Source organism: Cryptomeria japonica, chromosome 10 (assembly GCF_030272615.1).
Source record: "Cryptomeria japonica chromosome 10, Sugi_1.0, whole genome shotgun sequence".
Taxonomy (NCBI): Eukaryota; Viridiplantae; Streptophyta; class Pinopsida; order Cupressales; family Cupressaceae; genus Cryptomeria; species Cryptomeria japonica.
The window spans coordinates 304,287,191-304,359,279 of record NC_081414.1 but is presented as its reverse complement, the minus strand read 5'-3'; the positions used below and the strand labels follow the sequence as shown (position 1 = coordinate 304,359,279).

At 35.6% G+C, this 72,089-nt stretch overlaps 1 protein-coding gene across 1 annotated transcript; it reads left to right on the top strand.

Moving 5' to 3' along the window:
* Positions 1–17,805: 17,805 nt before the first annotated feature.
* On the top strand, positions 17,806–36,316 carry LOC131078946 (uncharacterized). Its single transcript, XM_058016794.2, has 8 exons — positions 17,806–18,044; positions 19,181–19,269; positions 21,509–21,572; positions 21,763–21,840; positions 33,335–33,411; positions 33,614–33,680; positions 33,929–34,036; positions 35,846–36,316. The coding sequence occupies exons 1-8, from the start codon at positions 17,973–17,975 to the stop codon at positions 35,873–35,875; spliced, it is 585 nt and encodes a 194-aa protein (XP_057872777.1). The 5' UTR covers positions 17,806–17,972; the 3' UTR covers positions 35,876–36,316.
* Positions 36,317–72,089: the final 35,773 nt, after the last annotated feature.

Below are 72,089 nucleotides of genomic sequence, written 5' to 3'. Positions count from 1 at the left end.
CGTCTAGCAACATAGGGCTACAAATTCATCTTCTTTAATTCCAACTCCAAATTCAAAGCATCAAACACAAACTTACAGCTGTAGTATCCAAGTTCAATGTGAAAGGCAACTCCAGATTCACCTTTTTCCCCTAACCTTTTATCAACATGAGCTAGTTGTCTGCTCACTTCAATAAGTATAAGACTATCAAAGGCGTACCTAGGTAGCTTGAACGGTTCACCTTCAAAACCACCTACCTGAAGATAGGTAAACCTAGGAAATTGGATGAATAAACTACCATACATACTTATTAATTTCATAGCTTCAACTGACATTCTTTTATTTACATCACCCTATAGCTCAAAAGCAAGTCTGTCTGCAAAGACACCATTCCATTTGACAACTTGTTCCACATATTTTTGTTGCTGCAATAAAGGGTAGTAATCATAGACTTTCATACCATCCACCCATGGTTCATTGAGCAAGTCGTGCCAATCTCTAGTACAAGCTAATATGTAGAATAGATAAGAAGATATATAAAATCTAGACATGCCCACAAAATTACTTAAACCTTCATGGAGTCTCTTTGCAATTACTTGCGCCCAGTCAAGATATCTATCACCTGATAAAAGCACCTGAAAAAAAAAACACATTCAATCCTCCCAATAAAAGGAGTGAGAATTCCCTTTTAGCCTATTCAACAGTATAACAATGTCTCACACTTATGTGATGAAGTGCTCCCTAGTAAGGGGCTTCGACAGCTGTGACCATCCCTTCTGAACTTTGAGGAGCCAGTTTCTTGCAATTACACTTCTATATTGACTTTTCTTCTCAGAGAAGAAAGCATATGAGGTCCCAATTGACCAATCCTCATATGACTCCTTATGCGGGATTCTCATCACCACCATTATTGTTTCCTTGTTAATATCAACTAACAGCTCGCCACTACTGGTTCTTATACATCTATTTGCAGCATCATACTTATTCATGCAGGCTATTACCAAATATGAGCATGGGGCAGCAAGCGGAAATGTGGTGGCTTCAACGAGACCACTTCTTACAATTTTCTCCATCATTGAACCAGCTTTAGGGTATTTGGCTCTTTCTAAGAAATCCCCTAGGTCGACATGAGCTAAAGAGGTATCATCTAGTTTTGGCAATATGCTCACCAAACATGATATCTGACCCAGATTCAGCAGTATCAGCCTCATAATGCCTATGTATACTTTTATCAAACAATTTTAAAGTAGGATGGAATTCTACTCCAACAAACCAAATATTTTCTTCTTACACCGACAAATCCTCTGAACTAAAGAAATACAATATAGGGAAATTGTTTGAACTCACCTGTTACCACCATGAATCCATGAAACCCTCTTAGTAGAGCTGAATTTACCTTCAACATCTCCAGTTCATTCAATTATAACAGGTGCAACCTTTACAAGTTTGCCTATGAATTTACATGTCTTTTTAAGCAAACGGGAAGGAAAATCGAGAGAAGTATACACACGCTTCATAACGATTCATTCAAATGTGTGAAGTAACAGTGATATGACTGAAAACCTGACACGTTCTTAATTGTCCATCACCTCCACACAAATAGTTAACATCCTAATGATTACTTTCTAAATTTAGAATTTTAAACTGTAGATGCTAGGAATATTCCTTCTTACCGCGTTGTCTCTAGTGTTATCAAAATCCTTAGAATCATCTTAGAGTGAACTTTTTGAACCTTGAACCATCTCACAAGGAGTTCAATGGTTCAAGTTCATTCGGAGAGAACAACAGTGTACTAGCGGCTCAAAACAATACCGGGAACAAGCAATAACAACAACTAACAAGTGAAAAGGACTTTGAACTTTGAACTGTTGAACTGAGAATACAAAAAGGTTCAAGGTTCAAGTTCAATACTGACTTAAACACATTTACACTTGCTCGTTAAATCACATTACATAGTCGTGACTCACACAAAGAACCTTGAACCAAAAAAAAGGTTCACGAGTTCAAAATTCAAAACACATAATGACAACGCGCTTGCTTTCATGAAGATAAAGGATGCTAAAGACATTACCTAAAATGTGCTTTGAACCTTGAACCTTTTGAACTATTTAAAGGTTTAGTGACATGGGTTCAAAGTGAGGAAATACAAAGACCAAAAAGAAAATAGACACCATAAGGCAACCCGCAAGCTTGAAATTTTAATGAAAATTTGAGGGGACACTAATAGGATTTGAACTATTTTGAATATCTAAGTCATATATTAACTAGACCAAATCTAATTGAAATTTTTGTAATCATGAAGAATATCCAATAAGAGAAGTGCAATACAGAGTTGTAGGATATATTTTGCATGTGAATGTTTTTATTTTATGTGGCAATTTTGTATTCAAAATCAACTTAACAAAAACACTTGTTGTGTGTGTTATTTGTGGTTGTTTACTTGGATATGAGCATTTTCCTTTTAAGTGAAGTCTCTAAGGGTTTCCGATCTTTTCAATATACCTTTTCTTATATCGTGTATCTGATATGCTTCTTCTATTCGAGTAATAGGTTAATTTTTCTTTGGATTGGATATGGGGGAAAATGTGTTTTGTTGAGGGATCATTAATGTAAAATCACAAATAGTACCCTTTCTTGGACATATTGTTGTGATGAAGTGATATAAATGCAATTAGTCCTTTAAGTATGAAGTTGTGTTGTCCTAAAGAAGGTACTTTCATGTAGGATATGACTCTATTTCCCTGGATAGACATCAATTTGAGAATAGTATTCTAATTTTGAACCTAGATTCTTAAACCTCAAAAGCAGAAAACAAATATTTTATCTTTTTAATGTTTTTGTGTTACTTTATGTTCTCAAGGGTCTAACTAGAGATAAAATATTAAGGATTTGGCTAATTTGAAGCATGGTCTATTTAGACCTTAAATAAAGAGTGAGAAAGTTTTGCTTCAATCAATATCTTAGCGTGCAAAGATAAATATTTCAGATATTTCAATAAGGGAATACCCTCATAGATCTACCAAATCCTAAAGTGTAGAGGAGAACAAAATATTGTCTCTTATTTGTTGGCCATTGACTTGAGAGTTCTAATTGTTGAAGGTATCTACTCCTTAGTGATTATCAGGCAATTAGTTGGGAACACCAACATAACTTGCATTACAAAAGATTCATTACACTAGTTGGAATAAAGGGAAGGAAAAAAATGATTTATCTCAATTTATTTTTCAAAGGTATTAAATTAAGGATATACCTTATATTGCATTGAGAATATGCCTTACATTGCATTGAGCCTTATATTACATTTGATAAAGGATATTGTCGCTATTGCATTGAGAATATTCTTAATTATAGTATATTTAATAAACACATGCTTTGCTATCAAAATGATAAACATGAAATCCTCTATTTATCCATGAATAGAGGATGAAACATTTACTCTATGGAATGTAAAGTCTAGTAACTATGCATGGGTAAATTTAAAATTGATACATAAACTAATTAGCTTTTTTTGGGGAGATCAAAAAGATTTATTGTTTTATTTTGTATTTGATCCACTTTTTAAATCATGAACTATTATGGAAAATAAAACATCTTGTATTGATCTCGTAATTGGTGGCTATTGCCATTATAAATTATCTAGGGAGCAAACTTGGAAAGGATAAATCTCTTGTTGCTTAAATTTTGTATGGATCATTACTATGTGTACTAGCATGCCTCCTTTTCTTTTAAACAAGACAAATAATTATTCATGCTTATGTTCATGAAAATATTGTATAATCTCCCTGATAATGATCATTAATTTACCTATAATCACAGTGACTATGTGGAATACTTTATGCTCATTAAAAATGACAAGTACATATAAATAATTGTTGTCTTTAATATTCATGCATCGTGAATGATTTTTTCTTGATTATTATGTTACTATTTTGATGATTCTATGTTATCATGTCTTCAAAATAAATGAAGTACTAATCTAAACAAACTACCTTCTATGGCTTTTAAATCAAAAGGGTGAAATACAAAAGTAGCTCTTGAAGAATCAATATAGAATTGAAGATTTATGGAAGAGTTCAAATGATACTTGTAAAAGTACCATCTTACTATATGATAATTAAATTTGCATTACTCTTCCCGAAGAATCTCTTTTCTAAAGAGAGTAAAGCACATTGAAGATCATGGGCACTTGACTCAAGTGAAAATATTCCATCACAAAAGATCCAGTTCTATTCAAGACAAAGTATGTTATGATATAAAAATATATTGGAATCATATCCATCACATATTAAAACTTTTGTGCAGTGATTGGCTTTAAGGTGAAGCCATTTGGGGGGAGTGTGCATGACACCACCTAATGGCTAAATCCTAGATGTAAGACCTAAAAGGTATAATATAATACCTAAGTTAGGTATTATATTCTTCAAATTCAATTTGATGCTTGGGCATAAGGAGTTTCCATTGAAGGGGAGTTTGCATAACAATGACACCTCTAGATGTAAGACCTCAGGCATAAAGTAAGACCTGTAGACATTATAACACCTCGAGATGGCTAAATCCTCAGATGTAAGACTTAGCAAGAATACTATAAAGACCTCTAGGTATTCTTAAGTCCTATGGGCACATATAAGTCCTACAAGCATATTTTGTTAAGTCCTATAGTAATATTATATATTCTTCTCCTTGCAAATTTTCTATTTATAAAAGCATTGTAATAAGTCCTACAAACACATTCTATTAAGCCCTATGGGCACTAAGTATTGAACCTATGGAGAGACTAATTTGAGGAGATCACAACTCCAATATAATTTTTCTATAAGACCTCATAGCATCATTTTTAAATTACTGGGATTATATATTATGACAAGATGACTTTCATGTAGTCCAAAATGCATGATCTTTGTGTTGGCATATAATTATATCCTTGTTTATTATTGTGATAGAAGACTTGCGTTATTGGGGCACTTCTTTTTTTTTATAGAAATTGACACGTGATTCCCCTTATTAACATCAAGGGGGAGCATTAGAACATAATGTTATTGAGAATCATACCCTTCTTACATTTATATATTGTTCTAATATAAGGTTATAAAACCTTATATATTATATGCTTTATTAAGCAAATCCTATTTAAAATAATTATAGTCTAATAACTATTAGATTATTAATTATTTATGAATGGGGACTATTGAAAAAGTGTGACTAATGTTGCCACCCTTCCTCCTATATTTAAGGAAGTTCTCTCTCATTTGAGAGTGTATGAATTTGGAGTTTTATAGCGAGTCATATCACTATGCACAAAAAGGTATTATTGGTCATGTGGAAGTAAGAAGTGTCTCTTGTTAGAAGTACAATTGTTGTTGCACCAAAAGATCGACCTCGTTGATGCTTGATACAACAACTAGACTTATAGAATCCATAGGAGGTGGTTAAGCCATGCCACAAATCTGAGCACTATGTTGCACAACACAAGGATACCAAAGGCACACACCTTGCAACAATCCCCGCTAGCGCAAGCGAGGGGGTTTGAACTTGTGACCCAAGCTCTGATACCACTTGTTAGAAGTACATTTGTTGTTGCACCAAAAGATAAACCTATTAATGCTTGATACAACCACTAGACTTATAGAATCCATAGGAGGTGGTTAATACATGTCACAAACCTAAGCGTTGTGTTCCATAGCACAAGGAGACCAAGGGAACACACCTTACAATACTAAAACCCCTCCTTGTTAGAAGTACAGTTGTTGTTGCACCAAAAGATCGACCTGTTAATGTTTGATACAACTACTAAACTTGTAGAATCCATAAGAGGTTGCAAATATTTTCACGAAGGCATTAGTAAAGGATACTTTTGATTTTCTTCGAGAGAAGCTTGGGGTCACTATCCCTCCTTCTAGCTAGGTGCATTATGGAGATACATATTTCAAAGGAGAGCTTTCATACCTATTTCATGTCTTGGATTGATGTTGTGGCTGATCTTAGGGGGAGTAGTTGTGTGTGCAATGTTGTTGTGACCTTTATCCTTGATGGAAAAGGGGGAGAGATTAAGCAAGTTTGATCTTTCAGGAGAGATTAAGCAAGTTTGATCTTTGAGGAGAGATTAAGTAAGTTCTAGCAAAGGGGAGAGATTGAGTAATTCTAAGAGAGAGATTGAGTAGAAATTTTGAGATACTTTTGATATGGGGAGAGTTAGTGCAAATTCAATTTGTGGAGAGATATTGAGCAATATTTGAGTTTGGTCAAGTGTTGTCAAGTATTTTCATCAATGACAAGGGGAGATTGTTGATGTTTGTGTTTTTGTGGTTGTTATTGATGTCAAACTTGTTGTTTCAAATTGGCATTGGTCTGAAATGTCTGTGGTGTAGAGATATCTTGCTATGTTGGTTTTGCAAGTGCTCATTAGTTGTTCTGAAAGTGTTCACATCTAGAAAGTGTTGCTAATGTTGCTTATTATGGTTATCTTTGTTGGATATAGTTTTGGTACCATGGATATGATTGTTCTATGGTTCAAAAATATCTCCATGTTCTTCGAGTGTTGTAGCATTATTTGTTGTTGGTCATGATATCCTTTGGTTGACCTATCCTTAGTTCTAGATATGATTTGTGGGAGATTGTTTGATGTGTTATGGGTCTCATTGTAGCATGTGGAGATCCAGATTTGAATTGTTTATATCTGAGAGTAAGTTTTGATTGTTAATTGCGTATATGGATGCCTAGCATGTGGATATGTTGTTGGTTATGTTCCAACGATTATGGATCGGTGAAATGATATTTGGAAGATGTATTTTGATCCTCCTTTTCTCCTAGAGTGGATCAACATGTGCATTTTTGGTCGAGAAGGTATATTTTGGTTTAAGCTGACTTGGTTCAAGATTTGATGATCTATCTTGTAGACAAGGAATGTGTATGATTAAGTTCTGAGTGAGAGATGTGTATGAGCAAGAGAGAGGAAGTGTGGTAGAGTGAATGTGTGATGTGAAGATAATCTGTGAGGTTTAATGAAGAGAAGAGAAGAAGAGTTGTGTTCAAATGATATGCAAGTTGTGCTAAGACTTTGGCAAAGATATGAGACAAAGTGTTGGTAGTTGAAATATGAGTTGTGTGTGTTCTAATGTTGGTTGCTTGATGCAAAGTTCAAGGACAAATTCATGATTAAGAGACCCTTCTTTTCATATCATTCTTGTATCTTGCCTAGTTGCAGTTAGCTTCAAGTTTTGCAAGTCCTCTTTTGTATCTTTCACTATGAGCAGTTAGCCTTGGTTTGCAAGTCCGGAGTAATGAACTCTTTTCTTTGTAATTTGATATACATAGTGGATATATTTTGTGGGCAGGCGCTCACCATAGTTTTTCCCTGATTAGGTTTTCCATGTAGAAAATCTTGGTGTTTATGTGTTGATATTTAATTGTTTATGTGCTACATTAATTTTTGTTTTGGATTGATTCACCCCCCCTCTTAATCTTTCCTTGGGTTCAACATCCCTAGGTTTGGTCTAATTTATAATAGACTATATTTTTGTTAGTTTTTTAATAAAATGATGCTTTATAAGGTTTTTCAACCAAGATATTTACCCCATTCTTACATAATGTGTTAAATCTATGTTTATATGATTCTCATTTCATTTACTTTATATTTTGTTTATAATGATTAGTATCATAAAATCCTATTTTCTCATGGTATCAGAGTTAATTAGGTTGTGTTGATCATTTACTATTTATAAATTTAATTTATTTACTTATTTTTTAAAATTATGTTTAGCATCATATGTGGACTAAACTAACAACAACATATTTTTAAGGTTGTGAAATATGTAGATTCATTTGAGAAATCTTGGAATGCATTTTTAACCCTTTTAGATGGTTATATGCTATTATCTAAGCCTTATTCATAGCAACAAGGTTAGATTTCATTCTAGAGAGTTTCAAGAGCATGTACACAATCTGGCAATGTATGATGCTTATTTTTAGTTTAATATTTCATAATCTAACCATGATTTTGATATAACATGAGAAAAGATGAAAGAAAAAGAATATACTCATTTAGAAGCTATTTTTATAGAATTAAATCTTATGTGTTTGATTTCTCCCAGAAGATATAATTTGTCTAGTATTATAAACTATGATTTAATTGTGAAAATAACATAGAAAATAATGTGCAAAGTCATTTGTACAATGCATCTAAAGAAAAAGTGTTAACATATTGTGCTTTTATCTTACTAAAGATTTGTGTAGTTCATTGTCAACTTACAAAAAGGTGCAATGAAAAATATAAAGCTATATTTAATTTGAGATACCTTTTATCTTTTAAATCTTAGAATTTCCATATTGCACAAATGAGGGTTTGCCTACTTAAGGACTACTTACCTTTTGCAACTATTTTTTTCTTATTTGAGACTATTCAAAATCTATGATTCCTTAATACATGAAAATCTAGGTTGTTTAGGTCAATAGTTGCACATTTCTAAAGGCAATCATATATATTATAGTAGGGTGTCTAAATTTTACAAAATTATTTTCTCCATTTAGTTATTTCACATTTCATGCCTTTTGTTGATTGTTAGTGTTTTGTAACCAACCCATGTTTAAAAGCATGAAGGTTTTAAAACACCACATAAAATAAAAAAAATGAAGAGATAATTAATTATCTTGTTTATGTAAAAAATAAAAAGAATATTGGATAAATGATAATGCACTTGAACTAATTATCTTCAAAGCATTTTCCCTTCCAAGACACCTAAGATGTTGCCCCAACTTGCACCTATGATTCTATAAAAAATACTTGCAATTATCTTCAAAAATGAATTAAAAAATACTTGTGATTCTCTTCATAAATGCTTGTGATTCACTTCCACTTGCAAATTTTAATTCTACTCTTTCATTCATCTATCAGCTATTATTACATGGCATACATGGTTGCAAAATCATATTTTAATTAATTGATCAGTTGCAATTATGTCACCATTTATTAATATAAAAGGGAAGACAATTGCAAATGTATCAAATAGGAATCTAGAATAAATTTACACAAACAATATGTAAAATAGTGACACATGTATTAAGTAAAAATCTACAACAAAGACCACACAAGCAACATGTCGAAAGATGACAAATACATCCAATAATAACAAGCAACAACATTATATCCACCACCATTTATTTATTTTCTATTTTTTATTCCTACAATGACTAAACAATATATCCACTGCTATTTATCTTTTTCTCTATTTTTTAATTCCTATAAGGTAATTTTTCCTTAATTGCATCACTATTTAACTAAAATACTTACTATTTAATTTTTCCTTAATCACAACACTATTTGTTTTTTCCTTAATTGCAATACTATGTTTCTTATAGTTAGTATTTTAGTTAAATAATGTTGTAATCTTCAAAGCACAAGATTAAGGTCTGCCCTTTGGCAGTACCCAAAGCTCGCTCTCCTTTGAAGGAGTCGAAACCATCTTCCTCTTCTAAAGCCCCTAAGGGTGAGGAAGGATGGACAACCATCAATCGCAAAGGTAAGAACTTTCAGGTTTCTCTTAAGTCCTTGCCTTCTGGTAGTTCTCAACCGTAACCATAGCCTCAGGCCCAAAAAGAGTAGCCTTCTCAACCCATTTTACCTTCGGTTTCAAACCATGTTGTGTCGGGGAAGGATAGAGTTGGTGATGGTTGTGCTCGCTCCACTTGGATGCGTACACCTCTCCTTGCTTCTTCAGTTTCAGTGCAACCCTCTTATCTTTGCCACGCTCGTAGCCCTCTTGGGCGCAGTGAGGATGACGGGCAGGAAAAGTGTCAAGTTTCTCGAGTGTAGAGTTCCACATTCTTGCAAAGAAATTTCTCCTCTCTTGAGGGTGAGGATGCTATGCACAAAGTTTTTCCATGAATTTTTTTGTCATGGAATGTTCGGGGTCTTACAGGCCTCTCCAGAAAGTATTTTGTGAGGAATACTCATCAAAAAATTGTTGGTTTAGATATGTTGTGTTTGTAGGAAGTTAAGATTTCTACATTTATGTTGCATGTTGCTTGCCATGTTATTTGGCCAAGTGGTTTGGTTTTTTCTTCAGACCATGAGGGTGGCCGAGGAGGTGTTGTTTCTATTTTGGTGCCATGTTGGCATCCTTACATCGTGGCTAATGGCTCAGATCCCACTCACCGAGTGGTCTGGATTATCTTGTCAGTTGACAATCATTCCTTTGGATTCATTAATGTTTCTGCTTCCAATGATGTTGTTGAAATGTCGTGGATTTGGTGGTGGGTTGTTGACTCAGTGCGGGGATTTCAATATGATTGAAGATGTTGCTGACAAGGAAGAGTTAATTCTTTTTCGCTAGACAACTGGTGAAAGAGAGGCGTGGTTTTACATGTGCAATAAATTGGGCCTTTATGACCCTAACATTTCCCAGCACCGCCCTTCAGGGGTTTGGGATATGTGGTTCAATTTCTGTGAGGGCACTCATAGATTCTTTAAGAGACTTGATCGTGCAATGATTACAACTTAGTCCTTTTTTTTTCCTTTGGGAAATGTTATAATCCCCCAAGCAAGCCTTTGCCATATGTGACCTTGTTAGATAATTTTCCTATTCAATTCTCAACTGAATGGCAAGTGGGCCACACCGTCTGTCTCAAACTCAGTTTCTTCTTAATACTTCTTTGCTAAGTCACCCTCCTTCTATGACCCACATTTAGAAAATATGAAATTTGGAGGGTCATCCTACTCAACAACACATATGGATTGATTGGTGGAACTCTGCCATCCAACGCACAACATGATTTCTCAGAATCTACAACCGACAACTTGCCAACTTTCATCGACGATGCTATGAAGCTACCATGTTGGATTTGTGACATTCCATTGAGGATTTGGCCACAAACCCTTTCTTGCTCGTGTTACAAGTTAGGGTTGAAGAGATTCATCATCAGAAGTAGATTATTGATAATCATACTGCCAAAGGAGTTCAAATCAAAGCCAGACTGCATTAGCTTAAGGTGGGGGACCATGCTTCTAAATAATTATTTCTTGCCCTTTGGCCTTTCCACTCATGACTTGGCATTAAGCGCATTAGGGAAGGTCAAATAGTGTTTTCTAATTACCGAATGTTCTTCGGGCTTTTGTTCGCCATTATGATAAAGTCTTAATTGCTTAAGATCCTTCTTTTGAGAGTGATGTCGCTCTTCAAGAATGCCTTTTGGTGGTTCCTGATCAGCTCTTTGATGCTCATGACTTTTTGCAATCAAATGCTCTCTCTCGAAGACCTCAGAGAAGCAGTTTTTTCTATGGATAATAATAAAGCTCCTGGTTGTGATGATTTTCCTTGTGAATTCTATAAGGCCCTTTGGCCTTGTGTGGGGCTTGATTTACTCAAAGTTTAACAAGAAGCTTTTCATTCACAATCTTTAGGTAATATTATTAATCAAGGAATATCAAATTCATACCTAAAGTTGGGGACCCTGAAGACATCTGCAATTGGTGTCCCATTACACTCCTCAATGTCTCTTATAAGATCATTGCTAAGGCTTTGACTTTAAAAATTAGGCATCTCCTTTCTCAGATTGTGTGACCTGAGAAAACTGGGTTCATCAAATCTAGATTCATTCTAGATAATATTATCGTTGTGTGGGAGGGTGTGGAGTGAGCTTGTCGCTCCAAACATAACGCTATTTTTCTCAAGATAGATTTTGTGAAGGCCTATGATAGAATTGAGTGGTCGTCCATTCTTGTCATGCTTCAAGCTCTTGGCTTTGGTTCTTGTTTCATCTAATCTATGTGGATGCTATTTGGGGATGTCTCTGCATGCATCACCATCAATGGTCACCAATCTCTTGCCTTTGGGTTGTTTAGATCTATTTAGCAAGGTTGCCCTCTTGCCCCTTATATGTGCTCACAACTAAAGGCTTTGGATATTTGCTTGCCAATGTGATTGTGACTGGAAAAGTCAGAGGTATTGCCTTGCTTGAATCACCTTCTTTAGGAACTCCTTTTGGCCCTCCTGCTCAATTAACCAATGGTCACTTTGCAGATGACTCCTTCCTCACCCTCACTAAGGATGAATAAAATATTTAGAAGGCCCTTTGTTTCCTTGACATTTTTGTCTATCCTCTGGGTGTGCTATTCAATGGCACAAAATGCAATGTTACCGACAATCCTTCTTACTTGCTCCTTCGTGGCTGCTTGAATTTGACTAGAAATGGCTTAATCATGGTGAAGTTTATAGATTTTTGGGTATCCATTTTGTCTTTCAAGGGTCCCCAGTTGATCTATGGAATGTGGTCCTTGCCAGAATTGAGAAAAAAATTTCTTACTGGATTACTAAGCCTCTCTCTCTTGCAGGGAAATTTTAGATTTGTTCCAAGGTTCTGGCTGCTACCCATGTGTGTCACTCTTCTTGTTGGGCTCCTTCAAAAGCTTCATACCTAAATCTTGAGAAGCTTTTAAGGGATTTTTTGTGGGCCTCCTCCCCTGCGCACTCTGGCTTCCATAGAGTTGCATGGGATTTTTATTGTCTCCCTCATGATTCTAGTGGCCTTGGTTTGCTTTCTACACAAAAACAAGGGTTGTCTCTGTGTGCTATGGGTCATACAAGCCAATTCTGGTTCAAAAGCCTAGAATGTTCTTCTTAGGCATTACATCTCTTTAGGTTATCTGGTTCACAAACCTGCTTGGAAGGGGATTAGTTTTCAAACCTTCCTTATCATGAAGTATGTTATTCACATAGAGGGCACTTTTGTTTCCAAAAGCATATGGCGTGCCTTGGAAGCCATAAAACCATGGCTCAGGAGGAATGGTTTTGGTTTTCGTGATGGTCTTTCATTTAATAGTCATAATCTTTGGTGGTCACCCCTCATTTAGATTCAAGGCCAGCCTCTGGCCAAAGTTCTTGGAGTGAGTGCTCTATGCTTTCGCAAGTGTGGCATTCACATTGCTAAAGATCTCTTTTCCAGAGCTTCCATGAGCATTCACTCTTGGGAGGATCTTCGTCATTTGACCAAATCGATAGACATTTGAAGCTCTCTTATCGGCTCTGCACGTAGAGATGGTGCATAAGTTAGGCATCCACTATGTGAGGCCCTAGTGGAAAGATTGGTTGTGGTACCCCCAAACTGCATTCACCCGCTACAAACCCTCTTTAGGTTATAGATGGCTCTCTTTGCATCTTCCCATGGTTCCGACTTTGAATATCAGGTGGCACTTTTAGTCGACTCCTACCACTTGGTGACGCAAATTTCTTGGTATCTAGTTTGCCATTGTGGAGCCAATGGTGTATTCTTTTCCAAGGCTTGCCTCTTGGCTCTCGCCTGCAACACATAGTTGTTTTGGATCCCAGATGCCCTTTATGTGGGAACCCTGAGACTTTTATACATCTATTTTGGTTCTGTCAAAGGGCTCAATCCTTCTTGAGATGGATTCATGATTTCTTCCAGCCTTTTAGGCCATAATTTTTTTCTTGGCATATGGTTTTGCTTGGGGACCTTCCTAGTTTCCCCCATCCTTACACCTAGATTTGACACGCTTTTAGGATGAAAATTGTAATGCCTTGCCAAGAAACCCTAAAGGATAAAACTAAAAACACTTGAAAAGAGTGCAAAACATTTTTTTAAAACAATACTGAACTAAAAGATGCATTAAGATAAACATCACATTAAAAATTTGCACAAGCGGAAGACTTTACTTAAACTCCTAAAGGGTTCCAACGAAGATTACTCAATTAAACTAATAAGAATAAGGTTGATTGATATAACTTAAGATATAATGGTTACAACATGAACATAGCATTAGAATTTCATTAGGAGATTACAATAAGCATGTTTGAATACCTACAACTGTAATTATTTACATTACATTTTGAAAGCTACATTAATCAAAGTTCATTACATTGCATTTAATCCATAATTCCATTCATACAAATAAAATATCTATCTCCTAGGTTACATAATAATTACATTGCATTTAATCCATAATGATTACATCAAATCTACATCTTGCCATGAAGGCATACATAAACAAATGATACATATGACCACATAAGGTCTAAGAAATACAAAAATGATCCAAGAAGAACCAAGAGGAAGCAAATGGTACATGAGATGATCAAATCCACAAGAATAACTGGAACACCCATAGAAGCCAACCCTCACAAGAAAGGAACGAATACCCAATGGAAAGTGGCATTACCACCTGACCATGTGGCCCATAAAGGAACCACCCCACCGTGCTAGGAGATGGTAATAAGAACCTCTAGCAAACCACAAAGAATACACACATGGTCTAAACTTAACATTGGGTAACCACATAAAACATACACATACAAACATGACTTCACAATAATACTCCAGGTGACATCAACAAGACTACTCATCAGTGAACATAAGGGAAGAGTGTCATCGCATAGCTTGGAATGGATATCCTAGCAGATCTCCACAGGCCCCGACCCCCATCCTAGGTTATCCTGACAACCTCTCTCGAACCCCCAATGCCATCCAAGTCTCATGCAGACCTAACAAACCTTTCGTGAGGACAAGGTGGTTGGTTTTGCCATTCCAGACCTTCCCACTACATCATAAGTCTGTACGAGCACTCAACAATGAGCAAGATACAATTAATCTTAATTATTATTTAAGCTACCCAAACCTCCTAATAATTTATTAGGTTATCACTTAATTATCCAACTTCCGAGGGGATTATCCTGGTAGCCTCTTTGGGCCCAACCCTCACTTGGAAGCCACTCTTCCTTATGACACTACACAAACCCAAAAGAACTCCAAGTCAAAAACATAAAAGCCAACCATACACAGGGAGTTCAAACACAACTGAAGAAATACACTTGGTCACACAAACCCTTCCATCTAGGTTTAACCAATTGGAGGTAATATAACACAATTTGGTCAACTCACAAGACAAGACCACAAAGGGAAAAAAGCATGAAAAAGTCAAAATTAACATATACCCAATTGACTTGCACGATGACTTGATTTAAGAAGCCAAATACACGCACACATAAATTTTTTCCCTTTAAATAAAATTAATCCATTAAGTTCTTGAATCAAAAGACTAAAAACAAGTTTCATTTGGAATATAATTTCTAATTAATCAATATCATGTAAAGCCAAACATATAAGAAACAAACCCTTATTTATATTCGAATATAGAGTTTGTTTTTCCAGCTAGTTCATAATGACTAAGTTTTCTTATAATTTATAAATTTCAATTTAAATCAATTTCTTACAATAATTTCCCCAAAAGCAATATTAACATCCAATCCATATTTACTAGCATCATCTCTCTCTCTCTCTTTCTCTCTCTCTCTCTCTATATATATATATATATATATATATCTGTGTCTGTGTGTGTGTGGGCCCCACAAAAGGGAAGGAGGGTGTGGGTGTCCACCCCCACAACCATGGTACCCATGTTGTGGGTAGCCCACGCTATGGGAGAGCCCACAGCCATGGGTAGCCCACACTATGGGTTTCCCACAAAATAAAAATGCCCACAAAAAAACATTAGACCCCCCTCAATTTGATAAATAACAAAATATAATTTCTCTCTTCTGCATTCTCTTAAACATAAAAACAAATAGAATTTGACAAAACATAGTTGTATATAAACAACAAAACAACAATTTTTTTGCTCTCAAAATTGACAAGTCTGGAAACCCCTATCCCAATTTTCACAAATAGAAAAAGAATGAACTAATCATATGTTCATTAATTTAACTTGATATCCTTGAATACCCAGCTAGCAAAAAGGAATTTCACAAAACAACAACCAGGCAAGGGAAGAGAAAGAAGAAAACAATAAGAGATGTCACACATTCACATAAGATTAAAAATGAACAAAACAAGAGTTTTAAAATCCAACCTTAAATGCTTTCCCGGAAGAAAAAGTGAAGATGAATCCAATGGATGCACACACAACAAACCACACCAATCCTTCCAAAGCTTTCACCAAAATAAATCCCTTCAAAATTTCATCAACACCTCCAGGCAAAATCCCCCAATCAACAACATAGACAAAATTTTCCCAAAATGCAAGAACTCCATATTCTGGAAAAATCCTCCAATATGAAGGATTTTTTCTTAAAATATCCTTTTAGGGCAAAAATCTTTTCCTTATGAAAACACCACTTTCCTAAAATAAAAATTTGAATTTCTTTCCTCCAATATAATAACATTTATATTTTTTTATTTTAAATTAAATTTCCTCACACACAAAAAAAGCCATATAGATATTTAACTTTTAAAAAACAACACACAAACTCATCTTAACAAAATAAAGACTTGACTCGCATACCAACATTGGAAAGGTTGACATAAGACTAACAATGCTCACTATTGAGCAAGGCTAGGGATGATATTTAGGGCCTTAAGACTATCTCCTCCACTTCCACCAGGTTAATTAGGTACGCTCATTTCTGTGGAGCTAGGTGAAGTCAGTACCTTGTACCTGCAATTCCCACATCACCGAACCACACACACACACACACACCAGTGGAGGAGAATCGTGACGTTCTGTGTCTTATTGAAGTGAGTGACAAAAAATCATCCCCTCGTACCTCAAACAAACTCTACACATAATGCAACTCATACATAAGGTAAATGTGTTAGTCCATGGTCAATAACACATAAATAAAGTTAACATCTAATCATCCATAAGGAACTAGTGCATAATCAACATTCACTGAATCACACATCAAAGCATAGTCCATCGTAGCATAATATCTGAATAAAAAATATCACCACATAGTGTATCCACAAAACAAATGAAAAGTCAACCATGGTAAAAAAAAGTATCGAACAAGTCTGATCAAGGGAGGGGTACTGTAGAAATTCTCTTTGCTATTTGGAAAGACATAAATGTTGTTTGATTTTCATACAACTCTATTGATACTCAAGATTCACTTTATGCTAGAGCTTGTATATGTAATAATGTCATACTGCAGATCCAGGTTCAAGCAAACAAGGTCGTCCTGGAGGTGACCCACCACCAAGTGCTTCTTGATCATTGGGGTAATGCCCCCTGTATGGTTGCCAGAGTGCCTCCTGATTCCCCCCCCTCCTGGGGTCCTTCTCCTCCACGTGGGGGTCCTTGTCCTCTACGTGGGTAGCGATGTGGATGTAGTTCTTCTTCTTGTCGTTCGCAGACCCTAAGGGCTCATGCTTGCCAAGAATTTGGTGGTCACGACTTCCACCATCAGCGCTCACCTTCTCTAGCTCTCGGTGGGTGGTGTGCTGGTGGCTTTGCTCCTTTTGCTGGCGGAGGTAGTGGGTGGCCCATTGGAGATACTGTTGATTGGCCCTACTTGTCTAAGGGTTTTCCTTTCCTGACTCTAGTCGTTTCTCCTGTTCTTGCTACTGAGAACACTGAGGAGGCTGCTATAGTTGATGAGGGTTGGATCCTCCTAGATGATGCTCTAGACCCCATTGATGTATAGGGTCCTAAAAATGATAAAGATCCACCTCCGCCTCCCACTAGGATTGCTTTAGCCGCCTAGCGACAGTTATATTGCTATCTTCTACTTAGTTTCCAGGTACTACCCGTACTTTTTGGCTTTTCCAGGCTTTGCCTATCTCGACTCTGAAGGGTGATCTTGTATCCCCTACTTTTTTTTTTGTGAATAATGCATTTTTTTATTAACTTAATAGATATGATTGCCTATTCATCTTTAAAATTATGAAAAAATCTAATTAAAATGCTGACGGTATGTTAGGAGACCTTGATATACTCATACTTATGAAACGTATAGAACAAATATTTAGACATGTCCATTCAACAAATTCAACAAATTCTACAACATTTTATGGAAATGGTTTTTTGATAATTTAATTCGACGATCTATGATTTTATGATAATGCAAATCTACAGTTTTAATTATTTGACTCTGCGTTTCAAATTCTTATACTCCTGTCAGAAAGCGAAGTAAGTTGAGAATACTCTTTGCTCGTCTAATATCACTGCAACAAAGAGCGGAAACTTAAAAAAAGACTAGGAGGAAGAAGAAGATATGATCGGAGTAGGAAGACCTAAGCAGTATGGCAACGTGCTAGATAAGCCTCTTGGCAAGGGCAAGCAAGAGGTAACGCTAATCGAAGACATCCTGTCATGTTTTTTAACTCTAAATTCATCAGATTTAAAGTTATTTTCACATATTTTGGTCCCGTTAATCACAACTACAGTTTTAGCAGAAACCCAATTGATCATTCGATTGAAGTCTGAAGCACTTAGGATTTTAAGTGATGCCCGAATTGCCATTCTGTTTCAACATGTAAGTCCTAGGTTTTGATTGTTTCCCATCGGAGGCTTAATCTGTACAGAAACGTGCGGGTATTGGTCCCAGGTTCATATTTCTAGATTAGAGTTTGCATGATTTTGATATGTTTTGAAGTTCTTGGGTTTGTTAGATCTTATTAGTTAGAGGAAAATCCGTTAAGGCACTTGGCCTTGGAAGATTTGAATGCACCGAGTCCATTCTATAGTTTCCCAGTACATTAGAATGTTTGTTGATAAGAGTTGAACAATTGTGTATAATTTGGTAAGCGTTGAAGATTTCAAGCTGAGGCCCAGTTGAGTAGGGAAAATCCTTTTGCCAGGCATGCAGAAATCAGACTACTGGGTTTTTAATGTTCTAGCATTTGGATGGCTGGGGATAATCTTCCTGCAATTAGATGGAATTCATGTGTCCCACAGATTGCCTCCCTTCCGTAGCTGGTGTTTATTGCCTTGTGGAAAAAATTTCTGCAGCCAACCTTTGCTCTTGTTTATGCTAGCATGTGTGATTTAGAGTTTTGACTTGAGTCTATCAGCTCCAAATAAGGCTAGCGTTTGAGCCCAAGCCTAACTATTTCGAAAGCATAATTTATAACTTTTGGGCTATTTTCATAAGAAAAACATTTGAGTAGTGGATACTTTTCATCTTCCTCAGCTCTTTGCTTGCCACAGTGTTTATGGGTTTGGCTATCTGCTTATTTCTCATTCAGTGACCAGCTATGGACCGCACTGAGTATTTTATTTACCTACTTTGAAGTACTTCGCTGAAATATAGACTGATACATTTTGTGTTATCAATTACTATCACATGCCACATTTTTATTTGCTATTACATGACACATTTATATGGAGTATCTATTCATTTGTATTCAAAGTGGTTATAATGTTGTCGACACTTTATTGTGTGTCACATAGGTGAATATTGATGTACAATTATGCTTGCAGGTTAGTCTCAATGCTTTTTCATTCTTGTTTTCAGAGCTTGTGCAATACAACCAAACCCGAGTTGACAATATTGCAGAATTAGAACGGAGGTCAGTTCTTTTTTCTTTTCCAATAGGTTTTTTGAAGAATGTTATATAATGGCTTAAGGTTGTTGTTTAATATATTTGCCAGGCTTCACAATGATCATTGATCTCGTAATTGACATGGTGTACTTGCTTCGTGGATAAAATATCTTTTAGAAGCTCCTGGAATTGGCTTGGATAATAACATAAGGACAGGGCAGTTTCTTGGTGTATCTAATAGGTGATTAGAGGTGTTTCCCTGTCTGTCTTTGTTTTACTATGTTACAGGCTTACACCCACCTCAGATCTATAAACTTATGAAATAATTAAATCATATCTGTAGCCTTTGATATCTGGAAGAAAATCTTATGAGACAGTGAGTGCTTGTTGTAGAGGAAAACTTTGAATGAGGACTTAGACATTGATTAGGTAGCTCTTCGCAAAGAAAACCTTTGAATGCATACTGAGAAATGTAGTAAATAGATAAAAATGTAGGTTTTTTGACACTGATTAACAAGGAAACTTTTATCCAAACAATCTTTTTGTCCATTCATAGAGGAGTAAGACAAAACAATTTTGTCTTTCTAATTCCTTTGGATATTGTCAACATCTAAAATTTGAGTTAAGTTTTCTCACCATGTTGTTTTATTTAAATATTAAATTTTGAAGCAAGATCTCCACAACTATAAAGACACCTAATAGGAGCCTTACATTGCTGATTGTAAACATGTTTGCAGTCATACTAGAATTTGAAAATTGTCGATAATTTCCTCAAGAAATGCTTACCAAAAGAAAGGTGGTCTTGGACTAAAACAAAAATTTGGATAAAAAGACATAATTAAAATATCAAGAAGTTGGAATGTCAATTGGATAAGAAAACAAAAGCAGGAATGGCCATTTTAGCACTGGCTACAGTGTAAATATCTCTCTTGTTTCATCGTGTAACATTACAATTATGGCATTACAAAACCCTATGGAGGATATATGGGTATAAGTTATAACAGGAAAAAAAAAACAATATAGAAATTATGCTGCTTTTGTTTCAGTTGTGATTGTTAACCAGTCATGGTTTAATCCCAAAAACATTGTATTATGCCCTTCTGTATTTCCCGTCTCAATATTTAAGGCTATGGTTCTTGAATACATTCATATAATTTTAATTTTTTGTACTTAGTTGTAATTAGAAAAATATCATCTAATGTTATTGTTTGTCATTTGTGTAAAATCAAGAAGCTTGGCCTGATGACAAGTCCCAATCTTGCCGAGTGCTTGTCAAAAGGGTGAAAATTAATGTGAAGGAAACAAAAAAGCTGGGTTCCTGTCACAAGCTCAGGCTTGATGGTTTTATTGTGTGAAATGTGAACGATAAATAATTCTTTCTCTTTCCAGTATGCTATGAAGGTGCTTGTCTGAATGCATGGTTTGTTGTATTTACTTTATCTTTTTCCTTTTTTTTTTCTCTTACTTTTGAGAAATCAATACAACATATACCATGGTTTGTTGTATTTACTTTATCTTTTTCCTTTTTTTTTTTCTCTTACTTTTGAGAAATCAATACAACATATACCACTGTAAGCTTTGATTTAGCATCTTCTAGGCCACCTTAACAGTTAACACTCTTTCAAGAGATGCAGTTGACCTAGCTCTATACTCTGTCATCTCTTTGCTAGTCTGCTTTACTTTAATTTATATATTACAATTGTTTCTTCTTTATTTTTCCTTTTTTTTCAATAACTTTTCTGATCATATGGTGTTACTGTGAATAACCATTTGCCATTTTTTCTGCACACGTGGACAGCTTGGATTCACTGCAGAAAATATGTTGACGGGCCGCTGCTGTAAGGGAACAAAGTCCTGTAACTGTTTTGTTTATTTGTTTAGTTCTGAACTTCAATGTAGGAAATAGTATACAGAATTGTGAGACTATTTTTTGTTTGAAGATAAAAAATACTCTACATATCTCTTTACATCACAGAGATGCCTAAAGTACATTTTTTTTTCTTGTTCTAGCCTTCATTTACTCATGAACTTGAATATATTATGTTGAAAACACTAATATATTTTAATTTTTAACTGCTAATGCGATTTTTCCATTAAGAATATGAAATGAGTGTATTATTCGTGAGACATCCATGTGATGCTAAAAGCATTAAAAAAATGAAATCACAAGAATTTCTACTTTTGTAATATACAGAGACATGGAATGCTTTTCTTGCAACTTCCTGCATCATTGATTATTTTTCTCTGGCCTGGACACCAAGATCAGGCTTGAGGATGCAGGTTATGGTGTGGGTTTGAGAGTATTGGAGCTCCTATGCCACAGAGAGAAGGTAGGATTTCTCCGTTTCTATTCTATATGTTAATCCTTTTGGCTCTCATGTCTTATGTTCTGCATTCTAGTTAAAGTATCATAGATGTTTTATTTGAGCTGAATTATTGTAGGAATCTTGATGAGAATGGATTTAGAGATTGCACATTATTTCTTGTTTCTATTACCTTAAAGGATATTATATTTTGCAGGGAAACAGAAGGGAGACAAGACTACTGGGCATTCTTTCCTTTGTGCACAGCACAGTATGGAAGTCCTTATTTGGCAAGGTATTTTCAGAATAAAACACTAGGAAAAAATATGTAAGCTGCTGAATGCAAGCGACTTTTTGTGGATAAGGAGCAACTTGATTTCTTTTTAAAAACAAACTAAAAGCTATACTAATTTCAAGGAATAGCTACATCAAAATGGAAATCAACCCTGGATCTTGTGAATTTCCAGACTCAGGTAGCTGTCTAAGTCTTAGTCAACTTATTCATCCAGATGGACTTGTAAAAGCCCGCCATCTGGTTTAAAACAATTAGATAGTCTAAAGTCTAAAGTACTAAATTGTATTGTTGAGCAATCAAAACAAGAACCTCCTCTATTTCTAAGTATCTTGAAATCTTATTTTTCAGGATGTCCAGAACTTGGCACAGGAATCCCATTATGATGATATTTTAGGAATGGTGGACATAAATAGTCCAGTGCCAATTCTTATTCATTCTAGTTACAGAGACAAAGTCACAGGATAAAACTTGCAAGATAAATTTTGGTTTGGTTTGTTTCTCCATCTTTGAGTATTGTGAGGCAAAAGAAGCAATCAGCTTGCTTCTTGAACTTCTATATTCTAGATAGATTAAACATTTAAAACCTACTAAAATACTTGATCACTGTTAAGAGTTCAGAATATTGGATGGTCTAGGTCACTACTTTCTTATTAGTTTGTGTAACATAGGATGAGATGATATTGCAACTGAGAGGCGGTTCAACCTTATAACAATGCATCTGAAGGTCCAATATATTATTAGAGACATGAAAGGGTGGATCTATCTTGGAGTAGTGTTGAGAGTCTTTATGGAGCTGGACAAGTTATTTTTTATATGTTTCAGTTTATAAATGTGAGTATTTGTGTGGTCAGTGCTTATTGTGCGTTGAGCCCATACTGTGAACCTTGGAGTATTCCAATCTCCAATGGCATTGACGTCTGTGAGTCACTGAAAACAGCAACAAACTGGATTTTTCAGGAATCTGTTAATATAGCAAAAAACATCCCGGTTTCTAAAAACTGATGGATGACACTGACTGATATTAATCCTGATATTACTTTTGAAGACTCTTCATCTTGAGTAATCTTGTATTCCCATCAATCTTTAGTAATCGGAAATGATTTTTTTTTTTATGAATTCAGTGATTTGCAATAACAGTTTTCTTTTTGCTTTTATTTTTCTTTTGGATCAGTAAAGATATAATTATATTGATTCTCAAAAAATATACAGTTTTTGAAATTGTGGCTAGTACCTATTATCACTAAGGCTTGCACCCTAGCTAAGCATATACTTGGCTAACTTGTGATACATGGGACTACTTTCAGGTTGTGGGTACCCTATGGTGAAATTAGACCTCCAGAGAGGGTTGGTTCCATTTGAAACTCACTAAAACTATTGATTTTTTGACAAGGAAAAGAGAGGAGAGTTACTTTGAAACATAACCTACAGCTAACTTGCAGTGATGCACCAATACTTGTTTCTGGTTTTAAAATGATTGATTACAACTGAATCAACTAAGAAAACATTCTTTGTTCACAACTAATTCATGCTTAAGTTGACCATAAACATTTCATATGGAGGTTTCTTTGTTTCAGTTTGCATAAAGATGAAAAATTCGTACAATATTGCTTGCTGAAATGAAGCTTTTACACAACATATAACCTGATCAACACTTAAGACCACTCGCCAACAAACATTGCATAGATGAAATGAAATTAAAGGACTAACTATCACAATAAATTTCATAAAATCATATAACACAATGAAACATGACAAGAGAATGAGCAGGAACAGCAGTCTTTCTCATTGATTTTGAAGAAGAATCTGATTACAATGCATAAAAACACTTGAAAGAACTCAGAAGATTTGAGTTACAAGACTAATCTTTCAGCTGTACATACAGAGAAGAAAGCAAGAACTAAACTTCAACAAGGGATGAAGTTGCCTTTTATTGAAAAGCTGCTCTAGAATTTTGAAATTTGAAAATTTGGCTCCCTTTAACCTCATGACTGAGTTGACTTGAAGAAACATGAGTGTGCTGGCTGCTTGTTCATCTCCAAATCAGGAACCAACTGAAACAAGTTCCTCAAAATCAGAACTAGGTGACTAATGAATCTTCAAAAATTAGTTGCTTGGGCGGATAGGCTTGAAAATCCCTCAATAAATGGGTTAAAACTGAAGTGTAGATGCTGTTTATACTTTCCAAACCTCCCTTGATAAGTGGGTTACCCATGCGGGGTGCCAAACTGGGTGTATGACTGCCACATGTCTCACTTTTTGGGATCTCCTGTTAAATTCTTTCAAAATTCTGTGATCAAAATAGAAGAGATGGAGATATGATCTGAAAGTTGTATTTTATCTGCTATAGAATGTTTTAAAGATGCACCACACTTATCAATTTCGGTGTGTACATCCTCCTCAATGTAATCATGCTATATAAGTGGATGAGGGGTTACGTAGTGAAGAGATATGTCTTCCCAGGTGGGAAGACACATCTCTTCCCTACGTACCTCTCACCACAGTATATAAACTACTCACGTTTACTTACCCGATCAGAAGGAGTGCGACTTGTTTGAGAATCGCTTTACCACCCGATACCATGAATAGTGTAACCATTGGTCAAATGTGATAAGTTAACTTTGGTTTGGTGTATCCAAGCTTGTAGGAGAATCTTGGTGTTCTAATTCATTAGAGCTTTTGGACCTCTTGAATGCTATGTCTTCCTCAAAGATGACATCTCTACTTAGTTCAATTTGTCTTTGACCAGGTATGTATATTCTGTAGGCTTTAGAGGTTTCACTGTACCCAACAAATACTCCTTTCTTTCCAGAAGGTTCTAATTTTGACCTCTTTTCTTTGGGGACATGAATATAGACTGGACAACCAAAGATCTGGAAATGACTTATGTCAGGTTTGTTGCCAGTAAAGGCTTCTTCAGGGGTTTTATTGTCAAGAAGAGAATGAGGACATCTATTTTGAATGTACACAGCTGTCCTAGATGCTTCAGCCCAAAATGAGGTTTCTATATTTTGGTCAAACAACATAGCCCTAACAGCTTCTATTGTAGTCCTATTCTTTTTTTCAGCTACCCCATTTTGTTGTGGGTTATAAGGTACAGTTAACTCCCTCTTAATCCCAACATTTATACAATAATCTTTAAACATATCAGAAGTGTATCCCCCCCATTGTCTGTTCTTAAGGGTATGATTTTCTTACCTGTCATATTTTTTGCAAGAGCATTGAATTCCTTAAATTTAGAAAGGATTTCTTTAGACTCTTTGTACCTCAGAAAGTATATCCAGGTCTTCCTAGAATAATCATCTACAAATATTACATAATATAAAAATCCCCCTAATGAGGGTACAAACATGGGTCCACATAAATCAGAATGAACTAATTCTAATACATTTTTTGGATTTACTGTTGCTAGAATTAAAAGACCCTTTAGTATTCTTTCCCAAGGCACACCCTTTGCAGGCTCCTTCAGATTTTTGACTTAGCTTGGGTAAGCCGATCACCATCGTCTCTATCTTAGGTAGGGCATGGAAATGAAGGTGCCCTAATCTTCTGTGCCAAAGTTCATTCGAATCTGGCGTCTCATGAATCAAGGCTAGAGGTGGAGTGGTGCAAACTTTGTAGAGGCTCCCTTGTCTTACTCCAATGGTGTGGGCTTTCTTGATGGTGGAGTTCTTTGGACAAGCAAGTACCTTTCCTTCCATAAAGGTTAATCTGTAACCCTTATCTTCAAGTGCAGAAACTGAGACAAGGTTTCTCTTTATACCAGGTACAAATAGAACTCCAGTCAGTTGTAGGGATATGCCTGACTTTAGGTTGATATTGTAGGTTCCTATTCCCATAAGTGGATAATTTGAGTCATCACCAATTGTCACTTCTTCATTTGAACTTTCCACAAGTGTATCTAGGTGCTCACGAAATCCAGTGATGTGTCGAGATGCTCCGCTGTCAATCACCCATGTGTTGAAACTAGAGGTGACTTGACTAGGGAGGGCTGAGTAGAAGACTAGCTTCTCGGAATTACTCCCTTTCTTAATTTCTGCCATTGAAGCTTGTTGTTTGATCCTGTCTGGACACCTAATTGCATAGTGCCCATATTGATCCCTAAGCTCAGTGATCCTCAAGAAATAGGATGTAATTGTTTCTCCTTTATTCATCTTTATATTGTGTAGTTGATTCTTTAGGGTGAGAGTCCTGCTAGTGTTGTTGATTTCATAAATGTCAGCTAGTGCTTTGAACATCTGAAAGGCCGTCTCATATTGAGAAATAACTGGTACAATGTGGTCTCTTACTGAATCCACAATTATCTTAAGGGCCTTCTCACTATCCTTGCTCCATTGAATTTTCTCTGTATCATCAGAGGGTTCAGGAATTTCACTTTTGACATGGGAGTCAATTTTATTTTCTTTCAAAACAAGCATGATCTTGAATTTCCAAGATACAAAATTTGATGCTCCATCTAATCTATCTTCAAACCTAACTCCGGTTGCCATTAGGATTATGGGAATGTGATCTTAGTAAGAGCCTGGTGAAAGTTTATTAGATCGTTACAAAATTATAATATGATCTTCCTTAACTTCGCTCTGATACCATGTTAAGTTCTTTCAAAATTTTGTGATCAAAATAGAAGAGATGGAGATATGATCTGAAAGTTGTATTTTATCTGCTATAGCGTGTTTTAAAGATGCACCACACTTATCAATTTCGGTGTTTACATCCTCCTCAATGTAAGCATGCTATAAGTGGATGAGGGGTTACTTAGTGAAGAGATATGTCTTCCTAGGTGGGAAGACACATCTCTTCCCTACATACCTCTCACCACAGTATATAAACCGTTTACTTACCCGATCGGAAAGAATGCGACTTGTTTGAGAATCGCTTTACCACCCCGTTTTTTCCTTATATAGGACTGCTATCATTGTATATCACTGTGATAAGCTTCATTATTGGGCTGTATCATAGGCACTCCACGTAGGCTGTTCACACAGCCCTTGTGCCTTTCTAGATTGGACATCTCATTGACTATCATTGCAGCATGCATATCAAGTTGGAAGTGTTGTTAACACATCAAGAACACTTATGCTGGGTATCTTGAATTGTAACAATAGCAGTCATAAACTCTAGGTATCCTGAATTGTAACAATAGCAGTCATAAACTCTAGGTATCCTGAATTGTAACAAATTAACAATAGCAGTTGTAAATCCTATACTCTTGTGATCATGAATATCACTATTCCTTATTTATTATCACTGTCTTACATGAAAGAAAAAGACTCTCCTTTATGTTGATTCAGATTGCCATTAATGTCTTCCTTTGTATTGGAGTTTGAGATCATATCTTTCATTGAAAGTTTATTTACATATATATTACATTCTTTTGATAAATGCATCAAAACCTCATCATGTATGCCCTTTGTAACCTTTTGATCTCTTCACAGTGGTCTTGTTTACTTTTTTTCTGATTTGTTCTTTGTTCCTTATTTCTGTAGCTGTGAATGGCAAATAAAAACTTTATTCCATTTTCAATTGCCATGACTGTCATACAGCTTAGGGACTGTCTTGCTAAGATAGGGAGCATCTTTATTGTCTTCAATCCCTGTCTGCTATGACTGTCATAGAATCTCCGTGGATGTAAAATTTAAAAATTCTACCTTTGGCTATAATACTGTCCTCCATCATCCTCAAAACTGTCTTTGATCATTCTTGTTGTGATTAGGGTTATGAAAGGGCAACTCCACAAACAACTTATGACAAAACCTTCTTATTACTCTTGCTATAAAAGATCAAACACTTCGAGCTACAAGTGGATTGATTTTCATGCAAAGAGTACTCAGACACATGCATGCAAAAACCCCTTTTTCTTTGCACAAAATGATAGAAGAATCATGAAAGTTGAACAAACCTGCTCTAAAACTGATTATATGTATGATCTTTGGAGGTCCAAAGATATGGACCTCTGTGACGTCAACTGCCTCTTTCTTCATGGAAATCCCTTGAGAACTGGATAGAACACTGAAAGAAGACTCTCCTTTGATGACCACCTCAAATGCACATGGATGCTTGCATGGTCTTCATTGAAATTCTCCTCTGCTGTTAACTTACAGAAAACCTAACCTCTATGGTAAAGAAAGAGAGGGAAAACAACTCCACACGGAACTCAAAGGCAAAGCTATCATGCAACATGGAGACTTTACAAGAATCCCTCCATGCAAAATGGACTTGAGTCAAACTTGATCAACGTGGAAAACTTTCTATAAAATTTTTCAAAACTTATGTTCCCTTCAAATGCTAAGACATGAATTTTTTTGACCTCATTAAACATGGAGAACATAACCTTTTCCTTTTTCATTAAAATACCTTGACCATCAAAGGAAGAATTAAGTAGTTAAAACCTATCTTTAATGAATCAAAGAAATTCAATTTGATATTTAACCCCTTTAACCATTGAAATTCTTAAAAAAATTGACTAATAAAAACTAGGACTCGTTGTAAGGTTATTTTTTTTCCTGGCCTGGAGTGAAAAAAATAGGTAACAATACCACTGATATCCACAGACTTACTACCACATTCTCTAAAAAGATACAGTTTTTTAAATTGTGGCTAGTAGCCTAGTACCACTGGTATGCACAGAGTTACTACCACATTCTCAAAAAATATACAGTTTTTTGAAATTATGGCTCGTACCACTGATAAGTGCAGAATTACCACCACCTAAACACCCCATTTATACCAAAATTCAGCCCTGAATACTGTATCATTTACATCATCCTACTAAGGGCAAGAAAAACCATCCCACCTATTTCATTATAATTGTTGGTTATTTTGTCATTGATGTCCACTTGGCAATTTTTGTTGTTGCTAGGGTCTGTTTAGGCTGTCTCGTGTTTGATCAGATTTGTCCTATATCTGTTTAGATCGAATGTTTGGATCTGTGTTTTCTTGTTTGTTCAGACTCATCTCACACCTGTCTAGTTCGACTTTTTGATCTGAGTTTGTCTGAATAGTCTCTATTCTGAGTCTTCAGACCTGACAGGGCAGTTACAGTTTGTTTGCAGAAGGACAGTTGTTACTACTGTTTCAGAAATTGCAGCGTGACACATATGACCTTGACAGAGAAGTTTCATATTCTCTGAAAATCACTTGCAGTACTGTGTAACTCCTACCAACAGTTTATGTCAGTGAACAGACTGGGTTCGGATTATTTGGGATCTGAATAGTTGTTGTTAAGGTATATTTTTTTTTGCATGGTTCGAACTGCTGGAAAATTCATAAAAACACAACTTTGTTTGTTCCATTTGGTGAAACTGTTCTGTGCAGATTCTTTGTGGCAGGACTTCGACTCATTTGCAGGAGTCATTTTTTTATGAGCTTGAATGTTTACTGTTTTTACGGAGCATGGACAAAATTCGTTAAAACTCAGAAGATTATCAGCACATGGACCCTATTCTTACTGGGCCGTTTTTTGGTGTTGCTGTTATGAAACCAGGATTTATACATTCTGAGTTTGATTGCTTAAAAACAGTCTTTCTTCAATATTGAAAAAGAAGGGAGTTTCTTTGTGGATGATAGGTTTTGAAGGGGTTGGTATGTGATATGTCTCAGATATGCTTTGCACAATACGAAAAACATGGTGATGAGTTATGGTGTTGGGCTCGATACTTTATTTTCTTGGACTATCAGTTTTTAAAGGCTGATATTGATATTGGGGGCTGAAACATATATATGTGGTTTATGATTATACTCATTGGTGAATATAGTTTCTTTGTTCTGAAGAAGCTAAAATTTTTCTGTGTCTGCATGAGATGAAGTGATTCTAACTTGTTTTTGAAAAGTCAAGCTTTGATGTGAATGTTACTGCTAGTATGGAAGAACATCAATCTGAGCTGTGTAAGAGGTCGAGGTTAATATCTTTGCTGCTGTGTAACCAGTGTTCTATTTCAGACCTGTTAGAGTCCATTCTTTGGCATTCCTATCTTGGTGCATTCCTGGACAATGATAACTCTCTTTTTATGACAGTGACCCCTACAAGTATATTAATCTCACCAAGGCAGAAAGACGACAAATGGCTGAGGAAGGTGAGGACTCTAATGACATTGTGGAGGATCTTGTGCAGATAGCCAAAGAAGTTGTGGCCAATATGGAGACTGAATAGGAGGGTGGAGCTTAGACTGAGGGACCCCTTGCAGTTGAAGGTATTGCTGGGAGTACTTATCCCCCCAGCCATAAAGGAAAAGAACCTCATGAACAATAAGTCGATCTTGAAATTATCTAAGTTCCGGAGACTCGTGAGCTGCAAGACCAGAGGCTAGTGGAGCACTGAGCATCACATAGTGATGATGAGTAAATCAAAACTAAGAAATTTACGAATTTTGTGCTTGCCTATGGTTATCAAAATAGTAGGGGTAGGGCATTGAAGCAGGTGAAGAAGGACAAGATACTGCATACTAGTTTCAAACCTTAATCCTTTCCTGCTGAAATTGACATTTATAATTTTACACCTGAGCAGGGTAGAGAAATTGTAAGGAGTTGTGGCTGCTTGCTTTTACTAGGATGAGACATTTTCCAAGCAATGGTCCTACATGACATGACACAGAGATATGATACCAAGTGACTTATAAGGACAGAAATGATGAAAGGTTGTGACATTTTGAAGGGGTGGTAATTGTGAAAGGTTGTGACCCTTGCAAAGGCAAGGCATGATGAAGGGGTATGACTGTCCCTCACATTGGAAGGGGGAGAAGGTTTCATTTGAGAAGGGGAGTGGAAGGGGATTCCATTTTAGAGCAGGCAAAAAGGGCAGAAAAGAGGATATGGGATGCCATCCTAAAATGCAGAATTCTGAGTATAAACAGCAGACCATATATATGTTATCAGCAGATTTGGAAAGGGTAGTATATGTAACCATCGAATGAATCAGATTGAATGTTAGCATCTAAATATACATTAGTTTGAATATACTTATGGGTTTGGGTATGAGTTCTTTATGCACAGTATGATAAATGTTATCTGCTCATTGATGATTAATAATATGCTGTTGGTTATAACTGTTTATAATATACATGACTGCGTATAATATATATCTGACTGTTTATGCTTGCTTATAATAGGCTGCATGTTTATGACTAAATAGTAAATATATCACAGCGAACATTAATTAATATCTTGCTGTTGTTTATGTAGAATAATATTGGAACTCTTCATGGGTTCTGAATGTAACCAGCCATGGTAGAGAAATTGGGGAATTACAAGTAGGGGAACGGTGATGTGGTCATCTTCTAGGTACGCCACCTCACGGTATAAGACTAGGGAGTCCCATGGGGCCAAAGGGGTACAAAGGGTACTGCCTTTGGGCTTAGAAAGGATGGACTTCCAGGGCACCCTATTATGAATGCTCCTCATGCTCTCTATCGTGGTAGATGAATGCATCAAGAATGTTCAATCATGGGAAGTAGGATATAAGTGGCAAGATTGAGGGGAACGGTTATAGGACACCTCACTAGGTACACCACCTCATATGGATGGCATGGGCCACCTGAGGCCAAGAGGGATGGTAATATCCGCTCTTGGGCCTAGGGTAGAGGATCTCTAGGGCACCTCATCGAGTCACCTTATCCTAACATCCCTATGATTGAATTTCCCCAATAAATTAGAGATATCTTATGATTAAGTTTATGTTCCTAACCCTAGTAGGAAAGTTTCTTGGAATTGTAATTTTAGGGCAAAAAATAGTGCATTTACAAAAAGGGACATTACATCCCCAAATCACACAGGCATCATCTGTTCCTGCAGACTGCAACACTCACTTTTGAAGCTGGTTCTTCCACTGCTTTAACACCTGCTACTAGTACTACTGAAACTCAAGGGCTACAGTAGTAATTAAAGGAGATGGTCAACAAAATGAAGCAAGTCACAGAGGAAAGGATGACCCTGATAGAGCAAAATAAAATGCTGCAGATCGAGAAAGAATCCCTGAGAACCCACCTTAAGAAGACAATAACGGACATCTTGGTTCCAAGGGTAGGGAATGGTTGATCCCTAATGGAATTTAAGAAGAAAGGCTAAAATGTCGCAATTTAGAAAAAAGGCTGCCTCCAGATGATTGGCTGATGTGAAAAATAATGGTCTCCAAGATTTGGATGGATGACCACAATTCTAAACAAAGTCAGTTGGGAGATGGGTGAGGACATCCAAGAGAAGGGATATCCATTTGGATGGTAACTTAAGAATTACTTAAAGGCCCTTAAAAATAGGTTCAGGGTATGAATAAGGTGGAAACCCCCATCCCCCAGATTGGAAATGTGATTAAGGACAGGATGGAAGTCTTGACACTTTTATAAGCATTGCATTGCCCTCTCTGTTTGGTGAGATTGGGACTTCAGGAACAAAGCTGATCCATGTTTTCGAAAAAAAGTAAATGAAAACAGTCTCCCTACATACAAAGAAGTAAACAATGCTTTATAATGGATCACCTCTTTAAAGATCTATATGGAAATGTTTGTCAAGGGACTTGCATTAGTGGTGGGGGCTCCTTAGGAGGCATCTTTGGGAGAACTCACAAAGGCCTTGTCAATTTGTTGAAGATTTCATCTTTTGGAGGGTTATATGTTGTTGCTACAGTGTTGCACATCATATTTGAGCATTTCTACATTGGTTTTCAGGGCTTTGGAGAGTAATTATGCATCAAAATGTGCTAGATCTGAATTTGTTTATGACCTTTCCATTCAACCCTAGCTGAGTACCTACCTTTGGAGGAGTAAAATCAGTAAATCCCAGGCCTGAGATCAGTTATGCAGTTGCTGGTTTACTTCATTTGCAACCACCAACAATCATCCTCAGTGTTACATCAGTCATATAAGGTGTTGTTCCAGTCGTTAGAAGGTTATATCAGTCATATAAGGTGCTGTTCCAGCATTTTGGAAGGTTACATTAGTCATACAAGGCGTTGTTACAGTTAACAAAACTTAAAAAGATTATCAGTCATTAATAGTGCTGTACCTGGCTTTGAGAGTATTTGTCAATCTTTTGGAGTATCTTATCAGTGGCCATATTGCACAACATCCGTCATTGTTCACTTGTGAGTTGATATTGGATAGTGGTCATTCTGCTTTTGTCATATTGATTTCTAATCATATTTGAGTGTGATTTAAAGTTATTTAAGGTTTTTTGTGAAGTTTTCAACTTGGTTATACCAAGTTGATTGCACCTTTAGGTTCTTGGTTACAATCAAATTGTTATACCAGTCATATAAGGTGCTGTACTAGTCATAGAAGGTTATAACATAAAGAAATATAAAGGGGACATTATATTTACAATTTTACACTTATGAAATGTTTAAACTTTGATTCCCTTTGGTTAAATTACTTGTGGGAGTTTACTATCTCGTTTATACAAAATCATACAAAGTGGTAGCCTGTAATTTATTTAGGTATTTGTTTTGTGTACTTTGTTAATCTACACAAGCGTGCATCCTTGGTGATTTATTTTGTTGTCTGAGTTTCAGGTGGCCGACTCCCTTGAGAAAGGAACAGAACATGAAGATGAGTATATGATCAGTGAGAGGGAACTTCTTGTTAATAGGTGAGCACTTCCACTAGATATATGGTTAATTATCTGAGATTTTAATGGGAGCTGTACCTTTTGTTCTGCAAATTTTCATGAAAGCAAAATTTGTGTTTTTTTATTTAGATAAGTAATTAGAATCTCAATCATTTTTATTTATCATGTACATGCCCTCCAGCATTATGGAAGTAGTTCCTATTTAATATTTTGGCTTTTGCAGATTTATATCAGTTCCCAAGGACATGGGAAATTTCAACTGTGGAGCATTTGTTGCAGGAATTGTAAAGGTACTTGTTCACAATATCAATATGGATTTCTCTGGAAATATTTTATATTATTTGGATTTTGATAGTTTCAAGAGATGTTCAATTTTGTTTGATTCCTTTATGCTCTTGGAGGATTTCATTTGAAGCAAGTTGGGTTTGAGGGCCTCGTGTGTTTGAATTTCGTCTGTTTAAACTTTAAAACTCTCCCTGTTTACTTTTCACTAATTTTTAAAGTCTCTAAACATTCCAAGATTTTGTGCCATGTGAAGGGTGTCTTAGATGGTGCAGGTTTCCCAGCGGTAGTGACAGCGCATTTTGTCCCTGTGGAGGGTCAGCCTCGACCACGAACAACTATTTTAATAAAGTTTGCAGATGAGGTATAAATCGTTGAAGAGCTATGTTGCAACTTACACTTTCTGTTTCCTAGTTTTTGGGATAATGGAAATTATTGTGCTTCCATGCTTGTTTCTCATCTTAGATTTGTCTTATTTGCAGATTGCTATGTGAAAATTGTTAATGCTATGTTATGGTCTGTCAAGAAGCATATTGATGCTTTGTGATGAATGTGTGTTGTCACACCCAAACTTTATGGATTTACGTCTTGTTATGTTGTCATCATAACATACATTTGCTGCCACTATAAGATTCTTAGAAAAAAGGTAATATTAAGAAGCTAAGAAGCATTCAGTAAGACCTTAAATATTCAAGCTGTTCTTTTATCACTAAATGCCAGAAACACTTTCATCTGCCATCTTATTAAAACCTTAGGAGAAATACACCTTAAAGATTAGAGTATCTTTCAGCTTAAAATCCAATTGGAGGGGTATCTATTCCATCAAAATTTACCCAGGACCTGCAACCAGCCCTGTTCAGATGGATACACATTAACATGGGGAGACTGGAGAACATTCAATGGTGCAAAGCTATGTCATTATCATGACAATTTCTGTGTTACAATTAAAGCATGGCACACTGGACCTTGCATATTCTATGCATAAGACCTATTTTAGCACACAAATCAGTGGTGCTATGACTTTGAGAAGCCTTCTACTAAAAGAGATGTTATTGCATATTCAACAAATTGACAAAAATGGAAACTAGATTTGTGGCAGGGAACCCAAATTAGAGCCTAAAAGAATTGGTGATTTCGTCTTAAAATATTAATAACCTTGCTATCATATTAAGAAAAAATGGAGACTAATAATGTGACAGAGAACCTAACTTAGATCCTGGAAGAGTAGGTAATTTCATCTGAAAATATTTCTAGCTTCCCTATGATATCATCTTTGTGATTAGATTTAACTGATGTTATTTTGAGTTTAAAGTGGAGTATCTTCTCTGCCTTACCAACTTGTCAATTTTATCTGCATTATTTCCAAACACATAGTTCACCAGGTGGCGGCATTTGTCACATCAGCCTCAATAAATGACTTGAATTTTTGATGCATTTAGATAAGAATAAATGAACCTCATTTAACATGCATCGAGTTATACTCCTCCCACAGTGAAGAAATAATGACAGAATGGGGAATTAAGGGGAGATCGTTACTGTTATTATTGATGTAACCATTAACATAAGGCAGTCGAGTCTTATGCTCAGGCTCAGAGAGCCTAGTTGAAACTCAGGAAATTGATTCAAATTTCATTTCAACTTGTTCTGAGTCTGTCACCTGTTGGGCTTGAGTTTTACAAGTATAATTTGATTTAGAGTCTCACAACTATGTTTCTTCAATTATTTTCTTTACTCTGGAAATTTTGGTAGTTCTAATATTTTTTCTTTGCATGAATGGTAATTCAACCGATGTGCTTTTTCTAAATCACATGTTGAAACTTGAAAGTTGAAACCATCATAATGCATATTGAAACTGAGCTGGAGAGGTTCTTTAATGCATCATTGTATTTTAACTTGCAATAAAAATACTTTCAACCTTGGAATGAAGTTTAAATGAATTCTAATAGTGTGTCAACTATTTATCTACATTTTAGGTTGTAATACTTGAAATGAGTGTTTATCTGTATCTACACGCATTTTCGCCTTACCTTTTTAGGGTAGAATCCTCTGGTGCATTAACAATTTGATTTCAGCTTTAGGTTCTTGGTTATGAGGAGGTTCATGGATCAGCTCTGAATTAAAACTGAGCCTTTTATAAAATTTTAAAGAGCTTTTGGTTTGTTTTAATATACAGGTACTTCAACGGGAGGCAAGATTGAGTTAAACCTGGAAAATAGAGTCAGATTGATAGTGTCATTGATATGGACAAGAAACCTTGGATTTTAATCTTGGTTTCTGTTGGCAGCAGGAACTACCAGTTTTTGCTTTCTTTCATGTCATGCTGTAGCTAGATATTACATGTTTTCAAGTTTAATTGAAACTAAAGAGATATTTACTGTCCAATTTTCTTTTAGGTTCAAAATTCTTATTGGGGCATACTTTAAAATTAAACAAGAAAGTTTATAAAGGAAATTGTACTCGCTAAAGATATTGCATTAAGCTTCCCCAGTTGTTGTTTTTTAAATGGACTCTCTGCATAATGTGACATTTGAATAACTTCTATTTCATTCATAAATATGCTTCAGTAGGCAACCTTGACAGCCTATTGTTTGACATACAAAATTAAGTGGGATGTATTTGAAAAATGGATTGTTCGATACTTTCATTGTTTGGCTCAGGATGGATATCATTATTGCATTTTTGTTAGTTATATTTTAGAACTGGGTTGAGCCCAACTAAGCATTGGATATCCTATCATTGCTAAAAGAACTAATAGTCTTGCATTAAATTATTAATGGACAATTCTTTTAGTTCCAATAGTTCTATTTTACAAACGGTACAAGGTTAAGCAATAAGTTTTATGCACAAAACATTCATTTGGAAGCAGCCTGGTTAGTGTCTATCAGTTTAGAGGGAAGATGTAGTCAGTGATTCCTGGTACCAAATTTCTTAGTTCTTTGATCACGTTTTAATTAGTGATCAATGTTAAACCAAGCTTTTAAAGTAAGTTCTAGCTGAAGGGCTGCGAATGGTACTTGTGTCTTCTCTTATCAAAAGCAAATGGTGATTTTGAGAATGACGTTAAAATTATTCTCGGTTAACTCTAGGTCCTTGCTCGTGGAGGTTTGAACGTAAACAGCTGACAAGTTCTTTATGTAGGGTCCTCTCCCCACCTCAACAGCCACAACATACTGGCTGTTTAATCTCTTCCAGTGGTTTAGAGTGATGATTATTTGGTACACACTAGTTTTTGAATAAACCTCTTAATTCTCCAGAAGTATATTGCTTTTATTTTTCATTTTTGTTTTCATTTAGCATGTTGCATACACTGATTTTCATTCTGCCCACATAATTAGCAGCTTTCCAAGTTACATTCTTAAGGATTAAATGTAGCCCCTGTACTTTTATCTAGCTGTCAGACGATTGCAAAATGGAGCATTATACTGTCATGATATATGTGAACCGTGCAAAACATTTATGATATATATGAATTGTATCCGAAGTTTGTGTTTTACTTAATTTAGCATTTAATCACCTTGTTAATTTCGCTTGTATTCTTTTTCTTTTCATTTCTTTTGGTTGGTTTTAAGGTAGAAATTGTTTGCAGTAAACATAAATTGAGATATAAACTACAGGAGGAACCTCAAATGTGTTTACATGATTTTAAATTATTGTCTGGGAACAATTTCTTTTTATGGATTTTATTTTACCATTTTGCAGGAGCCTGTTCCTTATTTCCAATTTGTTTATTAACCTAATTTTCCTAATATCAATTTTTTTGATGGCAACTGCCCATCAAGTTGGGATATCAGGGTGGTACTTCTAAATAAATTTTGAATGCTGTTGTGGCCATCCATTTAGAATAAAACATTTTGAGGAACCATCTATTTATTAGTCTTTAAAATAGAATCAGTAGATTTATATATATGGGTTATGGAAAACATATTAATAGACCTCAAATTGATCACAGGTAAAATGCAGCATAACTCTGAAAATAATAAGATCAGTTCCAGGATTTATTTTTTAGAGCTATTGTTTGTATCCTTGCCTGCTTATTTGTTTTAAAATATCTGTTATTGTAATTATATTGACATCATTTTATTGGGTCAATCGGAGGAAAATGAAGATAACGAAGGTAATTTATATGTTCACAAACTTTCACAGAACCAATTCTACACGGTATTTCATATATTCAAATCTTCAAGTCATTTTCCAGTAAGATTAAAGAGGAGAGCTAAAGTTTATTTGAAGTCTTACAAGTTAATATTTTGATACAAGTTTCAACAAAAATATAATGGACATGTTTTATAGAAGCTACTTGGCAAGTTTGAATCTGCAATGCCCAAACCCATGAAGCATCCCAGAATACTAAACATTTGTAAGTTAGCCTTCAGTTGGAGGACAAATTGTTTGTGGGTGTGCTTGTATAAGTTATGACCTGAAATTGGATCTCCTATACCTAACCCATCGGAGCATCGTGGAATTGTAAATATGGTGACATAATTTTTTTTTCGTATTTAGAAATTCTGTTAAAAATAAGCTGTTGGATGTGAATTACATCATAACAATCATTTTGAGATTGAACAAAAGTCTGTTTCAACTTGTTAGCGTTGGTTCTCACCAAGTCACATAAAGGTGTTTCTGTACTTCGTCTTGTTGAAGTTTAATTTTACATTATAAATAAATTACACTCAAAACATGTGTAAATATAATAGCCTTACGAACTTTACAATTCGAAGAAATTATTGTTCCAATTGTCTGAATAGAAATACTGTCGATATTACATAGATTTTTGTGGTAGAAAATTCCAACACTTTTAAATTATATATATAGAAAATTTTTAAAAAATATGTTCAAAATAAAAATAATTTGTTTTTATGTTCGTTAAAGAAGAAATATTATGCATCATTATGTCCTCTAAACTTAGAATCCTTTCTCTAGAATATAATAAAGCAAGCTTACCAGGGGATGGGGGTATTTGGAGACTCGTACAGGTACGACTAATTTTCTAAAAAAAGGAGCGAGGGTAGTTGGAGACATCAATGTAATTTAATAATTTTCAGAAAATATCACGACACAACTTTGAAAACAAGAGCAACGGTAAAGTTTAACATTAACCATAAATTGAAAAAAATTTGAAATTAAAATTGTTTATATTATTGGTACAATAGCGAGCATAAAAGGTTTAGGTGTTGAGTACACTCAATATTGTCAGATAAAATAGTAAAGGCAGTTTTTCTTTAGACCACTACAATGATAGGACGTCAGTCACACAGCTATTTATGTCCCTCTCAAGTAGTCTATACTATCTATAGTGATCTATGCCCCTATCAAATAATCTTCAGACTCTTCACTATGTATATAGATCCAATCACTATAACTTTACATGGATTTTTGTCTTGCGATGTGGTTTCCTTATTAGTTATTTCCTACAGGCTTATTTTCCTTTTTTTTTTCTTTTCCTTTTACTGCACTTTTCCCTAAGTTTTATGGTGGGAGACATTAGTTTCTGGTTGGAGGACTTCGGAGATGACAGGTGATGGCAGCCAAAAGCACCATATGCGTCAAGAAGTTTCTAGGTATTTCTTCGGTATCGGAGATGGGTGTGTCTTCAAAATGCGTCTCATGGGGTAGGAGAGGGGTCTCTGGTAACCATGTTATAAATGAAATCGGAATAAACTAACCATTCATATTGAGCATGATCATTTGATATAATCCAACTTATATTCATTGGTGCTTAAAATTGAATCTTGCAACGAAGGAACTGTCCCCAAAATAACAAAATATTTGAAATTAGGAATAACCAACAACAAATATAGGACAAGCCCAAGGAAAACATTTTCTTTTTTAAATGGGGATCTTGCCATTGAGAGCAAAATCTACACGTTTTAGTATATCAGACATGCTACCTTTCTTTCCAAGAGTCTGTCTCAGCTCTGAATTATCTCTCATTAAATGTTCATGGAGTGATAACATTACCTCTCACAAGGGTGGCATGTTTGCATATAATTTCTATAGGAGCTTGAGTTTGAGTACTACTGCATAATTAGTGTCCTCTCTATTACAAGATCTGTGAAAACTATCAGTGCCTATTCAGACACTCGTAGGTTTTCATAACAGCTCTAGTCAGCATAAAGATCAGAAATGTCTGGAACTTAGTTATATGAATTTATTTTCAAGTTTAGATGGATACTAGTTTTCAGATATTGGTTTGTCAATATTGTAAGAAATCTAAGGCTCTGATTACCCATATGAGATCAGTGACATAGTTATAAGAGATTCTATCCGTAACTTTGTTGTTTTCAAATATTCGGAGGTGATTGACCAGCACGATTCATGTAGATTTTCATAAATATAGGTGAATTAAAGTTTTCTTCTGAATGTTATTATTTTTCTGCCCTGTACATCGTATCCTTCCATTTTTTTCATTGTAGCATTATCTTTTGAAACTTATCTTTTGCTCATTAGGTCTATCTTTTGAAACTTGCAATTAGCTATTTCTTGGAGGTGCTATGGACGCCCTGGTTTCATTTTGACTACTGTACTTTATAGCAGTCCACTCTTGTTGGAAATGCTCTCTCAGGGCATTATTAATACAAATCAATTGAACTAAGTTTACTGATTTCTGAACTCTAAGACTAGTGCATATTAGTAGCTTGTATAAGAAGGATATGTAGAAGGGCATTAGTTTAAAAAAAGAGAGCCCAAATTATTTATATTGATCAAAATCAAAATGAGTCACAAGAGCTTCAAGGAATACTAGAAAGGTGCCACATTAAGCATCTACTTGAGTGTATATTTTGATCAGTGTCAATTGAGTATGTTGGATGGACCTTTTGAAAAAATAATAATTAATTTGTTAAATTTATTTGAGAATTCTTTTAATTTGAATTAGTTATAATTTTAATTTTTCAATATGTTAGCAATGTAAAGGTGCATTTTAATGTATATCTGATTAAATAATATTAATAAAAAATCTAAAAGATATTATTTAATAGTTTAATTATTTGTCATTTCGGTTAATGCATGTTTAGTATTTCACAAAGTATATTTGAAATAGAAATTTCTAATTTTCATTTTGAAATAGAAATTTCTAATTTTCATTTTGTTAGTGTTGATTTAGGGCCCATATTCTTTCATTTGCTACTTAGACTTGAAGTTCACTCGCTTTGAAAGAAGTTACAAACATTCATATATTGTAGTTAAAAAACATCCCAATTAAATTGTAGAGATAATTAAGTACATTTAATGTATATAATAAATATATAGTCTCTCTCTTATTTGATATATTTTTTGTTAATTAATAATGCTTCTAAATATAATTGTCTAATATTTTTAATATCAAAGTTTTAGATTGTACCCCATGATCTATTATCAAGATGTTTTGAAATGTTGATTAAACAATATTAGATGACATCTAGAGGCATTCTCAATTATTGATATAAATTGTTTTTGATTACGGTAAGCAAGAAACAAGGTCCTAATTTTTTTACAAAGGCTGCCAAAAGGTTCGATGAAACAAACCCAAACAACCATAAACTCTAGAAAAACAATACAAAGAGAGAAAGAGGAATAACTACAACCAAGCCGCCAAACAAGACAACAAACAAACAAGAGAGAGTAGGAGCCATCGACAACCCACTTAGATGATCCAAGTCAACAGAAGTTTATCTCTCACACACAACATGAGCATGAGACATGAAGAAAAATAATCTTTCCTCCTATGAACAACATTCCAAGCAACACTATCATCTAAATGCTTGTTACAAGGGGAAGCATAAGGAGAACCCCCAACAGAGGTCTCATTAGTCCATGAAGAGGGAGCATTCACATGCATTGGATGAAGTGAATCAGGTGGGGATTCCCCCATAGGGAGTCAATCAATATGAGAAGAATAACAAGGAGGTTCCAAAGCTGAAGACAAATTAGTCGGCAAGGGGAGGGTAGGAGGTTCCATTGTAGAGTTTGAGGGTGTGGAGTTGGACCAAGAGCAAGAGACATGCCATCATTTTGGGAGGAGTCGTTTGACAAATCATTAGAGTCATGGATAGTTAAGTGGTCATTGATAGAATCCCTCTATTGCGTAGTAGAGTCCCTACGATGCGAGATAGGACAATCCATAGCTAGGTGAGTGATGGAGAAGCACCAACGATATCTCAAGGGGAGGCCCTCATAATCAATACATTGAGTCCAAGGCTTATCCCCAACCGTCAAAACCACGTCATCATGAAGGGGCTTGGAGATGTCAATATCCACCAAAATACACACAAATTTGGAGTGCCCCATGATTGAAGTAGTATCATCAACTTTCAAGAAGTGACCAATAGAGTTTCTAATGGCCTCATAGAAAGAAGGCTTCTAAAAATGTAGGAGGAGGTTCAAAAGTATAATCCACACCAGACACAAATATAGTGGCATACTAAGAGGATTAAAAGAGGTTTTCCAAGGCTTAATGGAGAAAAAGAGCTCCCCCAAGCCCACAACTTGCCCAACGCCAAATGTCTATCCTCAGAGGAGGTAAAGGAAGAAATAGAAAAAACCTTTAGCATAGGGGAAGAGTTCAATCTTGCTAGCCAGAAAAGGCCTCCAAAAATCCAACACCAATTGGTGAAGATAAAGAAGAGATGACCACATTTTGGAGAATCTACAGACCAAACTCCTGCGTTGGTAGAAGTCCTTATTTTTCACATCTTGGACACAAACCACAAGTGAGGATGTCTATGAGATTTCTTCCTCAAAGGGTGAGAAGCACCAAAAACAACTGAGCAAAATTGCATCCATCAACAACAAAAATTGGCACAAAAGGTGCACCAATAGCACAAATAGTTTGCATACCATTCACAACAATTGAAGAAACCTAGGTCGCACTAGAGATAGGAAGTCCACCCATGACAAATGAACTAGATCTAAATGACACGTAAATAGACACAAAGATAGGTAACACACTCATGGCGAGAAAAACCCTAATAGTAGAAGAAACAAAGCCAAATGATGCACCAACAATAGATGTAGAGGGTCTGTGGATCCCAACGACAAACAATGAACAAGCAAGAGTAGCACTAGGAGGGCCCACTTTAAAACTGTTGAAAACCTCAAGGTATTGATATAGATTATTGAAATATTATGTCCCTTTATGGTTTTCATTACTCAAAGTGTAAGCCACCACTTGAGAGAATATTTTGAGATCATCCTAAAAGAGGATGGGATTAGAGGGCTTACATTTGATAGTTGATTTTTTTTTCAAGTAAACCTTTTGTGATGTTATATAGTCAAAGTTGCCCTCAAATATAAGAACTTTTGATGTGATGTAGCTTTTCAAGAAATTTGATTGAATTTTGTGTCAAGCATGTATAAATATGACTATAAGACAATCAAATTTAGGTCATGGTTGCTTAGTTACTGGATTAAGTGCTTAGCTAGTGTAATATTGTTGGTAAGATGGAGTGTTCAAACTCCATAGTTTAAAGGCATTCCAAGTGAAATCTTGACCACCAGTGAGATGAAAGATCCAATACTTAGAATTTTGTTTTAAGGAAGGAATAAGCACATGTGATTTGAACTATGTACAAAATTAGATATTTTGTTTTGATCACTTGATCCTTTATTAATCAAAAGTCAATATCTTAGTTTTATATATTTTTGGCTTGCTAAATGAGCTTAAATAACAAGCCAATATAAGGTGTAAATCCATTCTTGTAAGTTTGATAGCTTGGTGTGCATGCAATTGTCCTCAATAATAGTTATTTTGGTCTTTTTAGGAAATTCTTTATTAAATACTTCTTTAACTCAATATAAATAGAATAGAAAACAATGTTTTAAACATTTTCAAATGTATAAAATAAATGATTCAACCAATTTATCCTAATGTTCTCTACTCATGATGTAATTCTCGACTTTGGATGTTACATATAAATATATTGTATCAAATCCACCCCTTACCATATTTTCTACTATTCTAGATTTCTCCTGTGCCTTTGCAATGTATATATATCATGAGGGAGAATATTTAGATTGTGTGGTATCTACCTTTTACCATATATCTAATGTTTATAGTGATATGTAGAAACGATTACGAAATGGGTGAACTTGGACACCTATGTGTGGTGGAGGGAACAATATTAATAACTATTCTTGATTTATTTAGGATTATTATTTCTATATGACATAGAAAGAGGATAAGGAAGATGAAATGTCACTAAGAAATAGTAAGATTCAATTATTTCCAATGATGAACTTGAGTTAAAAACTTTGACTTCTTACATAATGACAAGGGTTATATACTTGGGTGTTACACTTTATTCTCAAAAGACGCTCTTCATGGATGTGGCATTGGATTTTGACTTAGACATAAATGCCTAGTTTGGGCTCATTGTTTTGGTCCATTGTTTTATAAACCATTTATGATTTCTTATTTTCATTTACTCTAAATATTGGAGGCACAATACATAGGTTTTGTGTGGGTTGTTTGGTGTTATGCTATAGAGATTTGGAGTAGATTGTATTGATGCAACACTTTTATAGTAATTAATAAAGCTCAATGTCTCTTTGGTGGTAAATGCTTTGCCTTAAGGGTTTCTTCAAGCATATTTTCTTTTTGATTTTCTATTATATGTGTTTATTCATGGTACATTTTAGACTAAATTGTCAAGAGAAAAAGAATTTGCTTAGACAATATATAATTTGTAATGGAAAAAATTATACAATCAATGCCATTTTCTATTTATTTTGTGCTCATTTTGAGGAAATGTCCTTACATATGTACATATTGACAAATGATACAATTTAATGTGAAATTGGTCTTTCTCTACCCTTTAACTATCCCCTCCACACATCCCCATACATTTATTTGCACCTTATCCTTACACACTTTTCAATACATTCATTTAGGTTATACATTAATTATCCATTACCCACCTAAATTTGACTATTTCCCTATTTCAAGGATTTTTGTGGACTAGGGGTTAACTTTAAGTCATGGACTGGAACTTGGCCTTTTCAAAAATTAAATTCAAATATAGTCAACTCTTGCCTATTCCACTAGTCATTATGATTCAACTACACCCACATTAACACAATTTGGTGATACATGCTTGTATTTAAAGGTGTTTATTTGCACTCATTTCAAATGTGGAAGCATCCTATCAAATCTGATCATTTTTCATTTTAAAAACATCCAAGGAGCAAACAATCCAACATACTAGATTTGGTGCAGTTGAAAGAAGTAAAAAAATTGCATAAGTTGTTCTAGGTTCTAGGTTACTTGCATAAGTCTTTTACACACATTTCTTAGGGTTGACTTTGGTGAATGCATGCTCTTGTGACACAATAGAAATACTCCATTGATATTTTAAAATGCCAATAGTGCCTATATACTAGAAAAGAGTAGATGAGAGAATGATCAATTGGAAAGTCAAAAAGTAGAAGTATACATTGAGTAGGTTTTGATTCATGCATAAAGGATGAATCTATGATAGTGGAATAGATATAGACATGTAGAATCAACTTGGGGCAAAGTATAGTGTTAGTGCATGATTTACGATATTTTATTGACATAGAAGTATCTTTTGATAGACCTAAAATAGTATGTTAGAGCATATTATTTATTAAGGATCTACATTTAAGTGGCCCTAAATGACATTTGCTAAGATTTTAAATTATGAGGTTGGCCTTATAGTATATAATATGACACTTTTCATATTATGTTAGGTGTGATTTATAAAGTGTTACTTTATAACTAATTAGTTTATTGACTTAAATAAATATAATTGTTTATTGAATGGTGAAAAGTCACCAACCCCATTTGTGAATGGTTGAAACCTTTTATTAATATATAAATTTATAAGGAAACAACTTGAATGTTTCAATGGTCCATCAGGTTCATCCAAATCCAAACAAGAAAACTAATCTACACAAAATACTTATGAATAAGATGTTTTCTGTGAACCTTAGAACACAAACTATTTTTTCTTGTATGCTGTACAAACCTAGGCTTCCACTTTTGGTAGTCCTATATGGTATGCTGATTTTGGTGTATCAAGATACACAACTCAATAAAACGAGTGGCTTTACTATCTCATCCCATCAAATTCATATGGGGAAGTTCCCCTTGGCGATAATACATCTTATGAAATGCAAGGTATTGGGTACATTTCATTAGCATAGAGCACTCACAAGTGTTGAATTATCAAGGTCGTATATATTCTAAGGTCAGGAAAAAACCTTTTATTCATAAGTCAATTGCTCTAGGAAAAATTTAAGGTTGAATTTGATTATAATAATGGTGAGAAACTTTGTCTCATTCAAGAGAAGAATCATAATGGACAATTATTTTCTTGTAGCTCATAGTTTAGGACAATGATTCAATTGTTTGATGTCACAAATGAAGACAAGACCCTTGTATCAAAAAAATTTCATCCACTACTATTTGACATAGAAGATCTAGTCATATCAAGTTGATCCATCTTCTTGCTTGAGTAATAATGATATGGTGTAAGGAATTCCTTCCATGAGTAAAAAAATAAGTTCTTTGATTCAAATATCTTGTTGAGAAGTGAAATTGGTCTCCTTTTCCTACCATAGAAATAAGAGTCTAACACATAGTCACAATCATGCCTAGTATTTGCTACTTCTTGTAGATGAATATTTTAGAAACATATGCATCTATTTCTTGTCACCCAAATATCAATTTTTTTAAAAAATATAAACCATCTCAAGTCCTTGTAGAAAATTCATCTAGTTGAATTTCTTCAAGGTCATCTATGTAGATTGAGGGAGGGGTCCACCATAAGGAGTTTTCACACTACTTTCAAGAACATAGGATCAAAAGAGAGTTGACCGCTTCCTACATACCTCAAAAAAATGGTGCAATCATACTATTGTTGAAATGGTGTGATGTATGTTAAAGGATGCAAATTTGACTCCTAAATTCTAGGTTGGAGTGATTCATACAACTATTTTTTTTTTTTTTAAATGGGAACTACAATACTACTTTTCTCAAAGTATAAAAGTGAATATATTTAATATATTAGAGATAATTTTATATGATAGGATTTATTAGTGTTTTTGATTAAAAAAGAAGCGTTGACTAGGGCGCTGACCCTTAACAAAGAGACCTTAATCCCTCTACAATTAGCGATAACTATTGCTAATTGTTTTTGAAACAAAGCAACGTTAAGAAGGGCGCTGACCCTTTACAAATCCAATGGCTACCAAAATTTAAAGACCAAGCAGGGGTGCAAACCCCAAAAGGACAAAGTTGGACCAACCTAACCAACCTGTCAAACCATCAACACCCAATCCAAATCAAGAGGGGGCAGAAAACCCAAAATCTTGAGAAAGGAGGGCTTGGGAAAGGTGGTTAGATTTTCCTTTCCGCTTATGACAAACAACTGTCCAGGCAACACTATTAGTAGGAACTTTCAAAGAAGAAACAAGTAGAGAATACCCTCCAGACTCATTGCCAGATTGGTGATGCAGAGTGGCAACAGGTTGTTGCAGTGGAGCAACAACAAGAGGAGAGACGCGAGGAGCAGAGTGAAAGTTAGAAGCAGGAGGATCCAAGGGGGCAGAAGGGGCCGCAACAACAGTAACATCAACCAAGGCTTCATCAGCAGTAAGGGGCACCTCATCTTGAGATGAATCAACAGAAACAGAATCTGAAGCATTAATCGTCAAGCGGTCATCCGTAGCATCCTTCCACCAAGTAGCAACACCTTTGCAGCGAGAGAGAGAACAGTCAAAAGCAAGGACCCGTTGAGAAACACCTTCGACAATGAAACGAGAGACCCTCATAATCCAGCGGTTGAGTCCAAGGCCTGTCCCCGACCATAAGAACCACATCCCTAGGGAGGGCCAATGATATGTCAACATCAATTAATAGGTGAGCAAAGGTAGAATGACCCATGGAGAACGTGGCATCATAAACCTTCAAGAAGCTGCCAATGGATTTACCGATGGCCTCAAAACAAGAAGGTTCCCAGACATGGAGGGGGAGATTGGGGAGGTGGACCCAAACCAGATGGACAGAGAGAGATTCCATAAGGGGGTTGAAGGAAGGAGTCCAAGGCTTAAGGGAGAGAGAGTCCTCCCAAGACCATAGCTTGCCCAAAATCAAATCACGATCATGAGTAGAGGCAAAGGAAGCAACAAAAAACCCCTTAGCACAAGGGAAAAGCTTAATGCCATAAGAAATATGGGGCTTCCAGGAATCACTCACCCAACGATGAAGGTTCAGGAGGGAAGGCCAAAACCTAATAAATTTGCAGACCAGAGCGTTGAGTTGATAGAAGTCCACATTCTCAATAACCTCACAACCACAGACCACAACATGAGAGGTCTTGGCACAAGGAAGAGGACGAACCCCCCTAGAAGGCTGGGCAACAGATTTAGCCACACAGGCAAAGCTACGCTTCCCAGCAAAGGGTATGGGCATAGCAATCTCACCCGCAGGAAGGTTGTCACTAGCACCAACAATAGTCGCCAAGGTATCCAAATCCAGAATTGGATCAGAGACACCAGGTTTGGGAGGAACAAAACCACCAATAGGGATCTTGGCATCCAAACTCCCAACATTAGTACCCAAAACCGTAGGAAGACCTTCTGCAGCAGCAAAATCACCCAATGTAGCAGACATAGCCACCACAACACCATCACCGGTAGTAGCAGCCACAAGTGGGGGAAACTCACCATCGTTTTGGGAACCACCAGAGACCCAACCAACAGTAGACCAAGGGACCAACTCAGAAGAGGGGTGTGGAGCAGCAGCCACAACCCCAACCCGGGTAGAAGAGTCACGACCCAACGCAGAGGGGAGCAAAGAGCCATTGCCGGTCAATGCAACAAGAAGCACATTCAAAAAGCTGGAGGTGGGAGAGCCGTTGGGGAGCAAGTGCAGAAGCGATATAGTAGTTATTATTTAGGTTTATGTATAATAAAGTACATCCATAGTTTAGATACAAATGCAAAAAGATGCTTATTTATTAATATTAACTAACTTAAGTACATTAAGAACAACATAATTAATATATAAATTGACATCCAAAAATATGAATATGATTAAAAAAGAAACAATTATCATCTTTAAAGAATTTAATTAGATTAATCACATCTCATTTATTTATTTTTATAAATACATTTTAATAATAATAAATTTAGTACTTATCTAAATTGTAGCACTTGAAAAGGTCATTCTCACCTTAGGAATATTTTAATTGTATCGGCTCTCATAGCTAAGGAAAATTTGAAACATCTTGTGTAAAAACACAGTATGTTTCTCTTTACATCACACTTATTTGCACCAAAGCCTTTATTAGGACAATCTTAGGTGTACTCTATACCCCAACTTGGACACATTGTGCATGTCCATTCTCTAGTGCCCATAGAAAATCAAATCAAGTTCTTCCTTGAGTGATATTTGTGCTTTTCAGGTTTCATGTAATTGCTATATATAGATTTTAAGTTGTGGTTTCTAACCTTCACACCCTTTCACAAAAGAAATTTTTATTTATTACTTAGTAAATACAATTATTCCTCCCTTTTAAAAAGTTTTCATAAATATTTTTCATTAATATCCATTTTAAGCAAAAGTTCTTGTTATCCTTTATTTTTCTATCTCGCTTTAATGCTTTTATAAATTTGTTTTCACTTTGGGGAAAAAATCATAATAATAACCCAGCAAAGTTATTTAAAACATAAATCTTAAAGAAGAACGAGCCAAGAAGAGACTCTTAATTTCACACCTCAGAATGTTTGGTTGTTTGGCTATATTACAAGTTTTTGAAATGTATTTTTTTTCAAGTATAGTTTAGAGTCAAAGGGATATTGGTTTATAAATACAATGATAAATGAGGTGTACGTTAGCATGGACATTATTTTTTATGAGGAAAAATTATGTAAGATCACTTTCTCATCATTAAGCTCTATCAGCTCTCAAATACCAAGAATTATTGAACTAAAGATGAAGAATTTGATGAAATATAAGAATATGATTTATTTTAAATGGATCAATTTCCACATCTATCTCCACCTCGATCCTCATCTACTTCACAAAAGAAATCTCGTAGGTATTATACCATAATGAAGGATGCAAAGGAAAATATAGTTTTAGATAAGTTTAATATTAGGACTAAGAATCATAACAAGTCTTGTGAGTAAGTAAATTTGGCTGTAATATTCTTATTTATTTAAAGTTATAAACTAAAAATCATGCTATAGGATCATGAGTCATCACTGTTGAAAGATGCCATATTAGATATAGAATATTGAGCATTGCTAAGGAATGGCAAATGAGAACTTGTTGATCTTTTGATAGGGAATAAATATTTAGGATTCAAATAGGTCTTCGTAATCAAATATATGGTAGATAGTAGTGTTGAAAAGTATTTCTCAACTTGTGGCAAATAGATATGAACAAAATGAAGGAAATGACTGATAAATAATCAATAGTTTTTTTTTTAATTATATAGTGTGCAGTCTTTTCTCATCAATGTTTTAGATCATGCAGTATGATATGAAATGTTTATGAGAAAAAAACTACACACAATTATATCCAGAAAACTACTATTGATCTTAATGGACCGTGCATATTTATTTAAAGTTATAAACTAAAAATCATGCTATAGGATCATGAGTCATCACTGTTGAAAGATGCCATATTAGATATAGAATATTGAGCATTGCTAAGGAATGACAAATGAGAACTTGTTGATCTTTTGATAGGGAATAAATATTTAGGATTCAAATAGGTCTTCGTAATCAAATATATGGTAGATAGTAGTGTTGAAAAGTATTTCTCAACTTGTGGCAAATAGATATGAACAAAATGAAGGAAATGACTATGATGAAACATCAATAGTTTTTTTTTTAATTATATAGTGTGCAATCTTTTCTTATCAATGTTTTAGATCATGCAGTATGATATGAAATGTTTATGAGAAAAAAACTATACAATTATATTCATAAAACTACTATTGATCTTAATGGACCGTGGAAACTAAATGACTACGATGAAATATTTTCTTTGACAACAAAGATTAAGACTATTTGATTGGCTTTGGTAATAGAAGTACAATTTGGTTGGTAAGTTCATTAGATGGATTTCAAGAGTTATTTCTTAGTGAATATTTCAAGAGTTTGTTACATGAATCAATTTTATGAGTATAATTCACTTGGATAACAAAAAAGAGTGTGCAAACTTGTCAAATCCCTCTACGATGTAAAATAGGCTACTTGAGCTTAGTACATTAAGATACTTGAACATCTCTCCAACATAGATTCACTCCGAATACATATGATCCCAATCCCAAACTCAAAGATAAAAAATGAGAGATTATGATTTTAATTATTTATGTTGATGATTTTGTCATCATATGGAGTTCTCCATTGGTGATTGTACCAACAAATCATGATATCAAAATAGTCTTTTACATGAAAAACCTTAGACACTTGCATTATATTATTGGACTTGAAGAGTGGCAAAAGAAAAATGTAAATTTTGTATCTCAAATGAAATGTGCCAAGATATTCCTCAAGGGGATGGAGGATTGCAAACCCATGTTGATACTATTAATGATCCATCACCTTAGATGAATGCTACTATTAAGTGCTAGTTGATTGGAAGTCTCATTTACCTACCCTACCCTAGGCTTAATGTAATCTATGTTAACTATCTCTCTAGGTTTATGCAAGAGCCTAAGGTTTCTAGTTGAAAAGAACACTGTGTAAAATAAGAATACATTTTTTGCTAACTAATTTGACTAGTAAATTAGACATTTAATAATAATGAAAATAAATTTAAAATATTTAATATAGAATGCTCTATGCCAAGTAAGAAGTAGTTGAAGATGTAGCCACCCAAAATCTAGAAGATTCAATGAAAGAACTGAAAAACAAAATAGAAATACTGAGACGGGGTGAATCAGTATATCTAACAACTGTAAAACAAATTTAAACAGAACACAACAAAACCCATAAGAATTTAAGAGAGCACAAGATTTATCTCACCAAATGGGCACCAACCCTTTAACATATTTGAGCTCCAACTCACTTTATAAGCACCAACTCGTTACATAGACTCAAAACTTCACTGAGCATCGACTCATACACCATTGAATACAAGGAAAAAGAATTGAGAGAAATTGAAAGTTCTATGTTTTACTCCGACTTAAGTAAAAGTCTAAAGACAAAATATATAGTCATAGCCATTTATGTTAATTACATTCAACATACTTCTATCAGAGACCAAGAAACTCTGAATCCATACAACTTATCTCTGTAGAATCACAGAAACACTTTGCAATAACCAGCTTCAATGCACATTTCAGTTTCTAATGCTGAAAAAGAATGGACTCCAGAAGGCATAAATCTTCCACGTAGCATATGATACACACCATAGCTCAAGAAGACGTTATCTGTTCAGTTTTAAAGCTTGCAACAACCGACCCTAGCTATAAGAATAAAAATCAACGAATTAAGCAGAAGTTTGAAATGATTAAAACTCCATGCCAAAACCACGTAGATGAGAAAATGAAAACATGTGGAAAGAGCAACCAAAAACTAGACGCCTCCAAACAACCAATCCTATTTCACATTTGCCAAAAAACAAACTCCAGAAAACTAACCGCCACAGAGGCGATTTCATTGCCACATATACCTTCCAGCACAAGTATTTTAAGCTGTGTCGTAGAAACGTGCCAAATACTACACAGAGATAGAGAATCATGCGAGGAACATACACATCAACCAATACCAAATCCCGCTACAATCACATCCATGATCAAGACACTTGGCATTACAAGAAACACTCCAAACAAAATGAGTGCAGAACCAAAATACCAGACACTGTCATTTGATCAATAAACTATAAGAAAAACTGAGTTGAGAAAATATATAGATATCAATGACAAAACACTTCTACAAGAACAAGCTAGATCAAACATGAGAGTCAAACATGAGAGGATAGTATTATTCTATCAAAGGATACAAATGATAGATTACAATGTATTCAAGATTTCAAGATAATTTTTTGGTTATATAAATTGCGATGCGACAGGATTTTGTTGGTGTAATTTATGTCACATGTAATTATACTTTACTTAAGTTGATTTAGGATAATGCATTTCATAGTAGTTTGCAGATGAGATACTTAGGGAATCACATATCTAGGGAATATGGTTAGGAGAAATTGAACCTTTGGTGGGTGATCCACCTTTAGTGAAATTATCTATTATTAATTTATTTATCCTACGTACCCCTACCTACCCTTGTATCTCATTGGGCCACATGTCATTATTGTGTGCTCTTTCATTTCCCTATGACCTTGCCTATATAAGCAAGCTCATGCATAATGTTAGGTAGTCTAGTTGGGCATTTTGAATCTTGATGAGAATACAATTTATTCTTGTCTATTTTATTCTCTGATGCAGGAGCATCCCCGGTTCAAAGCAATCTTGCATCAACCAAAAATATTTTTCCTTTCTATTTGCAGTTTCCGTTTTCCTTTCTGTGTGTCCTGGTTTTGGCTCACCGGACCTTGTGTAGTTGGATTCTACTTGAAGACTTGATTATCTTTCTTTCTTTTAGACCGCATCTCATTTGGATCACTAATCGACAAGATATCGCTACCGGTTTCTATGATAGTTTCTTGTTATCGGTTGTTCCTTTGTTACCAATTGTCTGAGACCTATTCTGGTGATCTACCGGAACCCATTCCAAATCTTGCGGAGCCTTGGGTGTTGATTTCAATGTTCCTTAGCATGTGACTGACCTTTTCTTGCGATCTACGTTTCATCCTTTGGATTTTCCAGAGGAATCTCTTGGTGGAGGCCGACCTTGTTTATTTTGCACGTTAGGTGTTGTTCTTCGGGTTTTGATCCCTTTTGGGCCGACTGCATCCTTTGGATCGATATATATATATATATATATATATATATATATATATATATATATATAATCATACTTTAGAATGTAATCAATTAGAATCAATCAGTGTATCTGATAGATAGACTATGCCAAGAAGATAGATCTTTCGATTCAAGGTCCCAGTTGTGACCTATTCTACCAGGCTTGTGTGCCAGTATGTTATAACCCGGTTGCGACTAGTTGGATGTAATCAGATTTCATGCAATAAAAGTATCTGTTCTGTGTTGCCTCCATAATATCTCTGTGTTTCCATTGTGTTTACTCTTGCTGACCAGTCTAGACTGATCTCCTTGAGGTCCCTCCTCACCAGTGACTGCTTCAAGTGGTATCGGAGCGAAGTTTCGATCCAGAGGTTGCATGTCCTAAATTTTTGTTGTAGGGTGGCACATTGCGGATCCGACGTGCAATTTCAGAGGACTAGCGTGAATCAATGGTGTGAAGAGGAACTGGGAATGGTGGAGCGCGTGGGAATGCAGACCTTGTTGTAATGGAGATGTTGCGAGGAATAGCAGCCCAATTAGAAGCTGTGGAGACAACCTAGAGAAGAGGTCGACATATTGAAGATGTAAGTGAAGATGAAGGAGAATAAGCCCCGATAGAACAAGTAAACCTATCGATGGTTGATCTAGATGAAGAAAGGTTTTTAAGGGTTTTGAGTAGGGCAAACACTAAACCTCATTTTACCCCATTGAAATATGATGGGAAGTTAGATTTAGATGAATTGATGGATTGGATCTCGGAGATGGAGAAGTATTTTTATTTTGAAAACACTGCAGAAGAGAGGAAGGTGAAATATGTCTGTACCCAGTTGAAAGGTCATGCATCTCTTTGGTGGGAACATTTGAAAGTTGATAGACAAAGAAGAGGTAAAGAAAATATTAAAACATGAGATCAGATGATTGCTAAGCTGAAATCAAAGTTTGTACAGTCGAATTATCAAGTCGATTTGTTTCGGAAGTTGCAGAACCTGAGACAGAAGGAATCTAGTGTCAAGGAGTACACTGAAGCATTTTATAAATTGAACATCAGAGCTAGAAATGTTGATGATGAAGTTGAACAAATTACAATATATTTGAACGGATTGTGGATGTCTATACAAGATGAACTTGATATAATCAAATTGGAGAGTGTTGAAGAGGCTTACTAGTATGCACTAAAGGCTGAAGAGAAATTGAACAAAAGACATGAGTAGAGGTAGAGATGAAAGGTTTATCGAAGGAAGATTTCAAGGAGGAAGAGGATATACCGAAGGAAGAGGAACTAGTACAGATCAGAACTAGGACAAGGAAGTGAGCAAAGAAGGTAATTCATATCGGAAGGATGATAGAAATTTCTACCGAAAGAGAGAATCAGATGGTTATCGGAATGAGAAATTTGGAAGACAAGATAAGAGGACATTTAGAGGAACTTGCTTTAAGCGTGGAGGAGAAGGACACCATGCATTTGAGTGTAAGAAGACAAAGGTTACCGGAAGAGCAACAGTGGTGGAAGAAAATCCCACCAGATCAGACTATAAACTGGAAGATGGAGAACTGCTGACGATGAGGAGAGCTTTGTGTCATACCGAAGGAGATGAAGAACCCTTGCAGAGGAAGAATCTGTTCAAAACCAGATGTAAGGTATCCAGTATGTGTTGTAAAGTTGTTATTGATAGTGGTAGTTCAAATAATATTTTTTCAGAAGAGATGACGAATAAGTTGAAATCAGAGAGGTTGAAACACCCTAAGCCTTATCAGATAGGATGTATTCAGGATGAACATAAGTTGTTAGTAAGTGAACAATGTTTGGTGAAATTGAAAATTGGGAATTATCATGATGAAGTTTTGTGTGATATTATGTCTATGGATATTTGTCATCTTTTGTTGGGTAGACCTTGGTAGTTTGATAGACAGACAATACATGATGGAAGGAAGAATACATACACTATTGTGGCCAATGGGATGAAGAAAACCTTGTTACCTTTGGAGGAACCTTTGAAGAAGGAAGTTTGTACAAATAACATAATCTATTTAGTAGATGGAAGGAAATTCATGGATGGACTGAGACATGAGAATGTGTGTTTTGCCTTAATTCCTAAGAAGATTGAGAGACCGGAATCGAAAGAAGAGCACTAGGAAGAGATAAGAGATTTGTTGACAGAATATGAGGACATCATTTCAGGTAATGTACTTGATGGATTGCCACCTGTTAGAAGTATTAGTCATTGCATGGACTTGGTTCTCGGAGCTAATTTGCCTAACAAACCTGCACACTGGTTGACATCGACAAAGAATGAAAAATTGAATAGACAAGTGTAGGAGCTGTTGAAGAAAGGTTTGATTAGGGAGAGTCTGAGCCCTTGTGCAGTACTATCAATATTAGCACCTAAGAAGAATGGAGAATGGAGGATGTGTACCAATTCAAGAGAAATAAACAAGATCACAGTGAAATACCGGTTTCCTTTGCCTAGGATGTGACATAATGGATTGTTTGAGTGGAACAAAATCCTTTAAAAAGAAAGATTTGAAGAGTGGATATCATCAGATCAGGATCAGAGAAGGTGATGAGTGGAAGACAACATTTAAGACAAATGAAGGACTATATGAATGGTTGGTGATGCCTTTTGGGTTGACTAATGCACTGAGTACTTTCATGAGGCTGATGATGAGGTATTGAAGAAATTCTTGGGTAAGTTTGTTATTGTGTATTTGGATGACACTCTGATTTTTCAGTAAAACAAAAGAGGAGTATTTGTTGTAGTTAAAACAAGTTTTGCAGAGGTTGAGAGAAGAAAAGTTGCTAATAAATATCAAGAAGTGTACTTTCATGAAGGATGAGTTAGTCTATTTAGGATTTGTGATATTTGAGGATGGTTTGAAGATGGACCCTGAGAGAGTGAAAGCCATTGTTGAGTGGCCTACACCAGAAAGAATTGGGTAGGTAAGATCATTTCATGGATTGGCTAGTTTTTACAAAAAATTTATCAGAAATTTTAGTTCAGTTTGTAACCCTATGACTGAAACCATGAGAGGAGATTGGAAGAAATTCAAGTGGACCACCAGAGAAAACAAAAGTTTTGAATTGTTGAAGCAGAAAGTGACTGAGCAACCTGTGTTAGATTTATTGTATTTCAATAAGGTATTTCAAGTGGATTGTGATGCAAGTGGAACAACAATAGGAGCAGTATTGAGTCAAGAAGGGAGAGCAGTAGCCTATTTCAATGAGAAATTGAATGATGCCCGTAAGAGATTTAGTGTATGATCAAGAATTTTATGCCATAATTGAAGCCTTGAAGAAATGGAGACACTACTTGTTGCCTAAGGAGTTTGTGTTGTATACAGATCATCAAGCTTTGCAGTATTTGAATAGTCAGAGTAAGTTGAATTAGAGACATATGAGATGGGTAGAATTCTTGCAGAGTTACACCTTTGTGTTGAAGCATAGAAGTGGAAAATCTAACAAAGTTGTTGATGCATTGAGTAGGAGAAGAAATTTGCTGACAGAGATGAGAGTGGCGGTATTAGGTTTTGAATATTTCAAGACCTTGTATGATGAAGACTCAGATTTTGTAGAACCTTGGAAAGCATGCAGAGAACCGGTTATGGTTGATAGGAGCAAATGGTTGGATTATTTCATTCATGACGAGATGTTATTCAGGGCAGTTCAGTTGTGCATACCTAAGAGTTCCATCATAGAGAAATTGATAAAAGAGAAACATAGTGGAGGTTTAGGCAGACATTTTGGCATTGACTCAACAATTGTATTGGTGAATGAGCAGTACTTTTGGCCCCAGATTCATAAGGATGTTAAGAGATATGTGCAAAGTTGTAGAGTTTTTCAAGTTGAAAAAGGTAGTAGTCAGAATGTGGGATTGTATAAACCTTTGATAGTACCGGTAAGACCTTGGGAGGATATAAGCATGGATTTTGTACTTGGATTGCCTAAGACATTGAGAGGGAATGATTCTATATTTGTGGTAGTGGATAGATTTTTGAAGATGGCTCATTTCATACCTTGTAAGAAGACATCAAATGCTTTACATGTAGTAGACCTATTTTTCAAGGAAGTGGTGAGATTGCATGGATTACCTAAGAGCATAGTTTCAGACAGAGACACTAAGTGTGTTGGCTATTTTTGGAGAACACTTTGGAAGAAGATGAAGACAGATTTGAAGTTCAGCTCTACTTTTCATCCACAGACTGATGGACAGACAAAAGTTGTTAACCGAAGTTTGGGAAACTTGTTGAGATGTTTAGTGGGAGATAAAACCAGAAGTTGGGATTTGATGCTTTCACAAGTAGAGTTTGCCTAGAACAATTAAGTGAATAGAAGTACTGAAAAAAACCTTTTGAGATTGTTACTAGAGTGCATCCTAGAGGAATATTAGAATTGAGACACATTAGTAGTGAAGATCGAAAGAGTTCAAAAGCAGAAGATTTTGCAGATCACATGACAACATTGCATATTCAGGTTAAACAACATTTGGAAGACATGAACAACAAATATAAGGAGAAGGCAAATGAGAAGAGGAGACATAAGGAATTTGAAGTTGGTGATGAAGTGATGGTATATCTGAGAAAATAGAGATTCCCAGTTGAAACTCATAATAAGTTGCAGATGAAGAAGTTTGGACCATGTAAGATTTTGAGGAAGTTCAGTTATGAAAATGCATATGAAGTGGAGCTACCCGATAGTCTAAGTATTTCACCTATATTTAATATTGCAGATCTTCATGAGTACCATGAACCAAAATTCAGTGAGGACAGTGTTGCAGACCTTGAGAAACAATTTCCCTGAAAGGAAAAGGATCAGATTGAAGAGATCTTAGATAGTAGGATCGGGTGTAGTACCTGAAAGAGTCAGTACAAAGAATATCTTGTGAAGTGGAAGAGCATACCAGTTGAAGATTCATCTTGGATTTCCTAGGAAGAGGTAGACTGCCTTCGTTTCCCTCTGGCCCCAACAAAGTGAGAGACTCAATTTTCATTAACCCCGGATGTTTGATGCAGGAGCATCCCCGGTTCACAACAATCTTGCATCAACTAAAAACATTTTTGCTCTCTGTTTTGTTTTCTGTTTGTAGTTTCAGTTTTTGCTCACCATACGTTATGGAGTTGGATTCTACTTGAAGACTTGATCATCTTTCTTGTTTTTAGACCGCATCTCGTTTGGATCACTTACTGACAAGATATCGCTACCGGTTTCCATGACAGTTTCTTGTTATCAGTTGTTCCTTTGTTATCGGTTGCCTAAGACCTATTCTGGTGATCTACCAGAACTGAATCCGAAGCTTGCGGAGCCTTGGGCGGTTATTTCAATTTTCCTTAGCACGTGGCCGACCTTTTCCCATGATCTACATTTCATATTTTGGATTTTTCAGAGGAATCTCTTGGTAGAGGCCGACCTTGTTTATTTTGTACGTTAGGTCTTGTTCTTCGAGTTTTGATCCCTTTTGGTCTAACTGGATCCTTTGGATCAATATATATATATATATATATATATATATATATATATATATTTGTAACCATGCTTTAGAATGTAATCAATTAGAATCAATCAGAGTATCAAATAGATATACTGTGCCAAGAAGATAAATCTTTCGATTCATGGTTCCTATTGTGACCTATTCTACTAGGCCTATGTGTTGGTATGTTGTAACCCAGTTGTTACCGGTTGGATGTAATCAAATTTCATGCAATAAAACTATCTGTTCTGCATTGCCTCCATCATATATTTGTGTTCCCATTGTGTTTACTCTTGCTGACCAATGATCTCCTTGAGGTCCCTCCTCACTAGTGACTGCTTCATTCTCTCTTTCTTTTGTGCTATTCGTTGACCTCTAGATTTTAGGTTTCTATGGGAAAATTATCATATGGTATCCGAGCTATTAGAGTGCCATTGGTTTGCCGTTTGAGAGAAATTTGGTGTAATTCAAAGTTTTTTATTTTAGAGCTTTCTATAATTGTAGGTTAATATTGAAGGTTGTTGGGTCAAATCTAAGGTTACCATTGGATTGAGGAGGTTTGAAAAAAGTCAGAATCGCCCTTTGTTTCATCCAAAATTGACACTGAAGGCCAAATCTAGAGCCATTTGAAGGTGGAGGTGATTACTTATCCCAACAACGATCTGCAATTTTGGAGCACTTTGGCACACCGCCATTGCGTTCAAAAGGCTCAATAACCCTAAAATTAACTATTCATTTGTTGAAAGCGGATCTCGTCACCTTAAGCTAAGAAAAATACCCTTCTTGGTCGCAATTGTACGAACACAGGTGTAGACACTAAAATTTTATTAATTTAAGCCTTTCCACATAATTAATTAATTTAATTGTGTTAGTCCTATTCTTCTTAAATTTAATTAATTTTATCACTACGGTCCAATAATTAATTTATCAAAATTAATTATTTTCCTATTCTTCTAAGGTCATCTCAATCATTATTTTTTCTAAACCTCTATTAGTTAATTAACTTCAATTAACTAAGCTAATCACGTGATTCCTACAAATCACTCTTTCTAATCCTATCATCTAGCCTAATTAATCACCCTCTAATCATACTTATCATTTCCTCCAATTTTATATTCCTTCACTCATTATCTCTTCTTATGTCTCATCCTCCTAACTTTCCCACTTGCACTCTAATCCCTTCCGAATCACTCTTCCTAATCATTTGCACATCCCTAATCAAGGATGAGCCAACCCTTTGCCATAAATGGCTTTCCCATCTCATCTTCTAAACCTTAAATTCTACCAACCTTGTCCCTTCCAAGGAATGTCAAATATTTGCACATTCCCATGTCCCTCTTCCCAAGGAATTTTTAATTTCTTTTCTCATTTAGTCTTCCCACACATTCCTCTATTTTGTAATTTTTAATTCCTCCTCCCTTCCCCCAAGGAATTTAATATTCCTTTTCTCTTCCCAATGTACTTGGGGAACTCTTCCCCATGTACTCGTGGGGTGTGGAGACAAGAAATGCCTTTATGACAAATCTCTTGAATCTCACACCTTGTCCTCTCAATCCTCTGCCACATTCTTTCAATCCTAGCCCTCCATTTCAAATCAATCTTGACCATTCATTTTGATCTTCTTCAATCTATAAATTGGAGTCTCCTCTCCTCACAAATCATCCACCTTTTGAGTAATCTTATGCTATTGATTTGAGTCCCAAATCCATCAAGCATAACATCATAATGCCCAATTGTTGCCTCATACAATCCATCCAATCCACACTTAGCCTTTGAATTATAGCCCATCTTGTTGTGTAGTGGAGAGCAATCCACAATCCCATCTTCAAAGAGCAAATCAAGTGGAGTAAAGGGCGCATTTCCACTTCATCAAGCTTAATCAAAGGAAGAGTATAAGCTAAGGTATAATTGATCAATTTAGTTGTTTAAATGCTTTATTGGTGTTTTTATGTGGTTTATGAAATTGATTATTAACCTTTAATTTTCCCCTCTACAGTCATAAAAAATTTCTTTTTGAATTTTTCTTTTTCAGAAAATAATTTTTTTAAACAATCGAATTAAATATTGTGTGTGTGGGGGGGGGGGGGGGAGGCGGGGGGGAGGGGATTTTTTTGGTTTTTAAATTGAATAAAACTATATATAATTTTTTTTTGGGGTTTACCCATGACAGAGTACTGTGAACCCTTCCACAATAGCCTGTGACAGGGTACCCTATAGGGGCCATGCCATGACAGACCGTGTGCAAGGTCTATAATTTTTTTGGTTGTTTTAATTAAAAATCATTTTTTCCCCATAAAATAATAAAATTAAAAAAAAAAAACATTAATGGAGTTTTTTATTTTTCAAAAAATAAATAAATAAATAAATTTTTCTTTCTTTTTTAATAAAGCTTTTTTCATGGGTTTTAATAAATGTTTTTAATGAGATTTTTAAAAAATCTTTTAAAAACAATTTTTTTTTCATAAATAAGCAAAATTAGGAACACATTTTTCTTGTCCACTTACATACCCGTATTGCATCATTTTCCAACCAATAACTGGGGGGTGGGGTGGGGCAGTTGCTCCTACAATTTTCTTAGCAACATACCAATCGAAGGCATCTTCATCTGTAGTCTTCTATAGGGCATTTTTTTGGTGGCACCATCTTCGTGTTTCCTGATTTGCACTATGTCATGTTTTATTCTCTTGCATGAGATATGTTTTATACACACTAATATAAAATGCCATTCTTCTTTTTACCTTGTCATTGATGATATATTAGATGTAATCTTTTCGTACTCGGTAGATTAGGGAATATCTTGTGAGACTTGGTGCATGGCTCCAATTGAGACTTAGATTGTACCAATTTGTGCATGGCTCCAGTGAGACTTAGATTGTATCAATATGCCATTGACAAGTATCCAATTGATGCTCAAGCAGGTGTCTCCATGCTTGATCTTCATCATATTGTAGTGATAGATTCATCACTAGTTCTTCATTGAAAACGGTACCTGGTTTTGTCACACTTTGACATTCTTGGTGCAACATTGGCTCTATTTCTTCCTAATGGGGAGGATTTTTAGTCAATATCATTGGACCGTCTTTGCAAGAGAATCTACAATGAGGGGGGATTCATGTTCTCTTTTCTTCTCTATTATGGGTGAAATTTTTTCCTCACATGAGTTTTTGTTCTTCTCATTCTTCATTGAGAGCATTGTGTATTTTTATCTTTCTTTTGGGAAGGAGTTTTTTCTCATTATTTTTTTCTCTCTTTCCCTTTTGTGAGAGATTGCATTGCATTTGTACATGGGTACTTAACATGGCCTAGTAGCCAGGACCCATCTTGTATTGCTATCTCGAGTCTACATTCCCCTAAGTTACACTTAAGGGGGGATGTTGGTGTAATTTATATCTCATGTAATTACACTTTACTTAAGTTGACTTAGGATAATGCATTTCATAGTAGTTTGCATATGAGGCTCTTAGGGAATTGCATATCTAGGGAATATGGATGTAGGAGAAATTCCACCTTTAGTGAGTGATCCACCTTTGGTGGAATTATCTATTATTTATCCTACCTACCCCTACCTACCCTTTTATCTCATTGGGCCACATGTCATTATTGTGTGGTCTCATTTAGCTATGGCCTTTTTTTTATAGGGCTATCCCACATTAATGGTTCCCACTTTTGCCAATGAAGAAAATTGGAGGAGGTAGAGAATTTTTTTTGGGGGGCTTCGAGTGAACTAGGGGTGTTCGAGTGAAACCCCCCTTAGGGTTTGATCGAACCCACCATCAGACACAGGTTCGATCGAACCCTTTAAAATATTTATTTTTAACAGGTTCGATCGAACCCCTTTTTAAATTGTTTTTTTAAAAACTTCTATAAAAATCGAAAACGATAGTTAAATTGTCATTTTCAAATTTGTATTTTTTTGTGTCTAAAGGGGGTTAGAGCGAACCCGACGTCAACACCACGTCACCGTGCCCTGTCTACAACAGTCAATGTGTCTCACCTTTCATCTTTCGACCTACATTATTTCAGGTGCACAAAATAACCCTTTTTTTGTTTAAAAATATCTTTTTTTCTATTAAATTTATTTAAAAATTAATAAGTAATTTGTTTGTTAATTTATTTTTTTAATTAAATAATTGTATATTTATTGTTTTTCAGCATTTTAGAACAACGTTTGAAAATTGAATATTTTGATTTAATGTCAATTTGTTTTTAAAATTAAATAACTGTATATGTATTTTTTTTTCAACTTTTTAAAAAAATGTTATGAAAAACTTAGAAAACTAAGGTAGTAAATTTGAACTTAGAACAACATTAGCAAAAAAAAAAACTTAGAAAAATGTTACAAATCTAAATATAATAAATTAAAACATTAGAAAAATTAATAAATTTAAATTAAAAAAAACATTATAAAACTTAGATAACAATTTAAACAAATTAGACAAAATAAATCCTCTATAATGTGACCCCTTTTCACATCCTATTACACACACAACATGACCCCTTAGGACCCCTTAAGACCACATATGCCCCCAATGACACTATACGTCCCCTTAGGACCATAGATGATCACATAGTGGACCCTAAGGGGTCATATGTGGTCCTAAGGGGTTACACATGTGTGACCCCTTAGGACCGCGTGTGACCCCTTATAAAAGCCTAGTGTGTACGACATACCCCTTAGTCCATTACATAGTGTTCTAAGGGGTCATATGTGGTCCTAAGGGGTCACACATGTGTTAACGAATGCATGACACCTTAAGACCACATATGACCTTTTATAACATCCTAGTGTGTATGACATACCCCTTAGGACCACATAGTGTCCTAAGGGGTCATATGTGGTCCTAAGGGGTCACACATGTTTTCTAACACATACGTGACCCCTTATGACTGCATATGACCCCTTATAAAATCCTAGTGTGAACGACATACCCCTTAGTCCATCGCATAGTGTCCTAAGGGGTCATATGTGGTCCTAAAGGGCCACACATGCGTTAACAAATGTGTGACCTTTTAGGACCACATATGACCCCCTATAACATCCTATTGTATACAACATGTACCCCTTAGGATCACATAGTGTCCTAGAAGGGGTCATATGTGGTCATAAGGGGTCATGCATGTGTGTTCTAACATTGTACATGTGTGACCCCTTAGGACCACATATGACCCCTTGTAACATCCTAGTGTCTACAACATACACTCCCTTAAGATCGCATGTACAGTGTCCTAAGGGGTTGAATATGTGGTCCTAAGGGGTCCCCTTAGGACCACATATGACCCCTTATAACATCCTAGTGTATATACGACATTCCCCTTAGGATCACATAGTGTCCTAAGGGGTCATATGTGGTCCTAAGAGGTCACGCATGTGTTCTAACACATGCATGACCCCTTATAACATTCTAGTGTACATATGACATTCCCTTTAGGATCACATAGTGTCCTAAGGGGTCATATGTGGTCCTAAGAGGTCACGCATGTGTTCTAACACATGCATGACCCCTTAGGACCACACATGACCCCTTATAATATCCTAGTGCACATACAACATTCCCCTTAGGATCACATAGTTTCCTAAGGGGTCATATGTGGTCCTAAGAGGTCACGCGTGTGTTCTAACACATGCGTGACCCCTTAGAACCACATATGACCCCTTATAAAATCCTAGTGTGTACGACATATCAGTCCCTTAAGATCACATACATTAGTGTCCTAAGGGTTCAATAATATGTGCTCCTAAGGGGTTATGCATGTGTTCTAAGACATGCGTGACCCCTTAGAACCGCATATGAACCCTTATAAAATCCTAGTGTGAATGACATATTACCCCTTATTCCATCACATAGTGTCCTAGAAGGGGTCATATGTGGTCATAAGGGGTCATGCACACATGTGTTCTAACACTGTACATGTGTGACCCCTTAGGACCACATATGACCCCTTATAACATCCTAGTGTCTATGACATACAATCCCTTAAGATCACATATACAATGTCCTAAGGGGTTGAATATGTGGTCTTAAGGGGTCATGCATTTGTTCTAACACATGCACGTGACCCCTTAGGACCACATATGACCCCTTATAACATCCTAGTGTACATATGACATTCCCCTTAGAATCACATAGTGTCCTAAGGGATCATATGTTATGGTGGATCTTTGTTGTTGTTAGGCTAGAGTTTTGTGGTTGAATTCATTTAGTCTTTCAATATTGTTGTATCCATTTTCACCATAAACATTTTGGCATGCCCTGTGGGACGTGGATTTTTTTTAGATTTGTGTTTTTTGCAGGTTTTCCTAACCATATATTGCTGTTTTGTAAAACAATTTGGAGAATAGCCTTGTGCAGCTAGGGTTTTTGACACAAAATCAAGATCTTGGAGAGATTCAATTATATCTCACAAATGGCTTGGAAATTTTGTACCAAATTGTTTTTGCAGGTTGAAGACAGTATCAAGAGCTCTCAAAGAAAAATTCAGATCTATTAGAGCATATTTTAATTTTTTATGAATTTTCATAAAAAATTAATTTTGAGAGCAAATGAACGAATATTTTGGATTTTCTTACATTTTTGGAAATCTATCATAATTATGCACAGGATCTATCCTTTGTGATTTTAATTTTGATGCAAAATATTTCCCTAAAAATTGGATCTTTAAAAATTAGGGTTTTTCCTTATTTTGATCAGATCTCACAAATGGCTTTGAATTTTAGCATCAATTTTTTTTTGCAAGTCAAGAACACTCTCAAAGATTGGAAATAAAAAAATCAGAGTTTTTGGAGCATATTGGAAATTTCTATTAATTTTTTATGTATTTTGTTGAAAAATTAATTGTGAGAGAAAATGAGCGAATTTTTCAGATTTTCTTACATTTTTGGAAATATCTCATAATTATAAATAGACTCTATTTTTTGTTATGTTAAATTTGATGCAAAATAATTCCTCAAAAATTAGATCTTTGAAAATTAGGGTTTTGCATTATTTTGCTCATATCTGACAAACTGTTCGGATTTGTTGCAGGAATTTTTTTATGCAGGTTTGGAAGATCCTCAGGACTGTCCAGTAAAAATTTCAGATTTTTTGGATCAATTTTGCATTTAATATGAATTTTTTCTATTTTTCATAAAAAATTAATTTTTGGAGAAAATTAGCAACTTTTTTGGATTTTCTTACATTTCTGGAAATTTCTTGTAATTTTACAAGTGATCTTTTTTTAATGATGAATCAGATATTTGAATTGGTCAACAAAACACATTGTTGAAGGCCCCTATTTCACAAAGTCTTTTGGATCTAAAATTTACCTAACTTGTGTGCTTGCAGGAAGGGGTGATCATTTGAAACAATACAAACTACTAATAAATCTTTATTGTAGGACCTTGGCAAGGTTTTTTGATCTTTATTGTGTGCCTTGTTTTCATAGACTAGCAAAAACTTCAATTGGTGCACTAAAATTGAACCATTGTCTTTTGTGTCTTGAGCAATGGGCTCTTTTTGTTTAATCTTTAGAGAGCCCATCTCTCCATGTGGTCATTAGGACTACTAGTGAGGAGAGAATGACCCAAGTGGTAGCGAGGAAAATCCATCCTCTTCCGAACCACTATAAAGAACTGTATTCATGGTGAAAACTATGGATAACGTGTGCTGATTAGTTCATACTGACACTATGTCTCCCCATAAACCCGTTTGATCAAATTTATTTGATCATTTGTAGGGCGTAACCCCTACCGGCTGGGAGCCTTCTGTATTTACGGAGCTGAAAGTGCTGCATGTATGGCCACACGAGCGGATGCCCTTACTAGCACCTTTTTGTTTTAGAAGCCAAAATCCTTCTAGTTGTTGGGGCAGGAGGTCAGACCTCTGGTAGCAGCCCACACACATACAGTTCTTAGTAGAGATACAAAGTTCGCCATAGGGAGTTTTCATGGGGACTGATGCTTGGCTGCCCTGAGAAGTGAGTGCCGAGGGTGGAGCCAGTGGGGTCAAGCATCTAAGTATCCGCTTTGAATAGTGTAGCCTCGGGGGAAACTCCATGTGGGATCAACAACTATTGTCCTGACCAACCATAAGAATTGTGCTTGTCTTATTTTGAACAATCAAACATTCAAGACCAAACAACAAAACATTGTGTCTTTTGTGTCTTCAAGTGTATGCAAAACAATTTTTTACATCAAACAACACACTTTTCTTTGAGTCATTTTGAGTTTAAACACTTGCAAACATTGAGTCCTCATCAACATTGTGTCCTCTTGTCATGAAAAATAGTCAAACATTCAGATTTGGTCACAACAACAACTTCACAAATTGGAAAAATTTACAGTCCAACAAACAAGAGAAGTCAGTTTCAGACTTATTGAGCTTCCTAAGTTATTTCTCTAGATTTTCATCTAGCATTCAACCTACCTTTGGGTCTCACAAAGTTCATCATTGCTTTACACCTTACAGTACATTCACATTTGTCTAAACTTGAGTCAAAAGGTCACTTGCTTGTCCTCATCTTATTTTGTCAACACACTACATACAACAACATTTTGCTAAGTGGTCCCTCATCAAAGTCTATCACCTTTGGGTCTCATTTGGTCTTACTTAGAGTCAAGGTCAACTTACCTCATCAAGAGAAACTATCATCTCTTTGGAAGCCACACCTACTCTACTACATACATACTTGGTCTTACACTTTGGACATTGCAAGCACACTTCAGATTCATTTACATTCCATCCAACTCTTGGTCTTCCATACTCTTTCCATTTTCATCTAGTCTCACATCTTGGTCAAGACCTAGTTCATGGTTGAAACCCATTCCCAAAAATCTAGGAGAGAAGCTAAAGAGGCTCAAGAGTCTGCAAACATGAGTTCCTATAAGTATGACAATGATATCTTTTTCAATTCTGATCATACTACATTACCTGACATGGATGCCTATAGAAACATTCCAATTGTTGAGAACATGGACATTACAAACAACAATGACACACAGACAACATTTCAGTACATTTAGCAGAAGTAGAAGACTCCATTATGGATCCTCGTTTCAATCGATTGGTTGAGGAAATAATGAGGAGAGATAGACAATATTTCTTACAAGTGATGACACAAAGTGGAGCCAAGATCCCTCATGATTTTGACATGTCTCAAATAATGGAAAATCAACCTTTTCAACAACCTCACTCCAACATGGATCAAAGGAGGCCTAATAGTGGAGGCACTAGAGGACCACATCTTGTGCCTAAGTAACCATCATATTTGTTTCAAAAACCTGAGGTCCCACATACACATGGTCAAGCATATGATACTCACCTTCGCAGACCATTATGGAAGTCTTGTGAAGAAAAATATGCTCAATTAGATACCAATGCTAAGGATCAACCAACAAGGCAATTGGATATTCAAAGGAATGCTCAAAATTTGGACACAAGGAAACCCCACGTCAAATTTGGGGGAAACACACTAGAACAAACTCATGACATGCCTATAGAGTATGGTATACATGGAAAAAGTAGATATTTCATTCCTCAACATGACTCTATACCAAGTGGTCCATATACGTAGCATCATTATAGACCTCTTCCATATGAACATGTGTATGATCAATATCATCCGTATATGCAACATGCTCTTCCACACGATGGTTCAGGCATGGGGTATGGTCCAATAAGTCGGTCTCCACCTAAGAACAATTTGGAGCAACAAATCAGGGACTTACAAAAGAAAATGGAGGACATAAATACACCGAAGCCAACATACACAATGAGAGACATATGTCCTCATCCATTTGACAAGAGCATTCCAATCCCTCCATTTCCTACACACTTTGTGACACCTAAGTTTGATAAGTATAGAGGCAAAGGGGATCCTAAGGCACATATAAGACAATTTTTCACAGCTTGCATTGAGGTAGTAGCAGAAGAGACATATTTAATGAGATTATTCCCACAAAGCTTAGGTGATCAAGCTATGGAATGGTTCTCCCAACTCCCACCTGGAATTAAGTCTTGGGGTGACTTAGCAGAGGCATTTATCCAACATTTCTCATACAACATAGAGACAGACATATCGGTCACTACTTTGTGCAACACCAAGCAAAAGGATGGAGAAGCTTTTTCATCATTTTTACAAAGATGGAGAAATCTAGCCAGCAGATGCTCTTGTGAAATTCCACAAAAACAAATGGTAGAAATGTTCACCCAAAATGTTAACAAAGACATTGGCTATGATCTAAGGAAATCTTGTTTGTCCACCTTCAAGGACGTCATTGAAAAAGGCTTAGCAAAAGAGAAGGTCCTAATTGAACAAGGAATCATTAAGATATTCAAGGAAAACAAAGATGACTTTAAAGGAAAAGATAAGCCAAGATTTTGGAATAAAAACAAGAACACAGTCAATGATGGTGTTGTTGATGCCAATACACGACCCAAAATCATCTTTTCTAGATCAAGCTCTACAAACAATCAAGTGAATACTCAAACAACTTCCAGATCATGAAGGAAGTACACTCCATTGGGAGAACCACTAGAATCAGTTTTCAAGAAGCTAGTGGCAAACAAGGTAATCACAATTCCAGATTTTCCTCCATATGAACCAAAGGTCAAACCAAATTGGTGGAATGATGATGAGTGTTGTGAATTTCACAAGAGCAAGGGTCATAAGACAAGAATTTCTCATCGATTGAAAAATATCATACAAGATCTCATTGATAGAGGTGACATTGAGATTGAAGGACACTCATCCAATCAAGAACATGAAATGTTTAAAGAACCATTCCCAAAACATGACAAGGGAAAAGCTAAAGTCATAGATGACCAAACCAACTATACCAGAGAATCCTATAACTATGATTCAACTATCAATCACATTTTGATGGACAATTATGTCTCTACCATTATCATCAAGGACAAAACGCTTGGAAATTCTACCCAAAGACCCAAGATTGTCCTAAAAGGCATTGGATCTTCTTTCGAACCTACCTCTGAATGTAATGTTACAACTCATTGAGGTAAATTCACTTTGCAAGGTGCTCCAGCTAAAAATACCACTTCCTCATCGACCAAGCCTGAGTATGACCTTGTAGAACAGCTAGGGAAAACACCCGCACTTATCTCCATCCTTGAACTTTTATGCATATCCCCCGCACATAAAGCCATTCTTGACAAAACTTTGAGAGACACTATTGTTCCCACTGATCTGAATGTGGACCAGTTTCAAGCCATGGTGGGATACCTTTCTGTTCCACACTCCCTTACATTCATAGAAGTTGACGATGCCTATGTGAGCCAACCACATAACGGACCTTTACACATTGAAGCATTCCTACACAAACATCGAATAAAATGAGTCCTGATAGATGGAGGAGTAGGTCTAAACATTTTTATATTGAGCACTATTAAACAATTGGGATATTCTAATAAAGCTGTGAATTCTACAAACAAAATTACCATCAAGGCATATGATGATGAAGAACGTTCATCCAAGGGCACAATCACCTTACCTCTCAGAGTTGGGCCAGTTACAAAGGATGTGGTTTGTCAAGTCCTTGATTTAGATCTCACATACAACATACTTTCGGGACGTCCATGGATTCATGAGATGAGCACAATCCCTTATATATATCATCGATGTGTCAAGTTTTCACACAATGGAGTTGAAGTGACCGTCAAAGCTGACCCAAATCCATTCATATATTGCAACAATCTGCAACCTAGATCAGAAATAATAATACCAATCAATCGAGAAGTTGTCCGATCTTCAACATATGTGGATCCAGAATCATTGAAAGTTTCTACATCAAAACAAACAGAACTCAAAGAAAAATTCAAGGTTAAAGACTTGGGATGTGGTGAGTATATCTTTCATGTTCATCAATTCTCACTATCTCCTAAGGTATTCAGTCAACATGAACAATCTATAAATAATTTGCAAGGAATTGGGTGTGAACCACCTAGTGTTGTGGCTACTAAGTCCGAATGTGAATCTCCTCTAGTGGTGCAAGAAACTCTTGATATCAATAGTCCTAAGAGTGGTTCCAACAAAGAATCTATTGAGCATATCGCCAACCCTCTTGAGAACTCATATAGATTTACCATTTCATCCACTCATTCCAGTTCCACTTTGCTCCTAGACTTGGATCAACAAGAATTACAAATACCTTACTCATTAGGGATCAAAAATCAAGCTTTGAAAAGAAAAATCTAAAAGTTAATAATAAAGAAAAGCCCTTCAGTCCAAATCATAATCAAAAGCTACTGGTCTCTACAAAAATCAAAGTCAAGGATAAAAATCCTATGAAGCAAAAAGAGAAAGAGTTGATCTCCCCTAATACCAAAATAACCGGGGGCAAAAGTTCTAAAATTTTAAGTCAAAAAGCACACTTGTTGATCCTAAGTCTCCATCATGTCATCCTACTTTCACTTCTTTTCACAATCACAAGCCTTCATAACTCATCCACTTGTTCCACACATCCTTTCCCTTCTGGCGATACATCATGGACCTTTAGTGGAGCTTCCTCGAAGGAATTTGTTGTCAGGGATGCCCAAACTTCTTTAGGTGACATGCATATGAGCCTGTGTAGTCCACACACTAGTAATTCTATCTCAGTTCCTTTATCAAGGAAGACAAAAACTCAAGCTAGATATCATTCAGTAAAGGAACAATGCAACTACAATCATAAGATAAAGCCTCAGACACTTGAGGTGGGTGACTTAGTTCTCAAGGAAAATCCTAAAAATCAGCAAAACAGACAGAAGAAGGACAAGTTTGAACCAAATTGGCTTGGTCCTTACATCATCACGACAGTCTATGGATCCGATGCATATCAACTTTCAACTCCAAGTGGCGAACCTTTGGAGGATCCTATCAACAATATGCACCTTCACAGGTTTTACACATAGCTCTTCAGAATATCCTAGTTTGAAAATACAAAAAAATCAAAAAATTCAAAAATACCCAAAAAAAAAAAAAAACAAAAAACAAAAAAAATTGTTACTTGGTGAAAACTTGGCAAATAGGTGCCTTGTGACACCAAAAAAAAAAAAAAAAAACATTTCGTCCGACGGCAAAAACCACTTCGGTGGCGCCCTGGGCA

Bases quoted from the DNA above. Each gene is read 5' to 3' on its own strand.
- LOC131078946 (XM_058016794.2), top strand. From the start codon at position 17,973: ATGATCGGAGTAGGAAGACCTAAGCAGTATGGCAACGTGCTAGATAAG. The intron at 21,841-33,334 runs GTATTTTCAGAA...TCTGAGTTTCAG, and splicing joins GGAAGTCCTTATTTGGCAAG to GTGGCCGACTCCCTTGAGAA. The intron at 34,037-35,845 runs GTATAAATCGTT...TTTAATATACAG, and splicing joins TAATAAAGTTTGCAGATGAG to GTACTTCAACGGGAGGCAAG.